The sequence below is a fragment of the Tasmannia lanceolata genome, unplaced genomic scaffold (genome assembly GCF_043159265.1).
Source record: "Tasmannia lanceolata isolate RefF3 unplaced genomic scaffold, GAP_Taslan_0.1 ptg000002l, whole genome shotgun sequence".
Lineage (NCBI taxonomy): Eukaryota > Viridiplantae > Streptophyta > Magnoliopsida > Canellales > Winteraceae > Tasmannia > Tasmannia lanceolata.
The window spans coordinates 27,831,297-27,883,949 of NW_027518679.1; the positions used below are offsets into that span (position 1 = coordinate 27,831,297).

The 52,653-nt window shown below is 37.9% G+C and overlaps 3 protein-coding genes and 2 long non-coding RNA genes across 5 annotated transcripts; all 5 read left to right on the forward strand.

The window, feature by feature from the left end:
* Positions 1-2,787: 2,787 nt before the first annotated feature.
* LOC143883440 (uncharacterized) lies at positions 2,788-4,310 on the forward strand. The gene is made up of 3 exons (XR_013252390.1): positions 2,788-2,884; positions 2,998-3,204; positions 3,792-4,310. It is a non-coding gene; the product is annotated as an uncharacterized LOC143883440 (long non-coding RNA).
* A 3,078-nt stretch (positions 4,311-7,388) lies between these two features.
* On the forward strand, positions 7,389-10,183 carry LOC143883445 (jacalin-related lectin 3-like). The gene is made up of 4 exons (XM_077386798.1): positions 7,389-7,476; positions 8,595-8,701; positions 8,838-9,023; positions 9,647-10,183. Exons 2-4 carry the CDS (start codon positions 8,699-8,701, stop codon positions 9,947-9,949), a joined length of 492 nt encoding a protein of 163 aa, XP_077242913.1. The 5' UTR covers positions 7,389-7,476; positions 8,595-8,698; the 3' UTR covers positions 9,950-10,183.
* A 4,911-nt stretch (positions 10,184-15,094) lies between these two features.
* On the forward strand, positions 15,095-17,681 carry LOC143883454 (jacalin-related lectin 3-like). Its single transcript, XM_077386808.1, has 4 exons — positions 15,095-15,194; positions 16,256-16,359; positions 16,496-16,681; positions 17,305-17,681. The coding sequence occupies exons 2-4, from the start codon at positions 16,357-16,359 to the stop codon at positions 17,569-17,571; spliced, it is 456 nt and encodes a 151-aa protein (XP_077242923.1). The 5' UTR covers positions 15,095-15,194; positions 16,256-16,356; the 3' UTR covers positions 17,572-17,681.
* A 4,205-nt stretch (positions 17,682-21,886) lies between these two features.
* On the forward strand, positions 21,887-40,516 carry LOC143883464 (vacuolar protein sorting-associated protein 32 homolog 2-like). Its single transcript, XM_077386818.1, has 8 exons — positions 21,887-22,045; positions 22,217-22,312; positions 24,245-24,344; positions 37,771-37,856; positions 37,988-38,079; positions 39,189-39,303; positions 39,555-39,750; positions 40,138-40,516. Exons 2-7 carry the CDS (start codon positions 22,241-22,243, stop codon positions 39,744-39,746), a joined length of 657 nt encoding a protein of 218 aa, XP_077242933.1. The 5' UTR covers positions 21,887-22,045; positions 22,217-22,240; the 3' UTR covers positions 39,747-39,750; positions 40,138-40,516.
* A 6,896-nt stretch (positions 40,517-47,412) lies between these two features.
* On the forward strand, positions 47,413-48,462 carry LOC143883474 (uncharacterized). The gene is made up of 3 exons (XR_013252393.1): positions 47,413-47,535; positions 47,736-47,843; positions 47,959-48,462. It is a non-coding gene; the product is annotated as an uncharacterized LOC143883474 (long non-coding RNA).
* Positions 48,463-52,653: the final 4,191 nt, after the last annotated feature.

The following is a 52,653-nucleotide window of genomic DNA, read 5'->3' on the forward strand; positions in this document are numbered from 1 at the left end:
ACCCCTAATTTTTGCCCCTACTTCAACATAGCTCTCTCTCTCTCTCTCTCTCTCTCTCTCTCTCTCTCTCTCTCTCTCTCTCTCTCTCGTTTTGCCTCATTTCACTAAAGCCTTCTGATATGTACTCTTTTAATCCAAGAGTTGTTGTAACGAGAGATCAATAATTGAGGGTAGCATTGAATGAGTGGATGATAAGCTTTCGCCGGACTCCTCAAAGATAAGGAAGGGGAGGTAAATAGGTAAATTTAGAACATCACTTCATATTGTCGATCTGAAGAGGCAGTAGCTCACAACAATAATTGACTAATTGAGGAGAGAGTCTCCTGATGTCAAGGATTTTTTTAAGTGACCTAAATTATACTAAAAGAAGGAAAATAAAAAGAGACAACTATGATCAGGGCATGAGAATAAGTTATGCATTGGTATAGGTGTCTTTTGGACTTGAACCTAGATCTAGTGCAAATATATCGAGTTTACAAGGTACTTAGTGAACTAAAGTCTTGAACCAAGGACCTTGAACAATAAACTAAGACAACATATATATCACACACACAACGAATTCAAACACAAGCGTATTCCTGGTGTAGCGCTTTTCGGCCATTTGCTTGATCCTGACTCATGAATGCTCTAGAGAATCAGCCCAAATTCTCATAGAATCAGTCACACTTCTACACTCCCATAGGTGTATTTATCAAGAGTGCCATGTAACTACGCACCCCATTGAAAACTCAGCTATAGATACCATTAAGAGTCCTAATAACTCATCCTTTACTCTTATAGGTTGCAGCTACGTATACCATAGGGATAAGTTTAGTGAAGATCACTTCACTTTCATTTTGTGCAAAATAAATCACACAACTAAGTTGATTTGAGGTGATTCGAGGGTGTGTAGCTGGTACTTCAGAAGGCCAATGATGGTTTGCGGTAATAGCGGACCGGTGACGATATCAACAGAAAATCTTTAGGTGACTAGGAAATAAGCCAAAGTGGAGATTGTTGGGAAAGTTGAAGTATTTCACAGATGGTGAGATGTCGGTGAAGACCAATTGGGAAAGTGGGTTTTTAGAAACCCTGAGGTATAAAAAGGACTCTCGGCTTCTCTTGTGGAATCGGCAATGGTTGTGGTGAGAGGTTCTTGGGGTGTGTCGGTTGCCTCAAGGGGGGGGGGGGGGGAGAGAGAGAGAGAGAGAGAGAGAGAGAGAGAGAGAGGGAGGGTTTTTTCTTCTGGGTTTTCTTCTCGGGTTTATCTCTTGGGTTTTCTCTTGTGGGTTTCTCTTGGGATACTCTTGTGCGGTCTTGGGTTTGGGAAGCAAGGAAGGGGTTGCGGGTTTTCGGTTTGGGTTAAATCCATTGTAATCCTTGTATATTGTTTTTCTCATAGTGGAAGATTGTGTTTCTCGCCCGTGGAGTAGGCTTGGCCGAACCACGTAAAATCTTGGTGTTCGTCGTGTGCCTTGATTTGTTTATTTTACTTTTCCGTTTAATTTGTGGACGATCGGATTGGATTTGCCCAGCGGATTTTCTCAACAAGTGCTCTGATACCATTTGTAGGGAATCTAATCGGGTAGAACTCCCCGTAAAAGCTAGCTGTTAGAGGGACGGTGCCCATTCCTTATAACCCAGCCACATCCCCATCACTTTTTCGATGTGGGACTATTTGCTTTTGCGTGGAACCCCAACAATCTCCCCCTCCACACGGAAGCAATGTGGACCATCTCGCATCTCCACGCGGCGGCAATGTGGGACTTACGAGATCTTCTCCGAGGGGATTCCACCGTCCTCGGAAGCACACACCGGGGTTACCGAGATCTTTCTGGGAGTTACCACGCCGCAGCTCTGATACCATTTGTAGGGAATCTAATCGGGTAGAACTCACCCCTAAAAGCTAGCTGTTAGAGGGAGAGTACCCATTCCCGTATAACCCAGCCCTATCCCCATCACTTTTCCGATGTGGGCTATTTGCTTTTGCATGGAACCCCAACAAATCCTTTTTGGGAGAAACTTGTCGGTCTCCCTCTTCCCATCTTCCTTCTCGCTCTCTCTCCACCACCAGAGCATTATCTCTCTTTAAACCCTGGAGTACAAAACATCTAGGAGAGGAAGTGGTACAAAAAACACAAAAGGTAAAAAAACCAATTTTAGAAGGGAAGAGAGAGAGAGAGAGAGAGAGAGAGAGAGTAATATAAAAGTGGAATACAGAGGGGAAGTGGAAGAGACGTCACTATTAGGGTTGGGAAGTCCAAAAGTCTTGCCCTGGAATTTATAAATATAAAATTGTATTAAATTCACCGTTAGAAAATCTGACTGGGTTCAATAACAAGATGTACGAGGAAGTCATGGATCAAGGAAGGAAATAATCCTTAAGTACGAAGCCTGTCTTTGTCATAGGAGAAGATTTATTTCTTATTTAATTTTTTATTTTTCCACTAAATTTTTCATATTTTTATAATTCTACCAAAAAAATTTAATGTAATTTCATATACGTAGGGCCAAAATATTTTGTTACTGTTAACTTCTTCATGAATTTAATATTGTGATTCACATTCTAAATAATTTGTATAACCTAGCATGGATTCTTTATCTGTTAGCCTCTCTTGTTAATTTAATCTCTTTTTAGTTGTGTTATTGTATGGCTACTGTTTGTTTATTTGAAAATAGATGTGATTTTTTAGTTCAAATGAAGAGCTTTTGTTTGAACTTAGGCCATGTTTGCTAATTTTTATTCGATTTGTTTATCACATGCGAGAATTTAAAAATGGGAGACCGAATATAGAAGCTTTGACCGATTTGTTCATCACAGATTACTATTAGGCAACCATCACATTGGACTCTACAATTTGTGCATGGTTTTGAAGCAATTTGACTGGGCTTTTCTTCCAAAATGGTGAGATTTTCCTTAGAAACTTTTATCTCGGGTGTGCTTTGTGTCCTAGAAATCGTAAGAAACACTATCTGATACTTGCTATTATGTTTTTACTTTTTCTTTTTTCTTCTTAGAGTGCAAAAACTTGTGAGAAGACATTGGTCAAGGTTGGGCCGGTAGGGGGGTATCATGGTGACTGTTGGGAAGACTCTGTTGAACCTAGAATCATTTTCGTCTCCCATGGAAGTGCAATAAACTCCATCCAATTCGCTTATGAACAGGGAAATGGCGAAATAGGGCTCACTAATACGCATGCTGGAGTGGGGGACAACTTTGACATGGTAAAACAAACTATTACAACAATATGAACATATGATATTAAAACCCAATTTTTGGCAGACAACATGTTTTTAGAATCCTTCACCCATATTTTTAAAACTCCCCTGCACCATCTTTATATTGAGCTCTACAAAGTTGACCCATTTTTATCTTGACCGTGTTCATGTTCGACTCCCCAGTACTCAACTGCATTAACCAATTAGGATTTGCTTTGGCCGTGTTTTGACCCACAACTATGTTTTGAAACACGTCTTTCAACCATCATTCAGAATCCTTGCATTGGTTTGAAGTATTAATTGTGATCATTACGAAGCTCTGAAATATATTGTAAGGCCCTCTTTGTTTTAAATTTTTAGAACAGATTGTCAGCCCAAAACTGATTACTAGTCTTCAAATTTAAGGAAACCATTTCTTTATTTCTTAAGGTACTGTTCGTTTAAGATTGTAATCGCGAGCCCTAATTTTGAGTCCAATAATCGGCTTGCAGCCCAGTCTGTTGTTACAATCTAAAATGAACAGGTCCCAAACAAGAATCATGTTCTATTGAAATCTTTTTTTTTTTTGTTTTTTTCTTTTGACGCCTTTTTAGGTGGAACTTGATGATCAGGAGCATCTCACTTTGGTAAGCGGGCATTATGGTCTTATAAGTGGCTATAAAGGCATAAAGACACTGACGTTTTGTACCAATAGAAACAGGCAGTTTGGACCCTTTGGTGGTGAGGACGTTAGTGAAGACACTCCTTTCCGTTTTGTAGTGAGTGAAAAATCTATTGCTGGATTTCATGGGCGATCCTACTGCTCATACCTCGTTTCTTTGGGTATTTTTGTAAAGCCCAATCGAAATGTTGGTTCGAGTCGCCTTCCAAATCCCATCATACCAAAGGATGAGGAGCCGTTTTCAGTTGCGGCAAAACAATTCAGGAGACGAGCAACAGATGTTATTGAAATGAGTTAAGCAGGGGTGCGTTAGATGAACAGACACCACTTTTTACTTTCCCTTGCATCTATTTTGTGTTTCCAATGTAAGCTGTTTACCCTATATATTTTCTTTTTGTTTTGTCGGATGAAACAGAGGGAACACTATGGTGTCAAGAGCTGTTTTCTTTAATGAATTTCCCTCTCTCGCTCTCTCTAAATTCTGCATCTTATCCATTTGCTTGATGTGGGTTTTCTTGATTTTTTTCATTGGGTTCAAGATTCCACATCAACTTCGGGTTTAGATGTGCAACCTAATTGCACTCTCTCTCTCTCTCTCATCTTTTATTCGTATACTTTTTTTAACAAGGAATATATTTATCTAGGAACCCGGGTGCGGCACCTTAATTTTTATTAATATGAAAATTATAATTACAAGAGAAGGACATAAAACCGTGGCTCCTCCGTGGAGATTTCTTTCCATTTTTTATGAGATTGAGGACTTAACTGCGGGGTCCACTATCGGCTTTCAACATGTTAGAAGATCGGCAAATGATAAGGCGGATGCGCTAGCTAAGCGTGGTGTCTCTGGTGGTTCTATTCTGTGGTTTGACCACCTTCCTCCCTGAAAAGGGGTTTTCTCTGTATTTTGTTTTTTCTTCATTCCTGTTTCTTTCTTGCTTCCTATTGTAGATATGGGTGGTCCATCTCGGCCTCCTAAATTTGCTATATATAATTATTGCCATTTCAAAAAAAAAGAAAAGAGAAGGACATAAAAGCTTGCCTCTAACCCATTACAATAGAGGAAGGTAATAAAATTAAAAAAGAAAATCTCCCTTTATAAAAATACAAAGGGGGATAAGAAAATTAAACTTGATGTGGGTTCTGTTGATTTTTGTCTACCAAAAATGCAAGTGTTTTGAACATTCAAAGTTACTCAAATGTGATTGTATGCAATACATCACCACAACTTTATGCTGTGAATTGTACGCTGGAATCCCCCCACCCCCCACCCCCCCCCACACAGAGAGAGAGAGAGAGAGAGAGAGAGAGAGAGAGAGAGAGAGAGAGAGAGAGAGAGAGAGAGAGAGAGAGAGAACTAAGCAAATAGGACTCTTAAACAATAACTCCTATAATAATATGTAATAACTCCTATAATGACCCGTAACTCATCCCCAAACTAACTGAATTAGCATCCAACTAGATTTCTTTCTTTATTAGGATGGTTGTTGACTCATCCCATCCCAACCCCTAACCAACTAAATTTAAAAGATAAGCATGTATCACTCCTTTGCCCTTGAAGAGGAACTTTGTCCGCAAGGTTCACGTTGAGAATGTTGACAAAGTTTATGATAAACAAAATGAAAAATCCATTCTATAAATTCTTTTGTTAAAATGCAAAATCTTCAGTCAGACGAAAAGCACACTCTTACTTTTTTACATCTACATGTTGTTTGTTGAAATCGCTCGTAAGATCCAGTATTTTATGTATTTATTACATAATATTCAAAAAGTTGTTTAGCAGTCGAAACCAAGAGAATCTTGAATCAGACACACAAAACAAAAAAAGATTTTGTTGAAAAGGATTACATGCAAATAACAGGTGGACCTGCCATACAAACCAATCAGTAGCTTTTTAGGCCACTTATGCGCAGGGAGCTCCCCGCACGTGCGCAGGAACACTTTTCTCTTTCAATTAAGATGGAATGATTTTTTGAATCGACAAATGATCAATAATGTCAAGGTATATACTTGGAAATTTGGCCATGAAATCATCAAATTAACCCAAGGTCGCATCATCTCTGTCCACCCCTTCTAAATGAATCAAAACTTCTGTGATGGAGCGGTTACCTTGGTCTACCATCTGACAATTGAGTGAGGCATGTGGCATGGGTTAGACAACTCCATAATCCTGGACTAAGCGGTAGATCATGGATTAATTGAATATGTGATCCCAACTTTAGTTTCAAGTTGGAGACATGAAACATTGGGTGCATAAGTGAAGAGGACGGTAAATCGAGCTTGTATGCAACCTAGCTGACTTTTTTAATAACCTGAAAGGACCATAAAACCTAGGGGATACGGTAAGATGATGGTCTGCATTTTGCTACATTCGTTCTTGGGACACTAGTAGATTCTCATTTTGTAGGACCCATAACGTGGTCCTTTCTTGCAATAACTGGTTGGAAGCTTTGACCTTGGTGGTGTATGGCACTTTCAATTCCGTATACTGTTGGAAACAATCCATGTTCTGGAGAAATTTGTTGCTATATTTATTAATTGTAAATGAAAAACAAAAATGATACGTTTCAACTATGTCATGAGCACAAGATTAGAACTTTTTCTCTTCTCCCTTTCTCTCTCTCTCTCAATCAAAACAATAATTGGAATACATCAATTTGTAAATATCTTCTTATGTTCTTCAAGAACCTTCGATGTCCCCTTGTGTCGCTTCGGCTCCATTATTCTGACCATCAGGAACCTGTTCATTGCCAAGGGACATAGAGGAAGAGATGGGATCTCAGCAAGGAATGGAAAAAGTAACTATTTCTGTGAATAAAATTTCAGAAGAGATTGGGTATTTCTAAATAGGACAACAGAAACATGTATTACTCATTAAATTCGTGTTTAATTGGGAATATTTTAATCAAAAAATGGAATAAATAATATTCAAAGTAATGCATAAGTCTCATCCTGCGTGGAGATGTAATAGTTTGTTTTACCGTGTCAAAGCAGTCTCCATCTCCACCATACTTATCCGTCATCACAGTTTGCATTTCCAATCACATAAGCAAACTGGATGGAGTTTATTGCACTTCCATGGCAGATATAGATGCTATTAGGTTGAACACAAAGTCCCCAAAGTGCTTATGGAGCCAGTATCTCATTGTACATGGAGGAACTGAAGGCTGTGGGACTTGGGGAAAGGATGCTCTCTAAGATTTGGTTGTGTGAGCTGAGGAGAGATTTGGAGATAAGGGGGATGATGATGATAGAGTGGTATCCCGGAAGCCACCCTCTTTGCCATGGAGAGAGGAGAAAACGTGAGGATGTTGGAGAGGGCGAAGAATCAATCCTTATCTTGTGGAGTGACAATTAGGTTTGTTTTTTTAGAGTTGTTGATTAAAGTCATAAAGAACAAGATTCTCGCAAAACATTATTCCCACTCCAAAGAAGCGTTAAATAACACACCCTTAGCTGCGACATTTCCAAAAGTTGCTTCCCATCGTTACAGAGGGATGCACAAGGCTGAAAGATACATTTCCATCTTCTAAAACCTCTCTCCCTCTCGCTCAAATTGCCTCCTCTCTCGAAGGCTCTCAGCAAAGCCTCCTTACCTTGTATCTACTCCGATTCCGGTAAGTTCTCCTTTGTAAACCCTATTTTCTCTTCTTTTTTTTTTTGCCCATTCGCTGTGTTATTTTCTGTATTTTTTGAACCAAACCCTCTGATTTTCTTCATCAATCGTCATGGGTTTTGTTTCTGTTCAGTTTTAAAAGTTGAGAAAACCCGTTTTAAAAGTTGGAAAATGGGTTTTGTACCTTTTAAAGATTTTCTGTATTTTTCATCGAAACTTTTGCGTGCTCGAACCTTTTCCGATTTTTTTTTTTTTCGAACCTTGCCCTCTGATTTTCTTCATTTGCAATCATGGGTTTTGTTTCTGGAGTTTTTATATGATGCCCGACCGTCAAGTACCGTCAAAAAGGTACCGCCCTTGATATCTGATCCAACAGCTGCCCACTTTTTAAGAGGCTGCTGTTGGATTAAATATCAAGGGTGGTACTTTTGAAGTACCACCTTGACGCTACTTCGCGGTCGGGCATCATATAATTTCTCTTGTTTCTGTTCCGTGGAAATGTGGAAAAAGGGAAACATCAGTCCTTTTAGGGTTGGTTTTTCTACCCAAACTATTTATTTTGTAAGCTTTGTTATGGATGCTACCCTCTTTGGATGATTGTAACCCTCCGATTTGTGGCCACTAAATGGACGGTGAGAAAATTAAAAGAAAAAGCCCTTTATCAGTCAAGAAAGGAATGTCCCTACAAATTGGAGGCTTAGAACAGTCCATTGGGAGTGGTCTCCATGTCTTGAGAAATTATATGGTTGCCGCCCTTTACATATAAAGGGCGGAGAGAGAAAATATCAACCCCCTTGATTCTTGATCAAGGGGAAAGTCAAAAAGGGAGTTTGACCTGGATCAAAAATCAAAGGGCAAGAGGTCTTTCTCTCTGCCCTTGTTGTTTGACAATCGGCCACCATATAAATTCTCGTCTTGAGAAATTCTTTTATTGTTTCCTGTTACTTTTTGTTTTAAAGGTCTCCATGTTTCATCTTCTTCTAGTTCTCAGACTTTTTCTATGATTTGTGAACGTAAATTCATCTCATATTTCTATTAGACTTGTGTCTTCGCCATTTGTAGAATATATGGTTCATCTCAGATCTCTATTACGTCTCTACTTCTATTTTCTATGTTTAGTCAAAGCAATTCATCACAGATTAATTACTATTAGGCAACCATCACATTGGAATCTACAACTTGTGCATGGTTTTGAAGCAATTTGGCAGAGATTTTCTTCCAAAATGGTGAGAGTTTCCTGTAGAAACTTTTATTTCGGGTGTGCATTGTGTCCTAGAAACAGTAAGAAACACTATCTGATACTGGTTATTATGTTTTACTCCTCTTTTTTTTTCATCTTATTGTGCAAAAACATGTGAGAAGACATTGGTCAGGGCTGGGCCGGTAGGGGGGGTTTCTGGTGACTATTGGGAAGACTCTGTTGAACCTAGAATCATTTTCGTCTCCCATGGAAGTGCAATAAACTCCATCCAGTTCGCATATGAACAGGGAAATGGGGAAACAGGGCTGACAGCTAGGCATGGTGGAGTGGGAGACAACTTTGAAATGGTAAGACAAACTACTACAACTATATGTACATATGATATTAAAACCCAATTTATGGAGAACCAACCCATAGTTTCAAAATTCCCCTGCACCATCTTTATATTGAACTCTACAAAGTTGACCCATTTTTATCTTAACCGTGTTCGTGTTCGACTCCAGATTTTGCACTACAAAGTCAATCAAAACACCTTTGACTCTCCAGTACTCAACCGCATTAGCCAATTAGGATTTGCTTTGGCCGTGTTTTGACCCGCATCTATGTTTTGAAACACTCCTTTCAACCATCATTCATAATCCTTCAATTGGTTTGTCGTATTAATTGTGAACATCACGAAGCTGTTAAAATATTCTAAGGCCCTCTTTCTTTTTAATTTTTAGAACAGATTGTGAGCCCAAAACTGATTACTGGGCTCTAAATTTAAGGATACCGTTTCTTTATTTCTTAAGGCACTGTTAGTTTAAGATTGTAATCGCGAGCCCTAATTGGACTCAAAAGTACGTTTAATTTTGAGTCCAATAATCGGTTTGCAGCCCAGCCTGTTGTCACAATATAAAACGAACAGAGCTAAAAAAGAATCATGTTCTATTGAAATCTTGTTTTTTTTGTTTTTTTGACTCCTTTCTAGGTGGAGCTTGATTATCAGGAGCATCTCACTTTGGTAAGCGGGCATTATGGTCTTATAAGTGGCTTTAAGGGCATAAAGACACTGACGTTTTGTACCAATAGAAACAGGCAGTTTGGACCGTTTGGTGGTGTGGACGTTAGTAAAGACACTCCTTTCCGTTTTGTAGTGAGTGAAAAATCTATTGCTGGATTTCATGGGCGATCCACCAGCTCATACCTCTATGCTTTTGGTCTTTCTGTAAAGGCCAATCGAAATGTTGGTTCGAGTAGCCTTCCAAATCCCATCATGCCAAAGAAAGAGTAGTTTTTAGTTGTGGCAAAACGATTCAGGAGACAAGCAACAGATGTTACTGAAATGAGTGAAGCAGGGGTGCGTTAGATGAACAAACACCACTTTTTACTTTCCTTCGCATCTTTGTGTTTCCAATGTAAGCTGTTTATCCTATCTTTTCTTCTTCTTTTGTTGTATGAAACAGAGGGAACACTATGGTGTCAAGAGCTGTTTTATTTATTTAATGAAAATCTCTCTCTCTCTCTCTCTCTCTCTCTCTCTCTCTCTCCACCAAATTCTGCCTCTTATCCATACGCTTGATGTGTGTTTTCTTGATTTTTTTATTGGGTTCAAGATTCCACATCACCTTCGTGTTTAGATGTGCAGCCTATTGGGAAAAAAACTGCTCTCCCCTTCCTGCGAATCAAATTAAATACTATCACAAGTAATATAATCTGGAAAAATAAAGCAACCACATCATAGAAATAGACACCATATTTTACGTGGAAAACCCTTCCACTATCACCTATTAATAATAATGGGTACGCAAAGTTCTCTAGATCCACTAGAGGCTCACAAAATAATAGAACACATTACACGGATTTCAACAATAGTCAAAGAGAGTGGATAGATCTCACCAAAAGTGGGTTTTCTGAAGTACCCACTAAAGATGGCTTCTCGGCGATCTTCACTTTGCAGCCCTTGCCGCGAGGAACAACATACTGAAATTTGGGTGAAATCGGAGCAAGAACAATCGTTGATTCTTCCGGCGAAGTTTCGGGATTTCACCGTTGGTTCTTCCGGCGAAGTTTTGGGATTTCTTCCCTTTTCGTCTAGCTTCAACGTGCCTTTTCTCTTCTCTCAAATTTCTCTCCCACTCTCTCTGTCTAAATGCCCACGTTTCTTTTTCTTTCTTTTTTTCTTTTTTTGTATAGATAACTATGAGATAAACAGAGGTTTTATCTCTAACCTATTTGGGCCAGACATATGGGCCCTCCACTAAGGAGGGACCAGACCCAACCCAATTCCTCTCTCTTATTCATATACTTGATGTGGGTTTTCTTGAATTTTTTTCAACTGGTTCAAGACCTCACATCACGGGTCAGTTTTGGGGGGCAACCCATTTTAGGTGCAATTTGTCTACCAAAATTGGTTTTGGACATTTAAAATCATTCTAATATTGTAACACCTCTCTCTCTCTTGGTTAGCCGACACACCCAAGCTACTCGCACTCTCTTGTTTTGCCGCAGCCCACTCTCGTCAAAGAGAGCTTACTTTTATACCTAGATTTTCATAAAAACGTAAAGCATAGTTTCTATTCTTTTGCCTCTTGCCTTCCCACTCAAGCAAAATCCACCGTGGGTGGGAAATAAGGCAACTTTCCCAACAATTCTCACAACTAAAAATGAAAGAAAAGAGAATAACTTTACCAAACCATTTTAAACCCCTTCTAGAGCCAAAGAAAAAGAGAAAAAAATTCAACAAACATAAAGAGGAGAAAAAAAAAAGATGATAAAAGTTTGAGCATTTCTTGAAAAAATATTACGAACATGAGGAAATGGAACGTCCCTTATCTGGGCTCCCGTTTTCCTTAAATTGATCTGCAAGATAGGCCTTTGGAAAGCCTAAAGAGATGCTTAATCGTCGTGTTATGGAAGGTTAATGAGAAAAGCATTTTCTTCGTGATGTTGAAGACGTAGATAAGATGAAGATAAGCATAAGTTTTGATAATAAAAAAAACCACACTCTGGGTTTCGGTATTCCCACCTATCCCACTTCTTGGAAACAGTTTTAATTGCTTAAGAATTCTTTGAATATTGACACCACTCTTTGATATTTCCATCCTCAAGGTAAAACGAAATTCAATACATCTTGTTTATACGACTGTGGTGATTAAAAGCATTTGCACTTTGTAGATAGAACTCTTGATTATTGTATTTGTTTTAAAGTAATGCTAGGGAAACCGAGAGTAGGACCTAAAAGGGGACCAAACATATAATTTCACACCACAACATCACAGGTGACATGAGCCATCCCTTAATTTAAGAGAAATCATAAAAAGTAAATTTTTTGAACACATGGCATGTTCTCATTGCAGGTCCTAAAGGATTCATTAGCCGCCCCAACTAGTTTGGGACAAAGGCTTAGTTGAGTTGAGTTTTACGGCATGTTCTCATTGCAGGTCCCTGCTAGGTGGTACTCTCGGTCTCCATATCATTTTCCTTTGTTTTAAGAGTATTTTGATAAAAGCCCGGATTTTGCTATTTAGTGAAATGATGTAGTGGGGTCACGTCTAAGTTAATCCAGTTGTTTTACAACCATTACTGTATTGGATAGAGAGAACTTACCTTTATCTTTGTTTTAAGAGGATGATTGATGTATTTTGTATCCAAAACTCAAATCCAAATCTAAATACAAAGCATGAGGTATCCAAACGTGGCCTTAAGAGAAGTCGTGGCTTTTGAAATTTGTGACTTTTGAATACTCGCAGATAGAGAGGGGGTGGCGTGTGGCGCAACTCAGCATGCAATATTCAGCTTTACATATATTACCCCCAGCCTGCAACATTCAGTTTTACATATATATTATTAGATTAGATTAGATTAGATTAGATTATTCAATTTTATGTATAGCCCAGTTGGACTCTATATCCGGACTAGGGGTGTCAATGGACCCAGATGGTCCAATGGATAGTCCGAATCCGAACCTTTATAGACAGGATCTAGGCACCATTAGAAGAATCCATGACATATTTTGGATTCTCTTCGTAAGATCCGAAAAATTTCGGATCGTGATCAAGATATGGCAAAAAAATCCGATGAATAGTCACGATACATAATTCTTTTACTAAAATACCCTCAAATATTTCTTATATTAAGTCTTAAAGGAGGGGTATTTTCATAAATATGAACAAAATATTGGTTAGCTTACGAATTTCTACTTCCCCCATTTGAAGACATCTTTTTCTCTTCCTTTCCTCAATCATTTTTTCTTCCGGTAAAATTGCCACTCAGCCTCAACAAGAATTAGTTACTAGAAAGTTATATCATTACTCACCCTTGAACATTGGGGTTCTTTTCAACAATAAAATCCTGTTATTCATCAAAATCATGGGTTGTTATTAGATATAGTGACTAATTCTTTTCAGAAATGAGAAAGTTTTGAAGTTCATTTCAAATGAAAAAAGCTGAGATATTTTGTTGTTTTGTAAGTAGGACCTATTAGGACACTCCGATGGACGGTCCGATTTGACATGGATCGTGACCGGGACACAAGAAGTAGGATTCGAAGAACAATCCAAATCCAATCCGACCGATAAGGGATTTGGACCGTGACTAAGACATAGGTAAATCTGATCCGAAGTGGATCCGTTGACACCCCTAATCTGGACAGAAATTAATATAAGGGATAATTACATTTACACCCCCATAACTATTGCCAAATTCCACTTCTGACCCCGTGGTATCGACTTCACCAAAGACACCCCCTCATCTTTCAATAATGCTTGTTACGTGACGGGGGTGGACGGGAGAGAAGAAATTGTCAGGGGTTGTCTTTGATGAATTTTGAACTATCGGGTGAAAAGTCAGGGGGTCTACTTAAAAGGTCTGTATTTTTCCTAGACCCGGCAAACGGGAAACCCTCGCGGGTACAGGTAAAAAATACCCGCGATTCTACGGGTAGGTTTTTCATGTACTCTTACCCAACCCGCGGGTAACCCAGTAAATTTATATTTAATTTTTTTTTTAAAAGAAACCTTTTGCGGCAATGATGATTTCATTCATTTCACGGCCTTTTGCGGTAAACTTATCTAAATATCAACGTTGTGTCATGTTTGAGTGCCCAAAGCATGCCATCCAGTTCTGCAGTAGCAGGATGAAATGTGTACTACAGGTTTCACCATCTGGAGGGGCACCTCCTCCTTCTAGTGAATCAAAGAGCAACCTGCAACCAAAGGATCTGATCAGAACATAAAAACATTGCACCCTTCACCAATCTGTCATTCAATGCCCTATTTGGTTCCATTCCATCCATTAGCGATCTACATTTCTTCGTCATTTGCACATGAGATCTTCTTTGACAATACTAAGAATGCTTGAGATTCACCCAATAATTACAAATTTATATACACACATATGAGGAAAGTGTTTCTCTGCTAACATTTACAGGTAACTTAGGGTGTATTCTTTAACCATTCTCTTGATTCTCATTCTAGAGGTCAGAATCAATTCTTATTCTTTGGGGTGCTTCCAAATTTAGAATTATGTTTCTTAACTCATCAAACAATTGATTCGTGGTTACTGATTTCCAAAAGAACAAAGTGAAAATTGATAGGGGTTGAAGTTTGTGGCTCCTCGGTGAAATTGATCATATTGAGGGATTGATGTTTGTGGCTCCATGTATCAAATTTCCCAAAGAGGCCAGTGAAATTGATAATGCTGAGGGAGGCCTTCTACAGCAACAGTATCTAGGGAAGAACTTAAAATGTCGGGTGCCATTGCAACTTTTGCAGATGGCTGCCATTTTGTGACAAAAGTCTCAAATTGCCTAAGAAACCTTCAGTTCTAACTGTGAGCAATGTATGGCAAAAGTCTCAAATTGCCCAAGAAACCTGCAGTTCTAACTGTGAGCAATGTACTCGGGTGTGTAAGAGTTTTGCCTGCAAAATCTGATCTGTCATTACCTGATTTTCTCAACAAATTGAGAAGCATAAGATGGTTGTTGACCCCGGTGGGCTACAGATCACCAGAGGAATGTTTATATTTCGATTCAAAGTGACCAACTGTCTTGTAACAAGAAGATGATCCTTTCATTAAAAAGAGTTCTTATGCAGCCAGTATTTCATTGTACATGGAGGAACTGAAGGCTGTGGGACTTCGGGAAAGGATGCTCTCTGAGATTTGGTTGTATGCTGAGGAGAGATTTGGAGAAAAGGGGGATGATGACGATAGAGTGGTATCCTGGAAGCCACCCTCTCTGCCGTGGAGAGGAGAAAACGTGAGGATGTTGGAGAGGGCGAAGAATCAATCCTTATCTTGTGGAGCGACAATTTTTAGGACTGTTTTTTTGGAGTTGTTGATTAAAGTCATAAAGAACAAGATTCTCGCGAAACATTATTCCCACTCCAAACAAGCGTTAAATAACACACCCTTAGCTGGCGCACAAGGCTGAAAGAAACATTCCCATAGTCTAAAACCTCTCTCCCTCTCGCTCAAATTGCCTCCTCTCTCGAAGGCTCTCAGCGAAGCCTCCTTACCTTGTATCTACTCCGATTCCGGTAAGTTCTCCTTTGTAAACCCCTTTTTTTTTTTTTTTTTTTTTGCCCATTCGCTGTGTTATTTTCTGTATTTTTCGAACCAAACCCTCTGATTTTCTTCATCAATCATCATGGGTTTTGTTTCTGTTTGGTTTTAAAAGTTGAGAAAACCCGTTTTAAAAGTTGAAAATGGGTTTTGTTTCTGTTCCTTTTAAAGATTTTCTGTATTTTTCATCGAAAGTTTTGCGTGATAGAACCTTTTCCAATTCTGTTTTTTCTTTTCCAACCTTGCCCTCTGATTTTCTTCATTTAGCATCATGGGTTTTGTTTCTGGAGTTTTTATATGATGCCCGACCGTCAAGTACCGTAAAAAAGGTACTGCCCTTCATATTTGATCCAACAGCTGCGCACTTTTTAAGAGGCTGCTGTTGGATTAAATATTAAGGGTGGTACTTTTGAAGTACCACCTTGACGCTACTTCACAGTTGGGCACCATATAATTTCTCTTGTTTCTGTTCCGTGGAAATGTGGAAAAAGGGAAACATCAATCCTTTTTGGACGATTGTAACCCTCCAATTTGTGCCTGTGGCCACTAAATGGACGGTGAGAAAATTAAAAGAAAAAGCCCTTTATCAAGAAGGGAAAGCCTCTACAAATTGGAGAATAGTCCACTGGGAGTAGTCTCATGTCTTGAGAAATTATTTGGTGGCCGCCCTTTACATATAAAGGGCGAAGAGAGAAAATATCAACCATCTTGATTTTTTATCAAGGGGAAAGTCAAAAAAGGGAGTTTGACCTAGATCAAAAATCAAGGGGGAGAGTTTTTTTCTCTCTCTGCCCTTGTTGTTTGACGGTCGGCCACCTTATAAATTCTCGTCTTGAGAAATTCTTTTATTGTTTCCTGTTACTTTTTTTTTTAAAGGTCTCCATGTTTCATCTTCTTCTAGTTCTCGGACTTTTTCTATGATTTGTGAATGTAAATTCATCTCATATTTCTATTAGACTTGTGTCTTCTCCATTTGTAGAATATATGGTTCATCTCAGATCTCTATTACGTCTCTACTTCTATTTTCTATGTTTAGTCAATGCAATTCATCACAGATTACTAATCAGGCAACCATCACATTGGACTCTACAACTTGTGCATGGTTTTGAAGCAATTTGGCAGAGATTTTCTTCCAAAATGGTGAGAGTTCCCTGTAGAAACTTTTATTTCGGGTGTGCTTTGTGTCCTAAAAACAGTAAGAAACACTATCTGATACTTGTTATTATGTTTTACTCCTCTCTCTTTTTCTTCTTATTGTGCAAAAACATGTGAGAAGACATTGGTCAGGGCTGGGTCGGTAGGGGGGGTTTCTGGTGACTATTGGGAAGACTCTGTTGAACCTAGAATCATTTTCGTCTCCCATGGAAGTGCAATAAACTCCATCCAGTTCGCATATGAACAGGGAAATGGGGAAACAGGGCTGACAGCTAGGCATGGTGGAGTGGGAGACAACTTTGAAATGGTAAGACAAACTACTACAACTATATGTACATATGATATTAAAACCCAATTTATGGAGAACCAACCCATAGTTTCAAAATTCCCCTGCACCATCTTTATATTGAACTCTACAAAGTTGACCCATTTTTATCTTAACAGTGTTCGTGTTCGTGTTCGACTCCAGATTTTGCACTACAAAGTCAATCAAAACACCTTTGACTCTCCGGTACTCAACCACTTTAGCCAATTAAGATTTGCTTTGACCATGTTTTGACCCGCATCTATGTTTTGAAACACTCCTTTCAACCATCATTCAGAATCCTTGCATTGGTTTGACGTATTAATTGTGAACATCACGAAGCTGTTAAAAATATTCTAAGGCCCTCTTTGTTTTTAATTTTTAGAACAGATTGTGAGCCCAAAACTGATTACTGGGCTCCAAATTTAAGGATACCATTTCTTTATTTCTTCAGGCACTGTTCGTTTTAGATTGTAATTGCGAGCCCTTAATTTTGAGTCAAATAATCGGTTTGCAGCCCAGTCTGTTGTCACAATCTAAAATGAACAGGAGCTAAACAAGAATCATGTTCTATTGAAATCCTTTTTGTTCTTGTGTTTTTTTTTTTTTTTTTGACGCCTTTTTAGGTGGAGCTTGATGATCAGGAGCATCTCACTTTGGTAAGCGGGCATTATGGTTTTATAGGCAGCGTTAGAGGCATAAAGACACTGACGTTCTGTACCAATAGAAACAGGCAGTTTGGACCGTTTGGTGGTGTGGACGTTAGTAAAGACACTCCTTTCCGTTTTGTAGTGAGTGAAAAATCTATTGCTGGATTTCATGGGCGATCCAACAGCTCATACCTCTTCTCTTTGGGTATTTTTTGTAAAGGCCAATCGAAATGTTGGTCCTGAGTTGCCTTCCAAATCCCATCATACCAAATGTAAGCTGTTTATCATATCTTTTCTTTTTCTTTTGTATAAAACAAGAGGGAACACTATGGTGTGAAGAGCTGTTTATTTAAGGGAATGAATCTCTCTCTCTCTCTCTCTCTCTCTCTCTCTCTCTCTCTCTCTCTCTCTCTCTCCACCAAATTCTGCCTCTTATCCATATGCTTGATGTGTGTTTTCTTGATTTTTTTATGGGGTTCAAGATTCCACATCACCTTCCTGTTTAGATGTGCAACCCAATTCCTCTCTCTTATTCATATACTTGACGTGGGTTTTCTTGAATTTTTTTCACCTGGTTCAAGACCTCACCTCATGGGTCAGTTTAGGTGGGCAACCCATTTTAGGTGCAATTTGTCTACCAAAATTGGTTTTGAACATTCCAAATCATTCTAATGTAACACCACACTCTCTCTCTCTCTCTCTCTCTCTCTCTCTCTCTCTCTCTCTCTCCTCCCCTTGGTTAGCCAACACACCCAAGATGCCCGCACTCTCTTGTTTTGCCACAGCCCACTCTCGTGAAAGAGAGCTTACTTTTTAAGATTTTATACGTGTAAGCCTTTATAGTCCCTTATTTTTCAAAAAGTACCTCACTGTAGGATGATCCAAACCATCCATATGATGGGCCATAACGTAAATAGGTTGTGCCCAAAATATCATTTCCTTAGGATGATCCGAGCCCTCCGTTTCCATAGGATGATCCCAGCCCTCCGATCTATAGATGAACTGCATATTATGGAAACCTCTATAGATTGGAGGGCTAGGATCATCCTATGGAAATGAAATTTTGGGCACAACCTATTTACGTTAGAGCCCATCATACGGACGGTTTAGATCATCCTATAGTGAGGTCTGTACAGTACTTTTTAAAAAACAAGGAACTATAAAGGCTTACACCGTATAAAATATCCTTACTTTTATACTTAGGTTTTCTATAACGGTCCAGTACTTGCACACTCCCTTATAACGTGATTTGACATAAAGTTGCCCACTTTTCACATCAAATCAGGTCATAGGGTGTGCACGTAATGCGGACGGAGTGAAAATATCATCTCCCTTTCTAAAAACCTAAAGCATGGTTTCTATTCTTTTGCCTCTCGCCTTCCCACCTGAGCAATCCACCGTGGGTGTGAAATATGGCAACTTTCCCGACAATTTCCACAACTAAAAATGAAAGAAAACAAAATAACTATACCAAACCATTTTAAACCCCTTCTAGAGCCAAAGAAAAAGAGAAAAAAAATCCAACAAACATAAAGAGGAGAAAAAAAGAAGATGACACTTATCTGGGCTTCCCGTTTTCCTTAAAATGATCTCCAAGATAGGCCTTTGGAAAGCCTAAAGAGATGCTTAATCGTCGTGTTATGGAAAGTTATTGAGAAAGGCATTTTCTTCGTGATGCTGAAGACGTAGATATGATAAAGATAAGCATAAGTTTTGATAAAAAACCACACTCCGGGTATTCGGTATTCCCACCTATCCCATTTCATGGAAATAGTTTTAATTGCTTAGAGTTCTTTGAATATTGACACCACTCTTTGATATTTCCACCCTCAAGGTGAACCGAAATTCAAAACCTTGTTTATGCGACTGTGGTGATTAAAAGCATTTGCACTTTGTAAATAGAACTCTTGATTATTGTATTTGTTTTAGGGTAATGCTAGGGAAACCGAGAGTAGGACCTAAAAGGGGACCAAACAAATAATTTCACGCCACAACATCACAAGTGACGTGAGCCATCCCTTAATTTAAGAGAAATCATATAAAAGTAAATTTTTTTGAACACATGGCATGTTCTCATTGCAGGTCCTAAAGGATTCATTAACCTAGGCCAACTAGTTTGGGAGCGGAAGGGTGTGGCTCTTTCGCGTAAAGTCATGGGTTTGCTCCCCAGTGACGAGCGTTCGAATCCCCCCTTGCTTACCCGATGCGCATGGTTTCCGGGTGATTGTGCGCATCCGTAGGGAAATAGTCCTACCCCCGAAGGGGGTGGGGACACCCTTCGTTACCAACAAAAAAGAAAGGCTTAGTTGAGTTGAGTTGTATGGCATGTTCTCATTGCTGGTCCCTGCTAGGTGGTACTCTCGGTCTCCATATCATTTTCCTTCATTTTAAGAGTATTTTGATAAAAGCGCGGATTTTGCTATTTAGTGAAATGATGTAGTGGGGCCATGTCTAAGTTAATCCAGTTGTTTTACAGCCATTACTGTATCGGATAGAGAGAACTTATCTTTATCTTATTACTGTGCTTGGTTCCAGATGCATAGTGATATATGTCCAGATAACTCGGGATATATTGCACTAGCACATGCTAAGTAAATCAGAGTTTAGTAAATCAAGAGTGCTAGTAAGACTCTTTAAAGAGAGATATTCTCTATTTTACAACTGAGAAAGAAAAAAACCTTGGAAGTGCTTAAATTTAGTAAGTCCTCGTTTGGATACCCACAAGATTTTGATTTGGATTTCTCACATTTGCAATTGAGATATGGAACTGGATGAGATCCTTAGATTTCCAAATCAGCTACAACAGTGAAAAAATATCTGATTTTCAAATCTTTTCTACAAGACATTATTTGGAAATCAATATTTGTGGCAATTATCTTCACCGTCGCTGCTTCTCAACCTTGCTGCTGCAGCAGAGAGACCTCCCTCCCTCCCTCCCTCTCGAACAACATGAGCATGAGGATGATTGATGTATTTTGTATCCAAAACTCAAATCCATTTTGTATCCAAAACTCAAATCCAAATACAAATACAAAACATGCGGTATCCAAACGTGGCTTGAGTCGTGGATTTTGAAATTCTATGACTTTTGAATACACGCAGATAGAGAGGGGGTGCCATGTGGCTCATCGCCAGCGTGCAATATTCAGCTTTACATATATTACCCCAGCTTGCAACATTCAGCTTTACGTATTTATTATTATATTATATTATATTAGATTATTCAATTTTATGTAGGGGTGTCAATGGACCCACACGGTCTGATGGATCATCCTAATTCAAACATTAATGGACAGGATATGAGCACATCAGTAGGATACATGGGCATAATTCGGATCCCCAATAATAGGATCCGAAAATTTTCGGATCGGATCCAGTCATTCAGGTAATGTCCGATGGATAGTCACGATCCGGACTTACGAAAATATCCTCAAAATCTCAGTAATAGAAACTATGTTTTGGGCGTATTGTCGTAAAAATAACCCATATTTTTGTAATAGTTTTGGGTTTCCATCTTTTACGAACAAAATCTCCTCTTCCTTCCCGTAATCATCGAACAAAATTCATTTTTGTTGTCATGTAATCCTAACACTTCCCCCATTCTTGAACGAACATCTTCTCAACTGCTAGGCTAATCGGTGTCTCCCTTCTCTAAGGGTATTGATTTCTCTTCTCTTGTTCGAGTTGTCCTTTTTTTTTCGGGTTTTAATTTGTTGAAAACTTAGGTTTTTGGATACCTTTATTTTTCTTGTTTTAGTGGATGGATTCCTTTATTTGTTTGTAATATATTTTCGTTGGTTTCTCCCATGGTGGTGATTTTAGATCAAAGCTGGTGTTTCTGTTGTGTTATATTTTGTTTCGGCTTCAAGGAAATGTTTTTTTGTCCTGATTTCAACAGTGCTATTTAGTTGAAATTTGTGGTGTTTGTGGCTTCTTTGCTTTTGTAATGGGTCTTCTCTAGTTTTCATTATGGTGGTGATATTTTATGGAAGTTTGGACTGTTTATGCTCTCTTTTTAATTTCTACCTTCGCGTTTTGTCTCTCCGCTATTAATGATGCTGTTCTGGTTGGGAAGCCAGGACAACCGGTCTCTAGAGGAATGAAAGCTGGGCTCTAGAGGAATGAGCAGAATGCAAGCTTACCCAATGACACCTTACAGTTGAAGCTTTATAATACCTCACAGTTGAATGTGTTATTTTCATGGTTTGTTCACCAAACTTCTTGCTTTCTCCATGTGAATATGGATACAATTTTCTGTTGGTTCTGCTGCTTGCTTGTTAATGTCTTGTAGTTCATTTAACAGATTGTGGGCTGAACATTCTATTTCTATTTTAAAATTTTCATTCTGTACAATGCTTAGTAGGACCTACTAGAAAACTCCGATGGACTGTCCAATTCGAAATGGACCGTGACCCTGACACAGGAATTAATCCAAATCCTATCGGACTGATAAGAAATTTGAATGGATCGTGACCAGGACATAGGTGGATCCGTTGACATCCTAATTTTATGTAGCCCAGTTGGACTATATCCGGACAGAAATTAATACCAAGCACCCCGTTTATTTGATATCTACACCCTTCATTTCTGATAACTCTTTCCAAGTCTCCTTTTGTCCTTTCAACAAAACCCTCTCCTTAATCGATCCCAACTCGATCGATTCGATTCCCTATCGCGTTCTTCGAAACCCTAGATTCGATTTCAATCTCAAAATCAGGTTTCCCTTCTCCCAATTCTCTCTCTCTATTTTTTTTAATCATATAATTATTCATTTTTTCATGTCTCTGATCGATCCCTTGAAGAATTTTGTGCAATTATTCCATACAATATTAGGTATAGATCTAGGGTTTGTAGATTCATTAGTTTTTTTCGTCATCTTATTACACAGGCGAGGATTTTAGCTGAGGAAATCATGTTTACGAAGCTTTTCGGAAAACCTAAACAGGAAACTAATGCCTTAACCTCTCTTGACAAGTTAAATGAGGTATTGTTATTCTTTATTATTTTTTTTCCTTTTTTGATGAGGTATTTATTTAATGTTTTTTATGATTGGTTAGTTTGTTGTGATTCACGTTGTATTTTTGGGGAATTTCTATCCTTAAGTTGTATGGTATGTAGTATGTACTTGTTGGCTATGATTTTGGTTCAAATTCTATGCAATTTGGGGCTTTGGGCACTCAAATTTAATTTATCAAATTCTTTGATTTACGTTGCATTTTGGGGAATTTCTATCCTTTAAGTTGTTTGATATGTACTTGTTGGCTATGATTTTCGTTCGAATTCTATGCAGTTTGGGATATCAAATTTAACTTGTCAAATTCTTTTGGTTCTGGGGTGGTGCACTAGCATTCCTTAGAGGAATTTATTTTTTTAAATAATGGAAAAAGGAGTAACTTACTGCTTTTATTAGGTTGGCAACCTGTGTGTTCGGCTTTGGATTCAAAAAAAAAAAAATGGTATTAAGAACTCAAAACATTTGTTCAAATGAGTAATTATCCCATTTGGATTAGGGGTGCAATTTGGGTTGGGCTCAACCCGAACCCGACGTGTTCAACCTGGTTTTGGCTCGGGTTGGGTTGGGCAAAGCCAACCCAATTTAATTATGGGTTGGTTTAGGGTTAAGGCTTTGGCAACCCGACCCGACCCTAACCCAACCTTGTCCTATACTTTTATCGTGGTTTTCTTCGGGTTAGTTTTTTTTTTTTTTTTTTTTTTTCTAGTGTTATTTTGTTTGGCCCTAGGTAAGCCCGAACCCAACCCAAGTCAACGTGACCCGATCTGGAAAAAAACAGGTTAGATGGGTTGGGTTAGGGTTAAGAGATTTAGAGGCGGGTTGGGTTAGGGTTGACCATCCTCGACCCAAGGCTTGGGTTAGGGTTGAGGGAATGCTATCTTGGGTTGGGCTAGGGTCGGCCTCAACCCTATCCAACCCAACCCAAGTTGCACCCCTAATTTGGATAATTGAAACATTCTTGCTGAACTTCTCTGTCTGAATTTTGTGTGATTTTTATTTCATGCATAAAATTTTACGAACATAGGGCATTAAAAAACAAAAAATCAAAGTTTTAGTTTTGATATACACACCGATAATAGTCTTTTCAAAACAATACTCCCTTTTCCCTTGCGTATCTTACCCCTCCCTTTTTTGTCTATCCCACCACTAAATCTATTCTCATTTATTTCCCCCTCAAATTGTACGTTTCTTCCCACGTCTCCTCCTCAAACATACTAACCGTCCTAAAAAAACTCCTGACTGCCCATTATCTCTTCCTCATATAATTGACTCTTCCTCTCTTTTTACATTCCCCTTTCACAATTTTTTCTTTACTCATGATATCTTCCTTAGTTGACTGACACTCTTTCTCTTTCCCATTCTAATGTCTTCTTCAAATAAAAAACGATTATTCGTTTTCCTTCCTAAGAAAAAATCTACATAGATCAAAAGGTACGTAGTTGATCTTCATTTGGGTTTTTTCAGTTTTTTTCATTTTGAATATTAGAGAAACGTGCTTCTCCCTCCCTCCCTTGCGTCCCCTCCTAGGGTTTATTCAGTTTTGTCTCCAAAATCTCTCTCTCTCTCTCTCTCTCTCTCTCTCTCTCTCTCTCTCTCTCTCTCTCTCTCTCTCTCCACACACACATAGCGCATCACTGATGCCGCTACTAGTAACATAATTATGGCAATACGTAGATAGCTAATTATAAATAAGAATCCACTAAGGAAATATGTGATCGTCCATCAAAAGATTTGATATGTACCGCCTGATACTTATGGATATTTTTTAATCCATGTATATGCATATTTATTTTCTTATTGTGATGCATATGGATTTTCCCACTGCTACTGTTACTATTCTTGTTTAGCTTTCTACTTGGTAATTCTACTTTATAATAACACCCTGCTGCTTGAACTATACAGACACTTGAAATGCTGGAAAAAAAGGAGCATGTCCTTCTAAAGAAGGCGGCTGCGGAGGTTGAAAAGGCCAAGGAGTATACTAGAGCAAAGAACAAAAGGGGTATGCTTCATAATTGTGCTTCATATTCTGTTCATTATCATTTACTGAGAAACTACTCCTTTTAGGGTAACTTTTCATTTCTCTTAAAATATTGTGCATCTCGTTCTCTTCCACCAGGAAAATTACAGTTCAATCTTTTGTTCTTATCACTAACTATATCTATGTATTATATGAACTTGAAATCTTTCATATTTTGCAGAGTTGAATGTTCAACAGATTGACTGTCAATGCTATGACCATATGGATTTGTAAAAGTGCCATAGTCCTATTCCTTGCTGTCTTTCAAACAGTACCTCATAAGTCATAACAAGCTCTTATGCACTTCTTGGTTATAGTAGTAGTAACCATAATTTGTGTGTTCTATGAGTTAAATACTGATAACTTGTGTCTAGCACACATTTTATTGTTTGAAGCCAGCACACGGTCCTCAAGCCATGACATTCTATGTCACAAATGTCGTTCTCGGGAATTTCTCGGCAAGGGAAAATCTCGGATATATTAATTTTTATTAATTTTTTCGGGTTTATATCGGGAAATAAACTGTAAAATTAAAATTATTTAAAAAATATTAAATTTAAGAAAAAAATATAAAATAAGAATATCGTAAAAATATCGGTATAATATATCGACATTATCGGGATAGTTTATGATAAAAACGAAAATGTCGCTGTATTTTTAAAATCTCGGGATAGATCGGGATTTTGTCGTTTTATCAAAATCTTGCGATAAAAACGCTATATTTTGAAAATATCGGAGATATTTGTGACATAGATGACATTGTACTTGCATTCATAAGGTGACTTTAGAGACAATATATAAATGTGTCAACTTTTTTGGCAGCCTCACTTTGCATGTTGTTCACATCATTCTAATGGGGTGCAGTTGCCATCACATTAATTTTTGAAGTGTTGGTGGCCTAATTTCATATCTTGTTCACAGTTGTTTAGCTGATTTACTTTCTGTAGAAATTTGTACTTTCTAGTACCGTTGATCAAATTCCTTGACATCATGCAGAATGGGCATAATGTGATAAATGCTACCATATCCGTTAGACTGTGACGCATGGATTCGGATACGTGTGTCGGGATCCGACACGGATTCGGCAAAACTCAACAAATATTTGGCAGTTTTTATCAAATAAAATAAAATTCAAAAAATTTTAAATTATATATATATATATATATATATATATATATATATATATATATTCATGAAAATTTTGAGGCTGGGGAGTCGAGGTGTTAGGGTTTTTATTAAGAGAGTCGAAGAAGAGGAGGGAGGGGGTCAATGCTCGAGGGTGGAGGGTCGAGACGCTAGGGTTTTATTAAAACTGTATTGGTTGTGCTTTTATATATAAAACTTAAGAAGAAAGCACGTTTAAAGGGAAATATACAGGATTAGCATTTTAAAAAAGACAATGATGTGTCGGATTCGCCCGAAAAAGGAGGATTCGTGCGGGACATGGCTACAATAAGAATCCTAGTGTGTGCCACGCGAATCCATGTCCGATTCGCATGTGGACACATGTCGACACAGATTCGGCATGGGGGGCAAAGAATCCATGCAACACAGCCGTTAGAAGATTGTCTTCCCCATCACTATGCACACACATGGCTTATATGTGATGAGATGTGACATGAATTATGTGGTCTTCAACATTTGTTTTAAAAAATTATGAAGCTGTGACCTCAAAGATTTTTTTACTGGTTAATTTTCTGAGTGGTTCTTAGCATCCTTCCAGGTTAAGGTGTTAGATCACATCATCTCTAATGCTCATCATCTCTAATTCTCACAGTGGCTTTATTAGGGGAAGGCAAACTCTAGATGGAGCATTAGTTGCATACGAGTGCATCACATCCCACCATAAAAGAGGCATTATGGGCATTGTTTGTAATATTGATATGAACGAGGCATGCGATTATGTAAACTGGGCTTTCTTGGTTTCATTTATCGTTAAGATGGGTTTTTGGCCGAAGTTTGTGGCAATTGATTACAGAACCTATCTCTTCAGCGTACCATTCAAAAAAAAAAAAAAAAAAACCGTATCCCTTCAGCATGGTTCTCAATTCTAGTCGATAACTTAACTATAGGCTTCTTCATGAGTGGAAGTAGCTTGAAGCAAGGTTTTCCTTTTCCTTTTTATTATCATTAGTGAGGACTTTTAGTATATTTATTGTCAAGGCTAATCAAGAGGATCTTACAAATGGATCTAAAGTGGATGATTAAGCAACTAGTTCTATATCTGTGTGATATATACGCATTTATGAAAGGAAAGCTACTAGTTTGCATTCAGGAAAAAAGAAGGAAAGCTACTAGCTGGTAAAGACTATCTTCTGTCACCCTGAGGTCGGGGGTTCGATCCCAGCTTACCTATCAAAAAAAAAAAAAAACGAAGGAAAGCTACTAGTTTCATTCATGCGACTTATGTTTCTTCAGATTTTGTTGAATAGAAGGGATGGAATTGGGAAAGACATGTTCAACTAAATCTTTTTGCTACTTGTCGCTTGTTGAAGGATGCATGAGTTAGTGTTTTCTCTTTGACCTGCTACATCTTATTTCAGAAGACATTGTGCTTGCTTGTGTTGCTGCTCCAAGATCTACTTTTGGACTCCTCATTCTCACATCTTTATTCTAGTGAAAATTTGTTATTATTTTTTCTAACAGATGAAATAAGATTTCATTGGAAGAAAGAAAAATGCAGAACATACTGAACAAATGGCCCCCACTTGTTCGAAAAAAAATGCACATACATCATATAACAACTCTAATTAAATACTTCCTCATTTCGAAAAAAAGAAAAATGCGGAAGAGAATACTGAGTAGCGCCCAAAAGAAAATAAAGAAAAATCTGACATACAATGCCAATATTATATATATATATATATAGAGAGAGAGAGAGAGAGAGAGAGAGAGGAAAATGATTGTGAGCTTGAAGCTCATATAGCTTATATGAGCTTGAGGGCCCAAACACATGGGTCCCATATTTTTTGTGGTGATCCAAAGCATTCATTTGCAAGGCCCCATCATAGATAGGGTGTACACCAAAAGTCAGCTCCATTGGATCATCCTAACCCCTCGAAAAGCGGAGGGCAAAAATGGGCAGATTTGTGGCAAACGGTGTCTGTCCATTTTGCCATCCACTTTTGGATGGGTTAGGATGATCCAATGGAGCTGTTTTTTTGTACACAACCTATCTATGTAAGGGCCTGTCAAATGAATGCTTTGGATCATCATAACAATGTGGGCCCACATGTATTTGGCCCTCAAGCTCATATAAGCTATATGAGCTTCAAGCTCACCATCATTTTCCTCATATATATATATATATATATATATATATAGAGGAAAGTGTCTCTAGTCTCTCCCCTAGATAAGCTTATCTACTCCTCCCTTTAAAAAACCACAGTGGGCCCACGCTGTTTGGATGATCCAAAGCATTCATTTGATAGGTCCTAACATAGATAGGGTGTGCCCAAAAAATCAGCACCAAAGGGTCATCGTAGAACTTCGTTTTGTGGTACCTTGTGGTACCCAGAATGGACACATATAAACGTCCACGTTTATATGCGTCCATTTTGGACACGGTGTGCCCAACAAAATGAAGTTATAGGATGACCCTTTGGTGCTGATTTTTTGGGCACACCCTATCTATGTTAGGACCTATCAAATGAATGCTTTGGATCATCCAAACAGCGTGGGCCCACTGTGTTTTTTTAAAGGGAGGAGTAGATAAGCTTATCTAGGGGAGAGACTAGAGACACTTTCCTCTATATATATATTTCGCTATAACTTAAGCTGAAGTTTGCCAAACCGTCGGTCAAACGGTCAAACCATTTTCCTCATGGCGGATATGAAAGAAAAACTAGAAGTCCTTTATTTGAAAAGTTGTGGGAAACGCCAAGGAGATGAGAATTTTCCCTTAACAAATTAATCACTAAGGACGAGTCTCCTTCATAACTTTATTGGGATTGAGCCTCTTGATAAGCTTTATTTCGTGCCACACTGGTCTTACTTGACCTTTATTAGCATATGCTCGTCCATCTTAGCAAAGTATGTCAAAATTGTAGAGTTCGAGCCTCAATTCCGTTTTGGCGGCCCTTCCGTTTTTTCTCTCGGATTGGAATATTTCCACATTCTGTCCCTTTTGGTGTTTTGTTCCAAAAGACTACAAAATTTGAAAAAAAAATAATGATTGAATATTTTTTCAAATGAAAAATATTTTGAAAAAATTTACGAAACCATTACAACAAACTAATGCAACAAATAGATACACATTTCAATCTGTAAAACATCTACCAAATGTATGTAATGTAGCCATGAAATTGGCTCTTGATGAGCCTGATTAATATCACAATCATTAACTATGAAATCGAACCTAAACATAAATATCCAAATCCCAAATACAATTATTCAACCTATCATCGATGTCCACATACTCCCTCTCTTTTTTTCTGAATGGTAAAAAATTCATTAAAAGGACCGAGACGGTAAAAAAAGAAAGTGAGATACAGAAGAAAGAATACAAAGAAGGAAAGCACAAACTATATAACCAAAAGAAATCTACTCCAAGGGTTACGGAGGGAGGAAGTTGTATTGCTCTAACGACTCCAAATGAACCCCTCTTTTGGCTAACTCATCTGCCACTTCATTTGCCGACCTCCTAACGTGGCGATAGGAGATACGAGAGGATCCCACAATGTCATTTATCTTGTTAAAGAAATCCGCAAACCGCCAAGGAAAGAGATGCGAGCCGGACAACCATTGAATAACGTTAAGAGAATCGCCTTCCACCACCACATGACTTAGATCTTCCCCCAGTAAGAGTTTGTTCTTTTATGAGCCGTTCGAACTTCCGCCTACTAGAATCGGCAACACCAATAAGACCCGCGAAGCCCACCTCACAACTCTTTCCTCTTCCTTAAGCACTGCCCCATACCCGCTGGACCTGGGTTGTTAAGACCATAGTTGCCGGAAACTCCTTGGGCAGGTGGGAAACCTGTTTTCCCTAAAACGCGTTTCTCACGGGTGGGAAACTCGTTTCCCATAAAACGCAGGAAACACGTACGTTTCCGAAACATGCTAAAAAAAAGTTGGAGAAATGTTTTTCTTGTTTAAATCTACAAAACCACATATTTCATGTTTTCCTTGTGTTTCATGTGTGTATTTTCTATCACTTCTGAAACGCTTCTAATGCGTTTTGCGTTTCTAAATATGTTTCTCATACGATTTCCTATCGTTTTTTCGTTTCTCGTTTCCCCTATATATATTTTTTCATGCGTTTCCCATTTCCGTTTCACGTTTCGTTTCCTGAATTTGTTTCCCACCCTTGTAACTATGGTTAAGACGAAATCGAAATCACAGATACTCGAAACGGTAACTTATTATTCCCAAATTTCGGTTGAGAGATTTCCCCAGAAAATCTGGATTTCTATTAATATTTAATCTTATCCCGAAATTTTGTACGACTTATGATAAACATTGATAAGATTTCGTCGGATTTCGAACGAAATTTCAAAATTTCGACTGAAAGGTGAGGACCGAAACGCATTCCGAAACTGAAATTTGACACCATGGTTAAGACTAGGGCCATCGAAATTAAGCTTAAGATGACCCCACTCAGGCTGCTCCCAAACTTGAACAATGAGGATTTTCATTTCACCACTATTGCACACTTCTTGCCATCCGTTCCATAAATCCTTAGAGCCTTGAAAGATAAGTAGGATGCACTTTTCGCCAAACCTGCAATTTCTTTTGTCACGTTGAACTATAACACTAGCTAAGAATTTGAACAACAAAGGTTTGCAGTTCAGGACAATCATTCCCAATTTGGGATCTCCGTGCAACTACAATTTTAAACCTAACTCAAAGATGTCTTTAAAATTTCAAAATCAAAGCAAAGAAAAATCACATTGAATAACATGTAAGGGTAGATTAGGCATTAGACATAGATTAGAGGGTATTATTGTCTTTGCACTCATGTTGCCCTAGACGGGCATGTATATATACATCATTTACGTGAGGAGCTCCCTAATGGAGTCTCTCCATCCTTCACTCTTCTTCTTCCTCTCATCTCTAACCCTAGTCCATTTCTAACATGGTTTCATATCAAAGATCCATGGGAAAGAAGAAAGAAGAAGAGTCTATCTCCCTCCACGCCATGATCTCTCTCTCATTTTCCTGTGTCTCTCTGTATCTTTCTCTCAAGGTTTTCTTTTCCTTTTTTTTTCTTGTTTTTTTCTTCCGTAAATCTCTCCTTAGATCTCCCATTTTGTTTCCTTTTTCTTTGTTTTCCGAAAGTCTCCCTTCAAATCCCCCCAAAATCTCTCTCTCTCTCTCTCTCTCTCTCTCTCTCTATATATATATATATATATATATATATATATATATGCACAACCCCCGTCAGTGTACAAACCCTTCTTTTTCTCCCTTTTAGGTTGCGTAAATTCATTCTTTCTCTTAGATCTCATAAAATCTCTCTCATCCCTATTTTTTTCTCCTCGTATCCCCTCAAATCTCTCTTTGGCAAAACCTTTGGTTGCACATTTGCGCAAACCCATCTCTCTCCCGCTGTTGCGTGAAACCAAAAAAAAGAAAAAAAAAAAACATAAAACACAAAAAAGGAAAACCCATTCTTCTTTGCCGTGGAATTCCCCTCTTCTCATACGGCTATGCTGTAAGTCCCCCAAACCCTAGTGGGTTGCTGTACAAGATTCCAGTCCCTTTTTTTTTCCTCTTGTAAACCCATTTTGGGTTCTCCTCCACTCACAAATCTACACTTTGGGTTCTCATCCACTCACAGATATTTGTCACCAGAAAATTTGTTCCTCATCAAGTGAAGCAACCATCTATAGTTGTATATGTACTTGGTTATCCATCACACTCTCATTATACTATCTGCAATTATAGGAGGCTCACCTTGTTTTTCCAGGTTGTCCAACATTAGGTCTATGCAGAGTACTGCACAAGGCGCTCAATAAATACTCTCATATTTTATTAGTAACTTCTTCCCAATGGACTGCTTTTTGAAATACTTCATCAGAACTTTCAAATAATACTTCTCCATTCTTCACAATATCTTATGCATCTACAAATTTAATAAGAATTACACCTTTGTGAAATAAGCTAAAAAGTTAGTCAATGGATGTTTGTTTTGTATTTGTTGAACCGTCAACCATAACAGAGCACCTCGTGAATTTCGATGAAAATTTAACCTCTAACAAGTATTCGTATTCTTTCCCAATATTCTTCAAAATCTCCCCCCTTAAGTCATGCTAAGAGGGTGTCCCTATCAAACAAACGGCAGCAATTATTGTTTAACAGGCATCATTGAATGACATGTTGGAGTTATGCAAAAACTTGCACTTATGCTTGCCTACGATCCAAAGGTTATTCGTGGAGCAAAATAATTTCTCAGCCTTCTTTTTCGCAGACTCTCGTTTGACACTTCTTCCTTGTGGATACTTCACCTTGATGGGGGCCTACTAATTGCTACATTCTTCTTCCCCTTCTTCCATAGGTGAATCATATGCAATCTCCACAATAACCATATTTTTTCTTCCCTTTCCTTATTATGATCTCCCAAATATCTTTGCATTTGTCATTTTACCTCCAGTGGAGCCTTCCTGTGAGCTGTTACATCATTACTTACTCCCTCTAGATGTTCCTTTAATCAAGTGATGCCTTCACCCAGTATAACACAAACAGTTTTATTGCGATGACGTTGCACCAACGTAACGTGTACCCATGCTTTATCATCTTAAATAGTGGGAGTGGAACCAATTGATGATGCGGGAGTGGAACCAATTGATGATGCTAATCAAAAGTTCATTGAACTCATCTTTGGGTTTTTTAATCAAGAAAATATAGTAAATAGAGGAAAAAATAGACAATGTGGTGAAAATATAGAAAAATGTGTTACCTTATTGGAATCACCCATTGGATGGAAGAAAATGGGTTTCGCTAGGTGTAGAATAGTGTGGTAGAACCAATATTAGAGATCGAGCATGAAAAATGACAAAAAAATGGTCGTCTACAACCTCAATTTAGGGTTTTGGAAAACCCAAAAAAAAAAAAAAAAAAAAGATGCAACAAAAGGAGTTTTTTTTTTATGGATTTGAACCTTCACATTCTATTGGAAGCAATGGAATACCAAAAAGGCCCCACAATAGTCATGGAAAATCTAACAAAGGTCAAGAAATGGAAAAACCCGTCATGAACTGTTAGTTCATTGGATCATTCAGAAAAAAAAAAAAAAACTGTTAGTTCGTTTTGCTTCTCTTCGGTTTCTGATCAAACTAGTAACTGGTGTTTCGGATGAAAACCCTTTCTAGACTGACCACCTCTACTTTTTTTTTTTTTTGAATGGTAAGACTGACCACCTCTACTTACCAGAATTATCTTAGAGAACTCTACTTATATACTCAAAGTTTACCTTTATTTAGGGGGGCTTGATCCCCTCATCTAAAAGTCAATTATCTTTGGAGCCTTCATTAATATTAAAAACATCATTTAGCATTAAGCAATCATAGGCAGCCAATCACTAGTCTGTTCAACCTGTGTCACAACTGATGAAGAAGATTTTAGTGATCACCGACTGTCAAGAAACCGGAGTTCTACTGAAGAGATAATTCTCAAGGAGAAGGGATATCGCGGAAGAAAGTTGTCGTTCCATCTCCTTTTGGGAGTAGAAATACTAAAAGATCTCACTACCATACGCTAAGCAACTCACAATTCTTCCATCACAATCACCTTAGACCTCTTTATTTATTGTGCGGTGTCTATAGGGGCGTCTCGTCAGTTTCTAATTTTTTTTGTCCAGCAGGTGGGTCTTTTATGCAAAGTTTTCTCCATTTTCTTTTATTGTAAGACATTTGAAAGGATAGAGAGTAGGATTTCTTGAGAAAGGAATAACATGATTTCTTAAGATTAGGTGGCTTGAGATGCGAAACAATTGGAAAAAGTAAGTGATTTTATGATTCAATGGTCATCTTTGAAATGATTTTTTTTAAAGTAATCTTTCAAATGAATTTTACGGCATTAAAGTAGGGGAAAGGGAAAATAGTACGTACACTATGTAGTGTGCTACCATTGGTGCAAGTGATTAGGGAACCTCCCACCCCTCTTTACATTGTCATAGGTCCTATCAATTGAACCAATGGGAATGACACTCAACCTAGTCAGTACTAAATGATCTGCTAAGAGATTGGAAAGCTATGACTAATAAATAGGGTTCAAAATGAGATGATGTTACAGATAAAGCCTCACCAAACGAAATTTGGTTAGATGGAATATGGATCCCCCACCTCCTAAAGCTCTCAAGACAAGTTTGATGGAAGTTCCTTTGGCATCTTGACCTTGTGGGGTTTGCTGGTTGCAATAAGAAATGTATGGCAGAAGTAGTAAATGCCATTTTTGGTCCTACTGGAATAAAAGATTCCTTCAAGTGTGTCATGGCTCTTTTAACGTGTCTATGTATATTCAAAGAGCTTTTTTTTTGGGCCCACCATTGGTTAAGTGAGACTCATTGAAGGTTATTCCACAGGCATGCCGAGGGAGCATGGGTCTGTGGTGCATATCAAACTTTTATCCTAGACTTTTCGACCTTTCTAGAGACCTTTCATTTGTTCTCGTGCATATACTTTGGAGCACTAATGACATGGCGGACTTGCTAGCCAAAAGGGAGTGTAGAAAGAGTGGTGGATTGTAGTTAGTGAGGTTTGCCTTGCCATAATTTTTTCTTTTGTTTTTTCTATTTTATTTTAACTCTATCTTAGACCTTTTTGTTTGCTGTCTTGTTATTGGGGCACTCTTGTTCCTTGTTTTCTTTTTTCTATTTCTGTTTTTATAAAGTTTTCAGTTATCCCTCAGAAAAAGAGAGACATGCTCAATTTTAACTAGACTGAAGGTAATTAGTTAACTTTTTTTTTACTCTGCTATATTTAGATTTAGTCAAATATGTCTTGATAATTGAATTCCCAAGTCAACCGACCGCTATAGCTGGTTGGTAGATGTAGAGCCAGCTGGTTAGCATCATCCTTATGGATGATGTCTTCAGCTCCAAGGAGCTTTACTAGCTAAAGATCTACATTTGTTTTATCATTTAGTATATTTCAAATGGTAATCTGTCTTAGTAAAACTTCCTCGGAGCTTGCTGAATTCTTCTTTCAATTTGATTTTTTTTTTTATAATTTCATCATTAGGAGTGAGATCCTATTCTTTCTTGATACAGTGTTTGGGGATGCTACTTTTACAATCTCATGTTCAACTCTCCTAAACTTTAAGTTCACTGTTTTGATGTCTGACCATGAAGTACATTTATGCAATTCATGCATATAGTCGACAATGGTATAATGTATTCTTTGAATATTTTCATTTTTTTTGAACTATTTTTAATGTTGAAGCTTTATAAGGAATAAAAGAAAAGCTCCATTGAAAAGCAATAGATACAACAACCCCTCAAGGAGGATGGTGATCAATCACCTCAAAATCTAGCCTCTCATTCCCATATCTGGCCAGCTGGTTCGCTTAGCTGATTGTAAGGCATCCACAAAGGATGCTACATGCCTCTCCTCCTATGTTGCATCGGTACAGGTACAAGTGTCGGAATCCGACGCAGGTATCGAGTGTTGGGTTCAACAAATCTCAAAATGAAAGATTTGTGGATTCGTTTGTAATAGGTTAAGTTAATAAAATGTTTGATTTCTATATAATAAACTTACTAGTAAGATGGTTTAAACTCAAAACATGCAGTAATTGTAAAGTTATGGTAGCAGTATTTAGAAAAAAACATATAAAAGAGACCTAGAAGTGTCGCCGTGAATCCTAACGTGTTGGAATATGAGATGTGTCTGGCAATGGGTACTTCGCCCCATTCAAAAGAATGTGTGTAACATAGTCTCCACCATATCCAAAATCTTCTCTATCGCATCGACAAATTTCCAATGAGACCTGGATCCAACATTCATCCAACAAATGATGTTGAGCGAGTCCCCTTCCACCACTAAGGGAATCGAGTAGGAAGAAGTCCACAAGGCGAATCCCTCTCAAGAGAGACAAGATTTCCATCTCATAGAAGTCTTTCATGCCTATCGGACCTGAAAAAGCTCATCTGACTATGTAGTCATCACTATGAAGGCCATCAATACCAGCAGGGTCCAAAATTTGTTAGCTAGAACCGTCGAAGTTTAGCTTCACTAATCCAAGGTCAGGAAGCGACCACATACCAGCAGGGGCCAAAATTCCTAAGCTAAAACTGTCGAAGTTTAACTTCACAAATCCAAGAGCAGGAAGCGACCACCTAGGTTGGGAGCGATTAGTGCGGATCAAACTCAAGCGAATCACATTTCACGATAAGCAAATTGAAGATTTGAAATAGCCTTTGAACTCCAAAAGAATGGCCGCCCACCTCACCACACAAAGGAGAATCTGCTGCGGGATACTGTGGATCCCTTAAATTTTCTTTTAGTCCTCTCCTTCCAAACCAGCCATAAAGCCGCTGAGAGAGAGAGAGAGAGAGAGAGAGAGAGAGAGAGAGAGAGAGAGAGAGACTTGAAAATAAATTTTCAAAAAAAAGAGAGACTTCAAAATAGCCAACTCCGAAGGGGCCACTAGGCAAGAACCCAATCTGCGCCAAGTCCGCTATATAATTCAGATATGTCCAAATCACGCCAAAAAAACCAAGAACGAAGAACCATATCTTCCTACCAAAGCTGCAATGAATGAAAAGACAGTCCACCATCTCCCTCGCTTCACAACACCTGCTACACCTACCCACTTATGATAATCTTCTTATGATCACGCAGATGTTTTTTTTTTTTGCAGCTATTGTACATATCGAACTGATGTGATTTGGGTTTCATCATGCAGCCAGGCCTTTGGCTTTATTGGCTTTCTGTCCCTATGACATTTGAGGGCTTCTTAAATGTTGATATTGATTGAAATATTCTAACAATGTCACTAATACAAGGCATGCCTGCAGATGAATGGGTAAAATTGAAAATTTTAGTTTTGGTGTCATGCATAAGTCTTTTTTATAGGGATTTGGTCCACTTTTTGATGCAGAATAATTGGAGAGAGATTGAGGGGAAGAGGAAGAGAAGAAGAATTAGGGGAGAAGAGAGAGAAGAATAGGGGAGGAGAAGTAGACGAATAATAGAGGGGAGATAGCAAATCGTCTCAATTCAATTATCATGCAAAAAGTGAGCCTAAACGTGTGGGTTAGGCCTATAAATAGTCAAATTACAACCCAATAAAATAGAAAGCTACTAAAACTAGAACTCTAAGAAATAGAAACCTGATAAACATGAACTATGACTAAAATAACCCTAACTAAAGCTGAAAATAACAAAAAGGGCCCCGTGGAGCCTAAATAAGAATAAAAACAACTCTATGGGCCTCTGGGAGGGTGGGCCCGTCTCGAATAGACGCACAAAGGGTGCCGATCTCCATCATTTTACCCCTGCTGAAAAGAACTCTCCTCTGGAGAGAGGAGAGTGGTACTGCTCCAGGATGTCAGGATCTAGACGGCGAAGCTCGTCCTCTGTAAGCCAAGTAGCATCTGAAGGAGGACGATCACGCCATTGAACAAGGTAGTGCTGAAAACCACCATGGCGGGAGGAAACGATCTGATCGTCAAGTATAGCCGCGATCTGGTCTGAAGGAAGTGGAGGCACTGGTGGAACCACTGGCACTGGTGCTGGAACAGAGGAGCTGGCAGTCCGACCTGTAGAAACATCTGTAGGCATAGAAGGAGGCTCAAAGGTACCTCGATATGGGATTAGATCTTCAATATTGAAAACATGACTAATATTCATATTAGCAGGTAATTCAATTAAATAAGCATTCGAGCCATATTTACGAAGAATACGAAAAGGTCCGATGGCTCTAGCATGCAACTTTTTAAAAGAATGGCGAGGGTAACGTTCGGGACGAACATGAACCATTACATAGTCGCTTTCATTAAATTCAAAATAACATGGAAATATAAATCCTTAAAAGAGGCCTATATATATAGGCTTTTAAGAATCCTTAAAAGACTAAACTTTCTAATTCTAAATAACATGGAAAATAAAATCCTGGAAACCAAAATAACATGGAAATAAATATCCTAGAATCTAAATAACATGGAAATATAAATCCTAATGGGCAAATATGCCCCACCTATTTAGGCCTAAAATCTTCATCACTTTTACTTGCGATCATGAATTGTTACCCCTCTTCCAAACCAGTTGTTTTTGTTTGGGTTATTTCCCTTAACTCTTTACTCAGAACAGCAGATTACTATTAAATATGTTATCCAGAATGATCTTGAAGTGCATTTGAATGCAGTGCTCTTCCACTATAGTTAATGTGATGTGAACTGATATATCATATTTATGTTTAATAATATGGATATTTTCTTATTAAATTTTCACTCTGTGTTATTTAGCTGCAATTCAATGTTTGAAGAGGAAGAAGCTTTATGAACAGCAAGTTGAGCAACTTGGAAATTTCCAATTGCGTATTCATGATCAGGTAAACTTCAAATGTTATTTTCTTTTCCAATACTGCCAGTAATGGCTTTAGGAGTATCTGGTGATTATTTTGAGCATAGGCATTGTGATTCTTTCCCTGTATTGAAATCTCTTTTGGGGTTTACATGGCAGATGATAATGTTAGAGGGTGCAAAAGCTACAACAGAAACTGTAGATGCATTGAGAACTGGAGCATCTGCTATGAAAGCTATGCAGAAAGCAACGTGAGTACCTGATTGCTTTATTTAGCTTTGATGTTTCTACCTTCTTTGGTAGATCACTGCTTTAGTGGTAACCCGTTAGCTCTGTAGCATGTTGCTTCAGCCTCTTTTTTCTCTGTGTTTTTTTCTTTCTTTTGAATGGTGTTGCCTCAGCCTCTTTAAACACCGCCTCTTTCCACAGACCCGTAAAATTTATTTGGGTATAATCTTTTATATATAGTTGTATTACATATACGTTATATGAAAATATTGGTTATAGTACTTTTTTATCATAGTTAATGGCTTCCAAGGTGGCCTTGATGTCCCATTTGCAAAAATATATGATCTTCAAATATCTAATGTCTTGTTGTGGATGAATGTTTCTTTAATATATTACAGATTTAGAAAAGTGATTAGTCTAAGTATGCTTGCATTTTAAAACCATATTACCTAATTTTGGTCAAATGGCTTCCAAGATTTAGACCTACCTCCTTCTGGAGGAAATCACTCATTAACTTACCATGTCTTAACCCTTTTTTTTTAATTGGCCTTACATAACATAATCCTGTGGAAAGGCCATTGAGAGAAAACTAGCGGTCTTCACTTCTTGTCATGGTTTCTCTTGCAGCTCCACATAGAACCTGCTTCACACTAGCGCAATTAAGGAAATATTAGGATCTATTCTTAATCTCAACATACCTTATGGGCTATGTCTAATGCAAATGAATGGAAATACACATGCTTCTCTCCCAGTTTCCCTCTCATACATTCCATAAGCTTGTTTATAATTTTATACTTCCAGGATTTAGACCTAAAGGTCCCACCGCTTTTGTTGTCTTTCATTCGTTTTACTAGGTGTCTCCATTAGGTTCATTTCCCCCCTATTATTATAACCATATCTTCCCAGAAAAATAATGGGAAAGAAAAATAAATTTTACCCTTGTTTCAATTAAGAAGGGGATATTTTGACGAAATTTAAAATTTTCTCCAAGCCTATCTTGGGGAAATGGCTTGTCATTTTTTATATTAGCAGTTTCTGCCCTTGGTAGCCTTAATTCACAGCAAACTTCCTACTCATAGAGAGCGAGCAAAATGTGGCTCTCACATGTTTCCTAATGATATTTCTTTTACAGAAACATCGATGACGTGGACAAGACAATGGACGAGATCAATGAGCAGACCGAGAACATGAAACAAATTCAGGAAGCATTATCTGCTCCTATTGGTGCAGCAGCCGATTTTGATGAAGTAATCCTCTTGGCAATTTTATAATGATATCAGCACAACCATGTTTTGATAATTGCACTGACCCACCTTATGATCTATTATTTAAAGAGCTGTCAAGGGTTATTACAATTCTGAAAAAGCTCTTACAAACCAACTAAAAGGGAAAAAGACTAGCTGCATTTGGACAATTATTAAAGCATGTTGTGTTGATATCAATTCCCTCATATGCTGTCTTATTGAATTTTCTAAACATTTTTTTACTGTCGTGGTAGGATGAACTGGAAGCAGAACTTGAAGAGTTAGAGGGAGCCGAGTTGGAGGAACAGCTTCTTCAACCTGCCACAACGGCTCCTGCAGCTCCAATGCAATATGTCCCTGCAGGCAAGCAACCGGCTCGCCCTGCTCGGAAGAATACCGCCGAGGAAGACGAGCTCGCAGCATTACAGGCAGAAATGGCAATTTAGTCAGGTCCATTACTTTATATTCTCTTTTATCTGTCATACATAGACCTTGGGCTCTGTTTCTTTTAGATTTTGTGAATTGACTTTGAGTCCAAAATTGATTATTAGACTCTTAGGCCTTTTTCGTTTAAGATCATGACAACCGATTGTGATTGTCAAACCAATTATTCAACTAAAAATTATGTTTAAATTTGAGTCCAATAATCGATCGGGCGCTCACAAATGGCTGTCATAATCGTAAACAGACAGGGCTTAAATCAATTTAGAGTCTAATAATCAGTTTTTGACTCAATCAATTCTCAAAATCTAAAACAAAAATTGCGTTGTTTTAACCCCCTCTTATTCTTATTATTTGAAATCAAGTAATGTGATTATACTGACTTGGATTGTGCAGATTCTCGGTGCCCAGAATGACTAAGAAGATTGGCTGTGTCATATGATGGAAATGATGTTTGAGCAGCTTCTTCCATGCACATATTACATTTTCTTAGAGTGTATACTCTCAGTATCTGGTAAGATGTTTTACCAAACAAAACTACCACTTTAAACTCAATTTATGTCGAGGTTTTCCTCAAAAAATTCTGTTTCTCATAATGTATTCTGCGCTTTACATGCATTGAAATACTGAGATGTATATACTACCACTTTAAACTCAATTTATGTCCAGGTTTTCCTCAAAAAATTCTGTTTCTCATAATGTATTCTGCGCTTTACATGCATTGAAATACTGAGATGTATATAGGACTTTTATTTAGGCACGTCATCCTTCTGTACTTTAATGGCTATTTGCTGTAATTAGAACCCCTTTGAAACAAGATGGCCTGCTTATTAGATTTTACTGAACATGGATTTGGGACTGTGATTTGTAGGAAGAAGTTAGTAGGTCTGTATGGTGGTTGTGTAAGGAATTCAACAAGTATATTGTTACTTGTTTTCCATATTCTCAGCTCATATTAACAGAGAAACTATTAACCTGAAAAAAATACTAAAATTAGAATAAAAAAATTGAGTGCTAGACTCACAGGCGCCCTTGCAAAAAAACTGGGAAAGGGCAACCTGATTGGTCAAAACCCATTTAGGATGCCGCAGAAAATCATGGTACAACTGTCATAAAGGGATTTTGACCAATGAGAGGGCCCTTTCCTTATTTTTTTCCAAGGGCTCCAGTGAGTCTAGCATTCCTCTTAAAAATTTAGTTCAATTTTTTTTTTAATAAAAACTTCATTCCAATGAGATGGAATCCTAATATATGATTAGCTCTGTTTGGATGCCGGGTTTTTTTTTTACCTGGGATTTATGTGGGTAAAGGTAGGAGACAAAAGAGGGGACAAGGATTAATTAGAGAAAGATATTATGATGAGTGGAGAGAGAGGGTAGAGAGAGAAAGAGAGAACACCATTTTCAAGAGAAGATTTTGCTGATGTCAGCAAGAAAAAGCTGATGTGACCACTAAAACTTTACCCACATAAATCCTGGGAACAAAAAAAACCTAGCATCCAAACAGAGCAGATTCCAGCATTTCCAGTATTGTCATTTTTGCCCTTAGATTTTGTTAATTTTTTTTTAGCACAACAGCATAATCTGGTGGAATCAGAATAGGAAGCCAATTCCAATGCTTGAGTACGACAACCTAAGAGGATAGGAAGAGAAGGTATTCTAATTGAGCCCCAATTAGACTATTTTTTATTGAAATTTTTTGTACTAAATTTTTAATTTTAATTTTTTTTCCATTCCATCCATAGAAGAATCAAAATGCAGGCTTAATGTATTCGATCAAAGGCTATTGATATGGTCACTTACCTTGCTTTAATAATTACACAAACTCAGCTTGTCTTTTTCTTTTTAATTACCTTCTTGAGAATTTTTTTTTTTTTTTTTGGGGACGGTGATAACCTTTGACAGCTGTTTAAATACTAAAAGAAAAGCAGAGTTAGTGCAATTATCAAAACATAGTAGTGCCAACTGCCAACTGCCAACCTCAGTAGCCTATTTATAAATTCACAGTTTTTCAATTGATTGGTCTAGATAATCTGTTTACCTGGACATCGGATGGACCCCATCCGATCCAAAGTTTCACTGGCCTGATCAGTGATCAATGGCTCTGATCTCAACAACACATACCCAGCATGCATGGTGGGGCCATCATGAGATCATGTAGAATCCTGATAATTGGGATATGTTACTGTTGCAAGAAAAACTTTTCAAAAGGTAGGAGCTCTTAGAAATATTTTTCCTTTCCTAACTTTTCCAAAAAGTTCCTGCAATCCAAACAGACCCACTACTAGTCTGCAAAGCTCTATACCTAAAACCATGCTGGGGAATCTTGTCCGTAGATCTGACACCATCAGTTCTTGTCTCCTGGTCATAGGATCTATCCCTACAGATCTACGTTCCTCGATAACTATCTCTATCTCAGCCATTTTCCCCCGGTAATTAAATTACGTCCGAATTCTTTTTCTACTTCCGGAAAAATTTACGGAAACTTCTTTCTAGAATTTGAAACGATGAGACATGAAGGTACAAAAGGAATTGACCATTGTAACCTTGATTAGACATAACATATTAAACGAAGGGGAAAATTACCAATGGGGGACAAACATTAGGCAGAATTATCAACTGGACCTAGGCTTTTCAGAAATTACCAATGGGAGACAAAATCTGTCTTTTCAGTAAAAGCTGGACGAAAATACCCTTTGGCATATAAAACACGTTTTGACTTTGGAAGGGGGTTTTCAAGTCTCTACGATTGGGGTTATTAGGTATCAAAATGGGGTTACCAATTTCAGAACGGGGTTTTCAAGTCCCTGAAAATTGACCGAGAGTTCTGGAGTTTTGGAAGAGGGTTTTCAAGTCTTTAGGAATGGGGTTATCTAGTATAAAAAATGGGGTTACCAATTTCTGAATGGGCTTATCAAGTCCTTAAAAATTGGCCGAGGGTATTGGAGTTTTGGAATGGGGTTTTCAAATCTCTAGGATTGGGGTTATCAAGTATCAAAATGGGGTTACCAATAACCCCAATCGTAGAGACTTGAAAACCCCATTCTGAAATTGGTAACCCCATTTTGATACCTAATAACCCCAATCGTAGAGACTTGAAAACCTCCTTCCAAAGTCAAAACGTGTTTTATATGCCAAAGGGTATTTTCGTCCAGCTTTTACTGAAAAGACAGATTTTGTCCCCCATTGGTAATTTCTGAAAAGCCTGGGTCCAGTTGATAATTCTGCCTAATGTTTGTCCCCCATTGGTAATTGGTCCTAAACGAAGAGAGGGTTAGGAGATATTTTGGGCGTAGACTGTTTAATTAGTGGGGCCCACTAAGATCAATTAGTGGGGCCCACCGTCCACCTAGGGGGGGGGGAGGGGCCCAACTTAGAATCTAAGATTGCTCATGATTATAAGGATCTGATCAAGCACCAATGAATCAACGGGTCCCACCATAGATTTCAATTTTCAAGTCACATTACACTAAATATCACCATATATAGTCTCTCAAACTTCCTAAAATGCAATTATAATATAGGAAATGATTTCTCTACCACCTTTTTTTGTCTTTTTAGGGATGTTTGGAAACCATGGAAAAAAAAATCATCAGGGTAGGAAAACGGGGAAAACAAAAAACCAATTTTAAACACAGTTTTTTTTTTTTCTTTGTTAAACAGTTTCCAATTTTAAACACAGCTCTCTCTCTCTCTCTCTCTCTCTCTCTCTCTCTCTCTCTATAACTATTATACAGATTCCTTGAAGCTTCTGCACTGCATAAGTTGGTAAAGGATTTGATGGCTAAAGCTTTCTAAAGAGGTTGAAAGCTCTAACTGGTTTTAAAGCTCTCTGTCACTGTAAACCCCTATGAATTTATTAACTCTAGATATCTATAAACCAAAAGGACAATGGTGCCCTTTTCACTTCTCATTCTAGATTACAAACTGAGTTAGCCCAAAAGGCTGTTCTTTTCCAGCTAAGGCAATGACCTTGACATAGAGACATAGAGTCAGACCATCTTCCCTTTAGCCTTCTAAAACCTTAAGCCATGAGGAATCAAAGGATAACAAACCAAATCTTCTTCATAAATGAGAACAGAAATAGAAAGGTAAGAGAAGATTCCCCTACAAATAAACACTGAAATAGGGTCGTTGGGAGAAAGGAATAACTTCTAACATGGGAGAGAGGAATGGGTTTTTGGTATGGAATAAGATCAGAAGGAAAAGTGAAATTTCTGTTCACACTCTGAAGTCTTAACTTAAATCTTTCTTGTGTGAAACCCTAATAAGTGGGTTTAAGTTGAAGCTCTTGTGAGTAATTAATTAAGCAGGCAATGTGTTGCACGAATGCATGACAGGCCACACGTGAGTACCTTGCCTTCATGCGCACAAACCCGGAGGAAAAGAGTGAAAGTCACTAATAAAACACAACACAGTTGGAAATGATATCAACACTCCCAAATTTTGATAATGGCACTCCTCGCTTTGTTAAGCTCTGATTGGACGTAGATAACTTTACTAGATTAAGACAACCGAATGTCAGTCCAAAAATAATAAATACTCCTTCCTAAGGGACAATAATTAGGCATGTCTCTTTATCTCTTTATGTGATTAGGTCCATTGATCCAAATGATAACCATAATTCTCGACCATAAGCCAAGGAGAACATTTTGATCGGATGATCTTATGCCTTCGATTCAACAAGCCTCAAGTTTCTTGATGCTGCTCAAATCCGTGCATGACTGCGAATGGTCCTGATACCTCAGGTCCCGCCTCCTATCTTGTGTCAACGGCAAGAAGGTGTCTTCAACCTATAACACATATCTACGGACAAAAGGTTAAGGACTACCCGGAGTTGGAACTCTTTGAGAACCCTTCGGCACTCAAGTCAGACTGAGGCATGAGGAAAGGAGAACTGAACGGAAAAAGAGCCGAGGATTACATGTGCTGAGGGTGTGGATATGCGCATTTGAGGTTATATTTACCGGAGGGAGATGGCCTGGTTGGTCTGTAAAATTGCTAGGTAGAGTCTCTTTAAGGGATTGAGGGAGATTAGACTTTGGAGAGCTCTAGTCTTTTCAGTGGGGGGTTCCCCTTAATATGGAAGTTCTGAATTCCTGAGCGTGATGTGATAGGGACAGGTCAGGGGCGGAGCCACGAATTTACACCGGAATAAAAAAAAAATTTGGGGGGGAGAATATTTCTTTACTTTTAGTGGCGTTTGTGAACGCCGGTAAAACCCTTTTTAAGTTTTACTCATAAAAGGGATTTTGCAGTCTTTGGCGGTGGCCACAGGCCACCCCCACGCTATATGTGGCTCCGCCCTTGGACATGGTACTGTATAATTTGCTGGAGATGCCGGCATTGCAGGCCACATGTGTACGGTTCTAGGAGGTGTTGTGATGGGCTATGCACTGTGTTACTGAAGGTGGTGACAGCTTGCAGCTAGCAGCTAGCAGATGCAAGATCTTGTATGGTGGAGGCGGGATCTAATATGACTGCTGGAAGGTGGCAGTGCTGGATAGCGACAAGGCGTTGTGTGGTCTCCTTAGGCGATGATGTCACGTATTTCAGGAGTCCTACACTCGGAGAGGAGCATTGGGTGGGGATTCAGGCCAGAGCCACTTGGCTCAGGGCCTCCCTGCCGCAGATCGACCATCTATAAGAGCACTCATCTGGCTCTTGATTCGGTCGGATGATCTTGTCTCGCTGGTTGAGCCACGTGTGGGTGTATCATTGGCCGCCATTTTTACCCCCAACATTTCTCCCCAGAGAAAAATGCTAAATCATTGTAGTCTCTTATGCATGGGATTGTTTATTTGAATTGGAGCCAGGACCATGTGGATTTCCTTATGATGTTCTACAAGATCAACGATCTTGAATTTACATTGATGCACCTTTTCTCCCTTAGGACCCAAAAAATTTCTTTCACAGTTGATTGTAAAAGTGTGATAAATTTGGGATTTTACAGTAGTCTTGGATGAATTACAAAATTTCTTTCACTGTTTATATAGAACACTTATATCACAAACTTAGACTATAATCAAGATAACGAATAGAATATCTTATTCTAACATGACTGCTAATCTAATCTAGTTATCTAATGAGTGTTTATATAGAACACTTAAGGGATAAACATGGAAAGATAAAAAATTATTTTGGAATGAGATAAAGATAGAAACATCCTAATCTAATCTGACTACCACATCTGGCTTAGTTGCCAAACCAATTACCTAATCTAACACTCTTATAATCAACGGTCAAGATTTCCTTACAATTAAGGGTCAAGATCTCATCGACTCGAAGAAAGTGACTTTCTACATAGTCATCTCAATTTGTAACCATAATTACATTAAAATCTGGGTTTTTATCAAGACAATTTTTTAATTATTGGAAAGTTTGTAAAGTTTAAAATAGGACAAAAATTCAAATTTTTTTCAAGAAATTTTCAATTATCCGAAGAATTTTGTCTATAATTTTAACAGCCTTTACCCTTTAGTAAGAAAGCATAAATTGAAGAGAAGAGTGTCATTATCAAATGTGGGAGTATTAATATCATTTCCCTAGGCTGAGAGATTACTAAAAAATAAACAAAGAAAATATTTGGTATATATGTGTTGGAGAGTATGTATGGTGCAAACTGCTTTTTGAACGTGAGTAGCCTTACCTTCACCTTCCCATTTTTGGTATCTTCTCATAGTGTAGAGTGCTGTTGCTCTCTGCATTTTCACAGCTAAGACATGGCTTTTTGTCCTTCATAAGATGCGTTCTGGGTCCTTGTATTGGAATTTAGAGACAAGTGTTGATTGAGCGTGTGAAATTGAAAGGGAAGACTACTTTTCATTAAATAACTCAATTCTACAGAGAGCCAAATGGATGTAAAGAAATCATTCAAAAGCCATGAAGAACTTCAGCTTTTATCTCTTCTTTTCCAATATTTTCTGAATTTTAAGATGTCACATTCAAAACCCATGAAGAATTTCAGCTTTTTTTTCTTCTGTTTTCTCTTCTTTTCCTATTATTAAGATGGGATTGAAAATTGCTTGAGACCCACACTTTTACTGGTTTGGGAAAAAAAAAAAACTTGGTAGCATTTATTTCAGTGTTTAAAAATACTTAAACTCTTTCTATTTCTAAATTTGTATCACAGTTTAAATGATAAAAATTTCCTAACATCATGAGAGAATTGAATGACTTGGAGAATGATTTAAGAGCATATATCTTTCTGGTTTTAACACATTCCTTTTATATAATGAAATCAGTTTACATAATCAAATGTTTTTTTGTTTTTTTTTTTTTGATGCCAGAGGGTATCCCCACCCCACTTCGTGGGGCGGGACTAGTCCCTAGGGATGCACGCAGGCACCCGGTAGACCACGCGCATCGGTTGAACAAGGGGGGATTATTATGGGTACATAATCAAATGTTGTGCATTGAATCATGGCAGTATTATGTGGTCTTAAACAAAAGGGCTTATTGAAGGAATAGGAAGCTGATGGAAAAGGGCATTTGCAAACTGTGCATTAAATGTGCTGTCATTCTTTTGTCTGGAAAGAAGTTGGGTATAAAACTGTTCTAAGAAAATCATAGGTGGTCCCTTCTGCCTTCTGTTTGCTTTCCAAGGCCCATCACTCGTATATCTATAGGTATCCTCAAACCCCACAACCCCATTTCTTCATTTCCTCTCTCTCTCTCTCTCAAAATTTCATCATTGCAAAGTGATTTTGGCAGAAGAAACAGATGGGTGCTTTTCATTCCTTCATCCGCTTGATGATTTTCACCATCTTAGTCTGCAATGTTGCCTTATACTCAGGTACTAGAGGGAAAAAAAGAAGAAGAAAAAAAGAACATAGTAGAGAAACCAAGTTCCATTTTTCTATCCACTATGAGTTCCTCCCAAAATTTTTAGTATTAGGTTTTGAATATCATATTTTTTTGTCATCCAATACTATAACCACCCATCTCAAATACATGGGAAATCATATGCTTACATGTCTGTCTTTCCAACTTTAGGAGCTTCAAAAAATTCCCAACATCAAGTGCATGAATATAATCAATCAACAACAATAGCACAAAAATCAGAACCAGTTTATTCAAGAAATAGGAAGCTGATGGGAGAGGGTAAAGTCTATCTACTGCTTGGATTCCCTGTTCTTTATTCTTTTTTTTTCCCTATTGTTGTATATCAATGGATTTTTTCTAACTTGGGTCTTTTCTTTCATGTATTTTTCTTCAGGGGTTTGTACAAACAGAGATATAAGTATTTCTCAGAGCAGAGTTACATCATCAGGAATTCCACAATACATAGTTCAGATTGTCAACACTTGCATGTCTGGCTGTGCCCCTTCCAACATCCATCTGCACTGTGGATGGTTTGCTTCTGCAAGGATAGTAAACCCTAGAACTTTCAAGAGGATCTCTTTTGATGATTGCTTGGTGAATGAAGGCAGGCCTTTAAGGAGTAGCCAGATAGTTAGCTTCACTTATTCAAACTCCTTTATGTACCCACTTGAATTCAAATCTAGTAGGTTTTGCTGACAAGATTCACAAACAAACCCATTTCTGTTTCCATTTAATATCCAGACCCAGTTGCACCATACATGAAAATCTAAACTGAAACCCATTCCCAGAGTCCAAGAGGGCCCATATCCCAAAACCAAAAGAGAAAAAAGAAGGGAGAAAAATATTACTCAGCTTTGATTTTAATCAGCTTTTGCACAGATCTAGTATTTAGCCAGCAGACACATTTGTATGCAGCCATGATTTTATTATTGTTATTATATTATTATCATTACTATATATCGTCATGATTGCATAAACCCTTCCTAAATCTGAATTTTCTAATGGAAATGATAGCAGCACAACCATGTTTTAATAATTGCACTAACCCAGCTTGTCATTTTTAATTGGCTTGTGAGAGCTTTTTGGGAACTATAATAACTTTTGACAACTCTTTAAATACTAAAATACAAGATAGGTTAGTTAAAAAATCAAAACATGATTGTGCTAATATCATTTCCCTTTTCTAAAGTCAAAAGGCTGCTCTTTTGATGAATGCATGGTGCATGGTGGGAACAGCCGAACAGACATGCAGTCTTCTTTTTCAGTCTTTCTCTTTCTCTCTTGAAAGAAAAAAAAGAGGTGTTATAACATAATTCTTGTTTTTTATTTGTTCTTCTAGAGTTCGTAGATGTCTGGTCATTTTGCCAAGGATGATTGGGGCATTCCAGACAATGTCAGCATGGATGTGGAGAGGACAAAAAGTAAAATATGCAAAATAGTAGCAAAGAAGGTTAGATGTGTTGCAGGAGGTTAGATGTTGGCATCAGGCCCACAAATCTAGGAGAATAGAAGAATAGAGAGATGGAAAATAAGTGTGGAGAGAAAAATAAAAAAAGCAGTTGCAGATAACCTAGTTAGGAAATTGGTTGGAATTTTTGAAGATCTCTTTTCACAAAAATAGGCTATGAATTGAAGGGCTAACCTGTATTTCTAGTTAGGGATGAACAGATGAACAGGGATGGCCAATAATCAGATGGGTTGTTTTGTAACCTTGCTTGTAAATGGTGAGGTATGGAATGAAGAAAATGGGGTTCAGAGAGAGAGAGAGAGAGAATTTTTTTTCTTTTTCTTTTGGGCTGTCTACAATGGTGGAGTTGCCTCTTTCAAGCATGTGATTTTTATAGCTTGTGCCACTATTCACCTTTTTTATGATCTCCTCATCTTTTTCTTTCTTTTGTTTTGCCTTCAATTGCACATGGTTGGGATTTATTGTTTGCACTTTGAAAACTGAAAAGGCCCTTTAATTCTTCAATGGATGGATCTTATTTCTTCTTCTATTGCTAAAACATTAAAAGAGACACTAGGTTGACAGTCCTAAGGATTAAATTTTGGATCCTACTAGGGGTATGATCAGTAATCCTGACCATTGATCTTGTAAAGCATCATTCTTGTAAAGGGAAATGATTTTTGAAGCTTAGAGATTCCTTGAAGCTTTTGCATTGCATAGGTTGGTAATGATTTGATGGCTAAACCTTTTTAAAGAGCATAAAAGCTCTTATTGGTTTTAAAGCTCTCTGTCACTGTACATATCTATCTACACACACACAGAATTGTGCAGTTTTCATATCTCATTCCAGTTTAAAAGTGAGTTAGCCCAAAAGGCTGTTCTTTTCCAGCTTAGGCAATGACCTTGACATGGAGTCAAACCACCTCCCCTTACCCTATGCTAAGCCGTTTTCCTTTGATAACACTGAAATAGGGTCATTGTGAGAAAGGAATAAGTTCTAAAATGGAAGAGGGGAATTTAGATCACAAAGAAAAATGAAATTCATGTTCACACTCTGAAATCTTAACTTAAATCCATCTTCTGTGAAAACCCTTCAAGTGTCTTTGAGTTAAAGCTATTGTGAGTAACAAGGCAACTCTGTTGCACGAATACATGACAGGTCATACACGTGAGTACCTTAGGCCACACACGTGAGTACTTTGTCTAATTATCTTGATCCACAAACCCACACACACACACACAAAAACTCATGAGATAGGAAAAGATGGTAGTCATATAAATTATAACATAAAGGGAAATGATATCAACACTCCTTTATTTTGATAGTGGCACACTTCACTCTGTTAAGCACTTTTCTGATTGGATGAAGATAATTTTTCTGGGAAATTGTAGGAAAATTTTGAAGAAAAGGTCACCTTTTAAGCGCCCTCTTAAAAGACACTTATTAGGTACCACGGTAGGAAGTTCTGAAGAAAAATTGGCCAAGACGCTCACAAAGAGCCCAGCATACCCCTACCAAATTGGCTAATTTTGTAATTCATAAGTGTTGAACATTTAGATCTCTTAGGCTTAGTGTTTGTCTCTTAGGCTTAGTGTTTGTTGTTCATATATGTTAAGCCTTGGTTCTCCCTCACTTGCATGTTCTGAGTTCGGGATGGTTTTGTGCCTATTATTGTATCATCTTTCTCTTTATCAAATAAACTGGTAGGGGTGCCCGCCAAACCCTAGCTTACCCATAAAAAAATGTTTCTCTCTCAAGAGTCACTTGTGTGACTGTTGGAGATGTTGAGGAGAAATAAAAGCCCATTAATAGGACAAAATGTTTCTCTCCCAACAGTCAAGTGTTTTTCTCTGTTGGAGATATGAAACGGTCCTCCTTTAATGGGTGTCATTTACAAAAACGTGTGGAAAATTAAATCTGTTTAAGAGTTAAGCCAAAATATTTTTTGCAACAAAAAACTATTCTTAATAAACCCAAACTTGAACCATGGCCACGGTCCAGCCTGGTGCGTGCGTGTGTATATGAACTTGTATAAAATCGAGTCACCCAACAAATTCCAATGCCCCCTAAAAGGCAGAAGCCTTTCCTCCAACTCCACCTCTTATATGGATGAGAAACTCTCTCAAAAGATATGATGCGGGACTAAATGTTTTGCATTGTAGTTGATAGCCCTCTCCACACACCCCAAGGTCTTAGGTTCAAGTCACACTAACCACAAAAGATACTTGTTTTTGAAAATAAGAGGGATCTTTCAATTTTGAATCTTCCCTCCTAATTTTAAAGTACAAAATAGAAGTAGATTTTAGTTTTGGTGGACGAAAGGTTCGGGCTAATGGGCCTCTTTCAATAGATTCATTTCCGCAATCGAGTGATTTGACCGATTGATTCGAAATCGGTTCCACTTCATTCAAAATGACTTTTTAACTTTTAAAATTTCTAACAAGATCAAAGCAGTTATGTGCTAATGGCCACTCATTTCAAAAGATAGAGATAACAGTTATTTTTAAAGAGTTGAAGTTTAAAATTCAAAAAGAAAGTTGAAGGTTGTACTAAATTCCCTCTCAAAGATATGGGGCAATAGCGAGCAGTTACAATAGTAATCTATAAAAAGGAGCGTTAAACCAGAGGAAGAGGTCCCAGAACCAACATCAAACATTTTTTAATTTATCTTTACTTTTCTCCACTGTACATTTACCTTTTAGTTTCATTCCAAGAATTGAAGATCTGATGGAATGAATTCCTCATCTCCGGTAAGCATTTCTCTTTGATTCTCTATCCTTCACACCGGCGCTTTTGACTATGTTATTTTATTAGGAAGTTAATAGGATTCTTGTCTATCTCTTATTGTTTGCATTCTGCATGCATCGACATCGTCGTTTGCATTCTGCGTGAATCGTTCACGCGAGTTGTTTACATTCTGCATGTATCGACATCAAAATCCATCACTTTGCCATCGCATCATTTAAAAGTCCTTTTGTATCAAAAGGCATTAAATTAGCCCAAGGAAGAAGTGATGTTCCCCTCTTCTTCTTGTGAAACAACCAATTACTCAAAAAGCTTAAGCAATTGGAGATGGCGTTATTTAATCTTTATACTTTAGGACTCTCCTCACGTGTGGCCCTCTTTTTCTTGGGTTGGCTATACACGTGGCACATGTGGCTCATCTTTTGGGTTGGCCATACACAGGGGCGATGCCAGAAATTTTGCACAAGGGGGGCAAAAATTATAGTAATTTTTTATCTATCTTAAAATTAAGAAAGAAAATTTTTTTATATGAAATTTTGCAAAGGGGGGCAAAAATTATAGTAAATTTTGCACAAAGAAGGGAGATAAAGATAGTAAAATTAAAATTTTAAACTTATTTTCTATCTTAGGAATGATTGGAAAGGGAGGCATATTTTTAAAAAAAGGGGGTAAGTATAAAAAATATTAAAAAATAAAGGGTTTTTTTTTTCCCAAAAAATTAAGGGGGGCAATTGTCCCCCTTTCCTTTCAAGTGGCATCGCCCCTGGCCATACACAGTGAAATTTTAATATCAAGGAATTGTTGGGTTTTGAACCGAAGACCTACCGTGAAGCAATAGCTGTGATACCATATGAACAACAAATTACTCCAAAAGCTTAAGCCGTTGGAGATGGCGT

Bases quoted from the DNA above. Each gene is read 5' to 3' on its own strand.
- LOC143883454 (XM_077386808.1), top strand. The intron at 16,682-17,304 runs GTAAGACAAACT...ACGCCTTTTTAG, and splicing joins TGGGAGACAACTTTGAAATG to GTGGAGCTTGATGATCAGGA.
- LOC143883445 (XM_077386798.1), top strand. The intron at 9,024-9,646 runs GTAAGACAAACT...ACTCCTTTCTAG, and splicing joins TGGGAGACAACTTTGAAATG to GTGGAGCTTGATTATCAGGA.
- LOC143883464 (XM_077386818.1), top strand. From the start codon at position 22,241: ATGTTTACGAAGCTTTTCGGAAAACCTAAACAGGAAACTAATGCCTTA. The intron at 22,313-24,244 runs GTATTGTTATTC...TGAACTATACAG, and splicing joins CTCTTGACAAGTTAAATGAG to ACACTTGAAATGCTGGAAAA. The intron at 37,857-37,987 runs GTAAACTTCAAA...TTTACATGGCAG, and splicing joins AATTGCGTATTCATGATCAG to ATGATAATGTTAGAGGGTGC.